Genomic DNA, 72,089 nt, shown 5'->3' on the forward strand with positions numbered 1-72,089 from the left:
CAGAAATGAGTTTGAGACGACTGAACAAGGTCATTTGCGCCTTTCGCTAGGTTGATGAGCGCCGAGTTGCAGCGTGGTTAGCCCTGGCCTTTCTATAACCGTGGGTTCTTGACGACTTCGGATGCGTTTTCCGAAGTCGTGCGAGTCGCGTGAGTGTCAAAGGTGAACTCTGAGTGTTTCGAAAGGCACGTGTTATGCCGAATTTACCGTTTTAGAGTTGGAAAATGTGTCAAGAGCCTCATAAAAACACTCAGTTTCAAATGTCTCTGATTTGTGGCGTCATGGTGCTGTTTTTAAGTCCATGAATCATCACGAGAATCAGAATCACAATCAGAAAGAGGTTTTTTGCCATTGTCAGAGAATAAGAAGAATAATAACAAGAGTCACAAACTAGGCACGTTCTTCGGTGAAAAGGTGCGACATGAAACAACAATATAATAGCAAAATATACTGAAAAAGACTAATAATAAGGCACGAAAAAAAAAATCATACTAAATACTTTGACTGAATATACACTCATAATCTACAATTTAGTCGTCATTGGACTTGTTCTGAGCATTTCTGTCTGTCCTGTTCATTATTTATGGGTTTTATTAACAACTATTTTTGATGTTCATCTTTGTGTGTCTGCTGGTGCGTCTTAAGCGCTGTAAGAATCTAAAAAGACTTAATTTCCCTCGGGATTTACGAAGTATGTCTGTCTTTTGTCAATATCTCTCCGTCTCCATCTATCTTTTGTTCATTTGCCCGCGGTAATTCCCTTTGTGGCCAGTGGGTGTCATGGTAACGCTAAATCCTGATGGTGGATCGGGATCACGGGAAGTCACGCGTGATTATCAATGCACTTTAGGCTTTATTTTAAGTTCTAAAACGCTGCCAAAGCAAAATGTACTCGAGAGCGTATTAAAAAAAAGTCTAATGACGAAACGAATAATGCGTAATACTTGTCCTTTAATGTGCGGCGGGTCTCGAACTGCTCCTCCCCTTTAGCCCGCCAGACACGCCCAGTTTTACAGCTCGTTTCTCATTTCATCTTCTCAAACCTATCTTCTTTTGCTATTTTATCCTCGTTCAGCCACAAACAGGAAACACCAGACAGTTGTGTCGAGAAGTGAAACCGTTATGAAGCCACTAGATCAAATCACAGCTCAAAAAAGATAATTAGGTCAAAATGTAAAGGCCAAATAACGATGTTTGACTGTGTTGAATGTAAAATCTGACCACATTTCTTTTCTTTGTCTCTTTTCACCGTCAGGCCAGTCTCGGGTTTTACAGTGTGTAACGTCAGGAGTCTTTGAGGATTTCCAGGTCTTTCTCACCAGAGAGCACCTTGTGAACTGAAGTAGGACAGGCACATTGGCCCCAGGCTGAGGGAGGGAGGGAGGAGCGAGGGAGGGAAGAGCCAGGGAGGGAAGAGCCAGAGGGAGGGAAGAGCCTGAGAGAGTAAAGAGCCAGGGAGAGGGAAGTGCAAGGGAGGGAAGAGCCAGAGAGAGGGAAGAGCCAGGGAGGGAGGAGCCAAAGAGAGGGAAGAGCCAGGGAGAGGGAAGTGCCAGGGAGGGAGGAGCCAAAGAGAGGGAAGAGCCAGGGAGAGGGAAGTGCAAGGGAGGGAGGAGTCAGAGAGAGGGAAGAGCCAGGGAAGGAAGAGCCAGAGAAAGGGAAGAGCCAGGGAGGGAGGAGCCAAAGAGAGGGAAGAGCCAGAGAGAGGGAAGAGCCAGGGAGGGAGGAGCCAAAGAGAGGGAAGAGCCAGGGAGAGGGAAGAGCCAGAGAGAGGGACGGGCAAGGGAGGGAGGAGCCAAAGAGAGGGAAGAGCCAGGGAGGGAAGAGCCAGGGAGGGAAGAGCCAGAGAGAGGGAAAGGAAGGAGGATAGAGAAAGAGAGAGAGAAGAGGGGGAGGGAAGGAGAGGGAGAGAAAGGAAGGAGGATAGTCTCTGTATCATCACCGTTACCAGGGAGACGGCTGACTCCAAAGCCGAGGGGGATCGTCTTGACATTTTAACTCCAATTTCTTTTGTTCCGACTCTGTCTTGCAACTTGTTTTGTGACCGGCGCGTCTACCTTATTCTCGTCTGTCTCTTCTCGTCTGTCTCTTCTCGTCTGTCTCTTCTCGTCCGTCTCTTCTCGTCTGTCTCTTCTCGTCCGTCTCTTCTCGTCCGTCTCTTCTCGTCTGTCTCTTCTCGTCCGTCTCTTCTCGTCCGTCTCTTCTCGTCTGTCTCTTCTCGTCTGTCTCTTCTCGTCCGTCTCTTCTCGTCCGTCTCTTCTCGTCCGTCTCTTCTCGTCTGTCTCTTCTCGTCTGTCTCTTCTCGTCCGTCTCTTCTCGTCTGTCTCTTCTCGTCTGTCTCTTCTCGTCCGTCTCGCCTCGTCTGTCTCGTTCCGTCTGTCTCGTTCCGTCCGTCTCTTCTCGTCTGTCTCTTCTCGTCCGTCTCTTCTCGTCCGTCTCTTCTCGTCCGTCTCTTCTCGTCTGTCTCTTCTTGTCTGTCTCTTCTCGTCTGTCTCTTCTCGTCCGTCTCGCCTCGTCTGTCTCGTTCCGTCTGTCTCGTTCCGTCTGTCTCGTTCCGTCCGTCTCTTCTCGTCCGTCTCTTCTCGTCTGTCTCTTCTCGTCTGTCTCTTCTCGTCTGTCTCTTCTCGTCTGTCTCTTCTCGTCTGTCTCTTCTCGTCCGTCTCTTCTCGTCTGTCTCTTCTCGTCTGTCTCTTCTCGTCCGTCTCGCCTCGTCTGTCTCGTTCCGTCTGTCTCGTTCCGTCCGTCTCTTCTCGTCTGTCTCTTCTCGTCCGTCTCTTCTCGTCTGTCTCTTCTCGTCCGTCTCTTCTCGTCTGTCTCTTCTTGTCTGTCTCTTCTCGTCTGTCTCTTCTCGTCCGTCTCGCCTCGTCTGTCTCGTTCCGTCTGTCTCGTTCCGTCTGTCTCGTTCCGTCCGTCTCTTCTTGTCTGTCTCTTCTTGTCTGTCTCTTCTCGTCTGTCTCGTTCCGTCTGTCTCGTTCCGTCCGTCTCTTCTCGTCTGTCTCGCCTCTCGTCTCCTGTAACTATTAATCCAACGTTCAGTTTGATGGACGCTGGTCTTAAGGGTCAGTTTTAGCCTCGTGGATCCGGTTCAATCCAATTCTTCCAATGAAAGTCGATGGGATCAGTCAGAACGAGGGCTAAAGTGTTAAAACGCTCTTTTCCAGCTCACGGCAGAAATGAGCGCCTCACGGAGCCTGGGTGGAGCCTGGGTGGAGCTTGGGTGGAGCGTGTGTGGAGCTTGGGTGGAGCGTGTGTGGAGCTTGGGTGGAGCGTGGGTGGAGCTTGTGTGGAGCTAGGGTGGAGCTTGGGTGGAACTTGTGTGGAGCTTGGGCGGAGCGTGTGTGGAGCTTGGGTGGAGCGTGGGTGGAGCTTGTGTGGAGCTAGGGTGGAGCTTGGGTGGAACTTGTGTGGAGCTTGGATGGAGCTTGGGTGGAGCTTGGGCGGAGCGTGTGTGGAGCTTGGGTGGAGCGTGGGTGGAGCTTGTGTGGAGCTAGGGTGGAGCTTGGGTGGAACTTGTGTGGAGCTTGGATGGAGCTTGGATGGAGCTTTCAGAGGACGAGGTCATGCCTGTGATGGAGACGCTTCAGCGTTCCTCAGAGAGCATTCTGGGAAACAGTGTGAGCTCCTCTAGAAGACGAGAACAGAAACTTTCTCTTGAAACATTCTTCGACTCCAGATTTAAATTGATCCGTTTCAGTGCGAGATAATCAGACCAATGAGGCTCAAGGCTCGAGTCAGAATGAGGCTCTTGGGGCTCTTGGGGCTCCAGAGCCAAAAATAGTCAAATGTGATGCTGGATGCAGAGATAATTATGTAGATGGAGCAAACGGCCCCTGGACTGATACTGGTAGTGGCTCAGTTCATAAACTAATACAAGAATCACGTTTGTCTAAAGTAAGTTTCAGGTTTTACTCAGAATATTAAGAATATTATGTTTCAATCTCAAGGTGAAACACTGCGGAACATTTTGAAACGTTTTCATTTATAACCAAGGCATTTTGTGAGTAAAACTGACTAAACCAGGACTAAAGCGGGTCTAAAGCAGGACTAAAGCAGGTCTAAAGCGGGTCTAAAGCAGGACTAAAGCAGGTCTAAAGCGGGTCTAAAGCAGGTCTAAAGCAGGACTAAAGCAGGTCTAAAGCAGGTCTAAAGCAGGTCTAAAGCAGGTCTAAAGCAGGTCTAAAGCAGGTCTAAAGCAGGACTAAAACAGGACTAAAGCAGGATTAAAGCAGGTCTAAAGCAGGTCTAAAGCAGGTCTAAAGCAGGTCTAAAACAGGACTAAAGCAGGTCTAAAGCAGGTCTAAAGCAGGACTAAAGCAGGACTAAAGCAGGTCTAAAGCAGGACTAAAGCAGGTCTAAAGCAGGTCTAAAGCAGGACTAAAGCAGGACTAAAGCAGGTCTAAAGCAGGTCTAAAGCAGGACTAAAGCAGGTCTAAAGCAGGTCTAAAGAAGGTCTAAAGCAGGTCTAAAGCAGGACTAAAGCAGGACTAAAGCAGGTCTAAAGCAGGACTAAAGCAGGACTAAAGCAGGTCTAAAGCAGGTCTAAAGCAGGACTAAAGCAGGTCTAAAGCAGGACTAAAGCGGGTCTAAAGCAGGTCTAAAGCAGGTCTAAAGCAGGTCTAAAGCAGGACTAAAGCAGGACTAAAGCAGGTCTAAAGAAGGTCTAAAGCAGGTCTAAAGCAGGACTAAAGCAGGACTAAAGCAGGTCTAAAGCAGGTCTAAAGCAGGTCTAAAGCAGGACTAAAGCAGAACTAAAGCAGGTCTAAAGCAGGACTAAAGCAGGTCTAAAGCAGGACTAAAGCAGGACTAAAGCAGGTCTAAAGCAGGTCTAAAGCAGGTCTAAAGCAGGACTAAAGCAGGACTAAAGCAGGTCTAAAGCAGGTCTAAAGCAGGACTAAAGCAGGTCTAAAGCAGGACTAAAGCAGGTCTAAAGCAGGTCTAAAGCAGGACTAAAGCAGGTCTAAAGCAGATCTAAAGCAGGACTAAAGCAGGTCTAAAGCAGGTCTAAAGCAGGATTAAAGCAGGTCTAAAGCAGGTCTAAAGCAGGACTAAAGCAGGTCTAAAGCAGGACTAAAGCAGGACTAAAGCAGGTCTAAAGCAGGTCTAAAGCAGGACTAAAGCAGGTCTAAAGCAGGACTAAAGCAGGTCTAAAGCAGGACTAAAGCAGGACTAAAGCAGGTCTAAAGCAGGACTAAAGCAGGTCTAAAGCAGGTCTAAAGCAGGACTAAAGCAGGACTAAAGCAGGTCTAAAGCAGGTCTAAAGCAGGTCTAAAGCAGGACTAAAGCAGGACTAAAGCAGGTCTAAAGCAGGACTAAAGCAGGTCTAAAGCAGCTCTAAAACAGGTCTAAAGCGGGACTAAAGCAGGTCTAAAGCAGGTCTAAAGCAGGACTAAAGCAGGTCTAAAGCAGGTCTAAAACAGGTCTAAAGCGGGACTAAAGCAGGTCTAAAGCAGGTCTAAAGCAGGATTAAAGCAGGACTAAAGCAGGTCTAAAGCAGGTCTAAAGCAGGATTAAAGCAGGACTAAAGCAGGTCTAAAGCAGGACTAAAGCAGGACTAAAGCAGGACTAAAGCAGGTCTAAAGCAGGTCTAAAGCAGGACTAAAGCGAAGAGTAATCTTTTCGCCTGTAGTAACACAAAGACTATAATACTGCGATGACGCGTTGTGACGTACAGGCCTATTTTCCTCTGCACCCCTTCACTCCTCTGCACCCCTTCACTCCTCTGCGCCCCGTCACTCCTCTGCACCCCTTCACTCCTCTGCACCCCTTCACTCCTCTGCACCCCTTCACTCCTCTGCACCCCTTCACTCCTTTACACCCCTTCACTCTACACCCCGTCACTCTTCTGCACCCCTTCACTCCTCTGCACCCCTTCACTCCTTTACACCCCTTCACTCTACACCCCGTCACTCTTCTGCACCCCTTCACTCCTCTGCACCCCTTCACTCCTTTACACCCCTTCACTCTACACCCCGTCACTCTTCTGCACCCCTTCACTCCTCTGCACCCCTTCACTCCTTTACACCCCTTCACTCTACACCCCGTCACTCTTCTGCACCCCTTCACTCCTCTGCACCCCTTCACTCCTTTACACCCCTTCGCTCTACACCCCTTCACTGCTCTGCACCGCCCCGTCACTCCACTACACCCCGTCACTCCTCTACACCCCGTCACTCTTCTGCACCCCTTCACTCCTCTGCACCCCTTCACTCCTTTACACCCCTTCGCTCTACACCCCTTCACTGCTCTGCACCGCCCCGTCACTCCACTACACCCCGTCACTCCTCTACACCCCGTCACTCCTCTACACCCCTTCACTCCTCTACACCGCCCCGTCACTCCTCTACACCCCTTCACTCCTCTGCACCGCTTGCCTCCCCATCATTGTCACTCCCTGTTTTTAATGACCCTCACGCTGGGCCTGTCTCTGTGAAAAGTTCAGTCGGGCCCGTCAGCCTCCCTCCCTCTGGCTCCCGCTCCCTCCCTCTGGCTCCCGCTCCCTCCCTCTGGCTCCCGCTCCCTCCCTCTGGCTCCCGCTCCCTCCCTCTGGCTCCCGCTCCCTCCCTCTGGCTCCCGCTCCCTCCCTCTGGCTCCCGCTCCCTCCCTCTGGCTCCCGCTCCCTCCCGCTCGCTCGCTGTGATAATTGAGGGCCCCGCTCGTCGTTTTCAGATGGACTAATTTGCTGCCTTTGTCGCACTTTGTTCTCTGCTCTTTTTCCCGGGCATTACTCGCTCCACCTGTCATACACTTCAAGATGTCTTTTCAGACGAGCCCGGCCTGCCCTTCACTCCGACAGCTCCGAGCCGACGGGTTCACTGTCCGACACTGCCCTCCGGTGGCCGCGGTGCAGATGACAGCGAAACACGGATGACACAGCAGCAAAGCAAAGCAAAATGGCAGATTATTTTGAATTTTTTTACTTCATTAATTTATTTATTTGATAGGGATTTCCGACATATTCGACGGCTCTTTTGAGATTGAGTTTGTCGTTGCCCTGGTGATGGAGGACGGCGAGATTGAGCACGCGTAGCTTCACATTGAAAGTATTTAGTGTCATATTATGCGTGTACAGTAGATTCCAAAATGTGGCAAAAGTATGAAAGAAACATGCAGCGAGCAATTATTTTAGTCATAGTTTAGTTATTTTACCATAGCTTTTATTTTACACAGAATTTATGTAACAGAATGTTTTTGCATTTGAATCTAGTGAACTGAATTTTCATTAAACAAGTGAAAAATATTGATTCAATATGAAAATTAGGTAAAAAAAAAAATATCTATGGAAAATAATCAAATGTCTAATATTCAGTTTGTACTTTGTTTTAAAATTGAGTGTATAAAAATGACAATGTCTTAAAATTCGGTGCATGAAAATACGGTTAAATGGTAATAAAAACCCAACATAACCTTCATAAAATGTGATTTAAAACACAATGGAAAAGTGTCTTAAGAGCAGATTTAAAGAGGTAAATTGTCCCACAGTTTTGTTTGTAGCCACAACAACATCTGCTTTTCTGACTGACAAATAGAAATGATAAAAGCTCAGTCAGGTTTACAGGGGCCAATCCAGAGCCAAGATCCTCAAAAACAAAGAAAAACGATCATAACCGGGTTTTTATCTCACGTAAACGCGCTCATTATCGAGCAAAAAAAGATCCTTCACTACAAATCCACCTTAAACGTCCTTCACTATCGCTGCCTCTCCACAGCTCCGGCTCGGATTACTGCTCCTCTTCTTGTAAGACATCTGGCCCGCTGCCACGGAGACCGGCGTCGTGGCTTTGTGCAGCTGCTTTTTGGACGGCACCGCGCGGGGGAAGAGGATGATGCAGTGCAGCTGGTCAAAAGGTTCGCTACAGTGAGTATTGAGAGCCTCCCCGGGTGAGTCTTTGTGCCCAGAGTCACTTGTGCCACTGCCGAAAGTTGGCAGGTGCACACAGAGCAGGGCCAGGGGAGCGCCAGGACAATGACTTTGCTTCACGGAGCTACACTGCAAAGGAAAAAACATGAATGCAGTACACAGTATGTGCAGTATATATATATATATATATATATATATATATATATATATATATATATATATATATATATCCAAACAATAAGTCGCACCAGCAAAAAAAATGCATAATAGAGAAGAAAAAAACATATATAAGTCGCATTTTTGGGTGAAATTTATTTGAAATCCAAGACCAAGAACAGACATTTCATCTTGAAATGCAGTTTAAAGTAATAACAGATTAAAGAACATGGTGAATAGGTGTAAATATGCTAACGCTAACACCTTCAGCTACATGACGTATGCTAACGCTAACACCTTCAGCTACATGAGGCACAGACAGAACTGTGGTAAGTGTCTGGTATGTTAACGTAACATATGAACAGTTATTCAGATAACTATAGCATAAAGAACATGCTAACAAGTTTAGCAAAGCATCAGTTTTACCCCAAATCACTAAATCCATTGAATTCTTCTTTCTCTGTGTCACTTCGAAACAACTCCACAAACTCCAGAGGAAGAGGAAGTGCAGATTCTTCTTCTGCATCGCTTAGAGCCTAGAGCGCCCTCTTGTGGTTGTCAGTGTGAAAATAACGTACAATATCACATATAAGTCGATCCGGAGTATAAGTCGCACCCCGGCCAAACTATGAAAACAGGTGTGACTTATTGTTGAAAATACAATATTTGATTCGGCGATGGATACACAATTACTCAGTTAGAATTTGTACATCTTGTAGTAGTTTTCAGATACCATACTTGTACTCTTATTTTGAGTAATACTGTACATTGCTTAAAATTACAATCTCCTGTTTGCCAGTTCCTCCACTTGCAGATGATTTTTTCTTACAAACAGAACTAAAAATCAGACTAACTATTCAGACTTAACATAAATCTGGTCAAATAATAGGGCAAATAGATAGTAAATATTAAATGAAGATAAGTTTGTTATCTTAAGTTCGGGAGCAGGACCACGCCCCTTCCTGCGGCTACACTATTTCATCATCCAGATCACATACCTGTGTTCATGACGTCGTGCCCCTCCCTCCGTCCCACCCTCTTTTAAATTGTTCTAATTATTCTAATGTATCTCGTAGATGGGGGTATCGAGGCCCGGGAGCCTTCAGCCCTCATCGCAAGAAGCCCCAAAACGACGTCAACTTCTGTACATTTGTGTTGTTCGTGTTGTTCCAATAAACACTTTGCATCGTGGCTGGGGGCGTGGTCCTCACCTGCCTGCTCACAAAAGCAGAAGTAGGTATTAAAATCTGTCAATCTCTTTGGCCCATTGTTAATATTCAAAAGATTTAATTTCTGAGCTTGTGCTTTAAAACTGGGGTGGACCGCCCAAGAACAGCCAATCGGATTCTCTTACTTCCGGGTTGACGAGACACAAAATACTTTATTATAAGCTGCAGACAGTGGTCTCATTTTGCTTTTACAAAAACGTCAGTGGAAAATACAAAATGCACTCAAAAAGTCGGTTTTACCCAAGCTTTGGAAAGATGAAAACTGCTTCATAAAAATAACATAGAGATGGATTAATTTTGATTCAATAAGATTATTTTTATTTTGATGAATTTATTCTAGGGCTGAGCAAAATAATATGTCTGTTTGCCGTAACCCGACCGACCCGGCGTGAAACTAGCCGACTACACAATTTCTATCAGCATTTTGTTGAAAAAACGTTGAATTCTTTTATTTTCAATTATTTCGCCGACTCATCGACTGGACTTCCCTTAACCACCGTGTCGAACATTTTTATCACGCTTGTTATCCTTATAGCAAAGATTTAGAGTCACTCCCCCACATGTGTCTGTGACGAAACAGACCACAAGTAAGTGCTACTCCGTCGGTGCCACTCAACTGTCCATAGTACATGCCAGGCTCTGTCAGGGTGTCTTACGCAATGCATTCTGGGATTGACACACGCCCAGTAGCGTCATCACAACAAACATGGCGGCGCCCGTGTCCCCCGCATGTTCCCCCCGTTCGCCTTCGCTACCAAAATAAAGGATAGCTGCGTACAAAAGGTCAATTGAAATGTCTTAAAATCGTGAGATTTAGTCTCCGATCGGGTTGATCGAGACGTTTTCCGTCATTGACTGTTGAAGCCTGACCCCTGGTGGTCACTCCGACTCAAAAATGGCAAAATTTTGATCTTTTTTTTGCCTTCAAAGTAAAAAAAATGAGAATTTGCCTACCGTCCGACCCAGATGAAAAATGTTGACTCGGGTTACAGCAAACAGACAATTTATTTGGGGTAGCCTCATGTAATAGCTTTTTCTTGCATTTGAATTATGTTAACACATTTTTTTCAGACATCCAATCAAGTAAACAATATTAAATATGAAAATTATGTAACAAAAAAAGTCAAAAAACGGCTTCATAAAAAATGCATAAAGATAGATTCATTTTGATTCAATAAGATTATTTTTATTTTATTAATTCAATTTAAAGTAACTGAATTATTTTGCATTTAATTATGTGAACTGAATTTTTTAAATATCCAATCAAGTAAACAATATTAATTAAATATGAAAATTATGCAACAAAAAAGAGTCAAAAAACTGTTTCATAAAAAATATATAAAGATTAATTTTGATTCAGTAAGATTATTTTTGTTTTATTAATTTAATTTAATATGTTGTCTTTCTTTGTGCATTTGAATTATGTTAACTGATTTGTTTTCATTTTAAACATCCAATCAAGTGAATTTTTTTTTTTTTTAAATTATGTAACAAAAAAAATATTGTCTAAAAAATGGCTCCATATAAAATTACATAAAGATAGATTAATTTTGATTCAGTAAGATTATTTATTTCTTATTAATTGAATTGAATGTGTTTATTTATGTTGATTAGTTGTTGTCTTCTTCAGAGCAGGAGCGGTCTCACACTGTCGCTGGGAAAAGGCTCATTTACTGTCCATTTTGCTCTAATAAGAACAGGAAGCCCAGATGAAGCGGTCTCCTTCAGGCTGAACCTCCAGAATAATGGCCCCTGACATCAGATGGATCACCCTGACTTCGTTTGGAAAGGACGCCTCGTTCATCCCGTCGCCCTCTGCTGCTCTCGCCACTCCAGGTCCGAGTTGAACTAGTTGTTAGACAGTTTCGTACCAGTTCTGAAAAGCCAACGTTATACTTTTGTTTTGCACTCACACGGTTTGAAGTGCGGTTTGTTACATTTAAATGTCAATGCACGATCATATTTACCGTATTTTCAGGACTATAAGCAACTTTTTTCATAGTTTTGGCCGGGGTGCGACTTATACTATTTATACTTATATACTTCCGGAGCGACTTATATGTGATATTATTTGTTATTTTCACACTTGCAACTGCATTTCATACTCCAGTGCGACTTATATATGTTTTTTTTCTTCTCTATTATGCATTTTTTGGCTGGTGCGACTTATTGTCTGGTGCGACTTATAGTCCGGAAAATACGGTAACACTACTTTATGACACTGACACAACGGAATCCGCAAAATCCCGTTGAACCCTTTTATAAATGTATAAAATCTTTTTAAAAAACACGAGTTGAATCAAACACTTATTTAGTTATTTGTTATTAGCATCTATAATTTGTCGTAGAAGTTGCATGTTTGACTCTCCATAACTAATGATAAAAAAGTAAACACACACAATATAGAGACCCCAAAAATATTGTTTCAGTTACTATTTATTATATTTACACAAAGGCAAATGTTGTATTGTCTATCAACTGTATTTCATTATCAGGGCCAGTAACACCTTTTATAATTACAACGTTCTTACGGGAACATATTGCAAGTTCAATTTTGGGGTGCCGCAAGGATCAGTACTCGGACCACTTTTGTTCCCAGCTTTTGTTGGGTTTAGATGTGTGGACAGTGTTTCTATGTTATTTTCAGTATCAAGAGTTTGCACGGAATCAAACTGGAATCATTTACAAAAGTTCTGGAAACTAAGGGATTCTTCGCTCTTGTCCAATCGTTTAGTTTTGGCTTTAGTCCTGGTTAGGAATAGGATCTGTGATTTGAAAGATTTTATTGATTTTTTTTTTATTTTATGAAAAAATTATCAGTAATCTCAATGGGACTTTCCTGGTTAAATAAAGGTTAAATGGCACAATATGCATAATTTGTATTGTTATCAGCCTTTAAATATACTCTTGAGAGCCTTTACTTTGGTGTCTCATGTTTTAGAACGTTGAAAAAAGTGTCTACTAAAAGCCCTCGTTACTTCACACGTCAGGATTTGAGTTAGCGCTCCATCTACTGGCTCCAGAGAGAATTACAAGGGGGAATCGAGCAAATCTAGCTCATCCATGCTAATGTGGGCACGCAGTTGTGATTAACGCTAAAATGCTCAGAAAGGGTGTTTTTTGTGGGGGTTTTTTTTATGTTTTTGTGAGGCTCTACGGGGAGAGGGTTTACTAACTAATGTTTCGTCAATGGTAAATTCAATTCCTGGTGTAACAATGTAATAACATGGTGAAAAGCTAAAAAAAAAAACTACATTTTGCCTCATACATGTCTTCAAAAAGAGGAAAAAACATCTATAAAATTTGAACTATATAGATTAAGTCGTTTTAATTTTACCTGGTTAAATAAAAGGTTAATAAATAAATAAATGAAATAACATAATCATCTTGTTAATAATGCTTGTACATTGCCCATTGCTCATAGATACCGGATGATAAATTAACATAATGTCCTCTTATAAAAGTTTAAAAGTAGGAAGTGAAAGACCAAGGACATGTAGCTCCTTTTGAAGTGTTATTTTGTACGTATAAAAGTATTTTCATCTTGACGCACCGAAGGGTCTCACTGAAGTGTCAGCGAGTGGAACGGGAGGAAATGAAGCTCGTCTCTGTGGAGGACACTCAACGTTTCCTGTGTCATTTTTCATAGAGCGAAGTGTCGTGTCGGAGCAGAGAGTTTTGTTACTTTAAAAGCGACTGCAGTGGGTTCGGTTTCATTCTTTTGGGTTTTTTTCACAAACACACAGGACTTTACATAACTGACATTATTACCAGCTTTGATGTATTTGTGGTGAAGTATTTATTATTCTTTATATTTACATTTCAACCTCTGACAATGTACTATATAGACTTACAAATCACTGTATTCATTAATGAAGTGTTGGATTTATACAGCACGGTTCTGTTGTTCTGTGTCCATGTATTAATGTGTTTTTTTTAACGTTTTTTACCGTTTGAAAAAAAAATAAACGAAAAAAAAACAAAATGGATAAATTTGAAAATAAGTTTACAAAAAGAAAAGGCATCCTAAAGAAAATAAAGGTTTAGGCACACAAGGTCCAAAATAACAGTCCCATTTAGTCCAGATTTTTCAACTTTCCAAGTGTCTGTGCGTGACTTTTTTAATTAAAAATTATTGCTGTTTCTACTCAATGTTTTTCCCATAAGTAATAAACTACAATACAAAGTGACTAGTTAAAGTTACTTTTGCACGATAATCGACACTGCAGACGACAAGCTGCATTTTTTTAATTGGATTCTTTTCAAACTATTTTTATTTTTTTACTTAAAGGCGGTATGGACGATTTTTCGGCGATTTGAGAACGCAGGCGGAAGTGCGCATGCCACTCCCCCGTGCGGACTGATACAACACACACGTGCCTTTGTTTATTAGCGCGACGGATCGCATCGCATCTCTCGTCTCCCGTAGATTTCTGTCCACTTCTGCGTCAGCTCGAACTGTTTTTCTCCGTCTTCATTTTGCCCCGTACACTGAGGGAACTATATTATGATAGATCCATGCGCTTAGGCACGCGGAAACGTGGGGACGAGCCTGACGCGGCTGCAGGTGAGCGGTAGGTGCGTTTTATGATTGATACGTGGCAGGACAAATGATTTATCCACGCCACGAGGGAATATGATAAAAAAATTTGCTGAAAAAAATCGTCCATTCCACCTTTAATTAAACTAGTTTGATCATTTGAGTGAAACATTTATCCGAACAGAGGCTCAGGTGGTTTAATCATTTGCATAATTTCTCATCAGTTCACGCACTTTTTCAGCACATGAACACACAGCGCTCATTTAGAAAGATACTTAGTTCGTTTTTCATTACTACGAGCTTGTTCGCACCTGGTAAACGACTTTGACCGTAAGAAACTCAAACATAACATTGTAGAAAAAGCTTCAGTTGTAGTCATCTAACTAAGTCCAGATGACTACAACTGAAGCTTTTTCTACAATGGAACACGCCTGGACGAATGAGGGATTACACTGTCAAATATAACAGCAAAAAAGTACTATTCGTGCACCCAAAATCAATCAACAAATACGCAAAGACTTTCTGAGCTGCAATTTTCAGCGTGAAACTGCATTTTGCAGCGTTAAATTGTATTCAGAAAAACTGTAACTCTGCTAAGGATTTTGTGTGAATTCTTTTTCAAATGCCAACCTGTCAAAGCGATCGAAAAACACTTTTGTTCTTATTTCAATCGAGAAAATAATCTGTTCCTAAATAATGAAACAAAAAAAAAAACACTTTTACTGTATACACCATATCTGTTCTTTTCTTCTGTATCTGCCTCTGTATCTTCCTGCGTTGCACCAATGAAATTTCCCCATGTGGGACAATAAAGGATTATCTTATTTTATCTTATACAACTAAAAAAAAACACCCTTTTTACGATATAAAAAAAACAACGTTTTACTATATATACCATATTAACAAAACAAAAAACACTTTTTACTATATACACCATAACTAAAAAAACAAAACATTTTTTACCATATATACCATATTAACTCTAAAAACCCACCTTTTTTACTAATAATACCATATTAACTAAAAAAAAACACACCTTTCACTATATACATCATATTAACTAAAAACAACACACCTTTCACTATATACATCATATTAACTAAAAAAAACACACCTTTCACTATATACATCATATTAACTAAAAAAAACACACTTTTTTCTGTATATACCATATGCAAAGTATTCAAAAAGACTATTCCACTGTGTTTTTAACAGATCTAAATATCTATAATCAGCTCTCTTTGAACAAAAACATGTATCCTTCCTCTCGCAAAGCCAAAGTTGCCGAAGTTACAAAAGTTCAGATAAAATATTTGCGGTAATTAGACGGTGAGAGGCTGAAGAAAAGCGGCGCCGTCGGGACGCACTCGAACGCACGCCGCATTTAGACCGGCTGCAGGTTAGTCCCCGCGGATTTGTTTGTTCTTCAAAATTACATATTTTCCAGCCTAATTAGTTTTACGAAACCTCAAAGTAGAAGTCATTACGTTTCCCTTTCACGCGATGCATCCACGTCTGGCTCGGCTCCGGGGGACGTTTCTCTCCGTTGTATCGGGGAAAGTTTTGTTTGCCGAGCGCCTTGAAAGCCGTCTGAATCGGCGTTTGCACATTTCTTGTTGCAGGGGGGGGAAAAAAAACGTTTCTATTCCGGGGTTCAAACGATGCAGCGGGAACAGCGGGAACGTGGCGGCGGTTTGTGCTTTGTCTTCAGGCTTTTGCGGGTTAAGTGGTTCCCCCGCGTCTTTTATTGATTCTCTTTGTATTTATTTAATTGGCGTGTGTATTTTAATACTCGTGAAGGGTCCGACAGCTTCTTGTCTATTGCTGTAACCGGAATCTTCCCCAGTGTCACGTTTATTCTTGAAGAGCACAGTTTGTACTCAAAATAATTCACAAATCAGGAAAAGATGCATCGAAGTCACGACACAAACATGAATAATCATTATAAAACCGACTTTAAAATGTAAATGTGTGTCTTTAAGTCAAATCAAATCAAATCAATTTATTTTTGTAAGGCCCAAAATCACAACAACAGTTGCCTCTGAGGGCCACAGGGAGAAATGAATCAACAATGTCTGTGGTGGCGAGTGAGTCAGACAATGTCTGTGGTGGCGATGAAGTCAGACAATGTCTGTGGTGGCGATGAAGTCAGACAATGTCTGTGGTGGCGAGGGACGATGTCCCAGGGTCCTCTGTCCTTAGACTCTCCTTCTCGGCCAGGAAAAACTACAAAAAAAACCTCTTTGGGAAAAAAGCGTAGAAACCTGGAGGAGTTCCAGTGAAGGAGCGATCCGACTCTCACAGACGGACAGACGGACACGAGGAGACTGGAGCTGGACCCACTCTTCAGGCAGAAGAGGGACCGTCTGAGTCGAGCTGGACCCACTCTTCAGGCAGATGAGGGACCGTCTGAGTCGAGCTGGACCCACTCTTCAGGCAGAAGAGGGACCGTCTGAGTCGAGCTGGACCCACTCTTCAGGCAGAAGAGGGACCGTCTGAGTCGAGCTGGACCCACTCTTCAGGCAGAAGAGGGACCGTCTGAGTCGAGCTGGACCCACTCTTCAGGCAGAAGAGGGACCGTCGGAGGCGAGCTGGACCCACTCTTCAGGCAGACGAGGGACCGTCGGAGGCGAGCTGGACCCACTCTTCAGGCAGATGAGGGACCGACTGAGGCGAACTGGAGCCACTCTTCAGGCAGATGAGGGACCGTCCACACAGGGCAGGGACCACTTCACCAGGGGAGGGGCATCTGGGTCCACAGGTCCTCAGGAGTGAGAGAAAGAAAAGAAGGCGGTGAACAGTTTGCAAGTGGAATCAAAAAATAAATATTGTTTGATAGCATAAGTAGTCAGAAGAAGAAGAGGATAGTGCTCAAGCTGTCATACTTCCCCCAGCATAGTTACTCCTAGGGCAGCGTAGCTGAAGCTGTGGGTTTATGTTTCTGTTCCTAACTACTCTGACCATAAGCGATTTCGAAGAGGAACGTTTTAAGCCTGGACTTAAATGAAGAGACTGTGTCAGCATATTTAACATGGGTCGGGAGCTGATTCCATAACACAGGAGCTTGGTAGCTAAACGCTCTACCTCCTACAGTACTTTTAGAGACTCTTGGCACCACCAGAAGGCCAGCATTCTGAGAGCGAAGAGCTCTGTTTGGATGATATGGTTCTACAGCATCTTTGAGGTAGGATGGGGCCATGTCATTTATGGCTTTGTAGGTCAAGAGTAGAATTTTGAATTTGATTCTGGACTCGACGGGGAGCCAGTGAAGAGACTTCAGCACTGGCGTAATGTGCTCTCTTCTTTTTGTTCCTGTTAGTAATCTTGCTGCTGCATTTTGAACCAGTTGAAAGCTTTTTATGGAGCTTTTAGGACACGCTGCAAGCAGGGAGTTACAGTGGTCTAATCTAGTCGTTACAAATGCATGGATACGTTTTTCGGCATCACTTTTAGGCAGGATTCTTCTGATTTTGGCGATGTTGAGCAAATGGAAATAGGCTGTTTTACAAGCTTGATTTATATGAGCTTTAAATGAGAGCTCCTGGTCAAATAAGAATCCAAGGTTTCTTACAGTAGAACTGGAGGCTACACTGACATTGTCCAGTGTGACTATCTGCTCAGATAGAGCGTCTCGTAGATGCTTAGGGCCAAGCACAATGACCTCGGTTTTTTCAGGGTTAAGAAGCAGGTAGTTTAGTGTCATCCAGGTTTTTATCTCCTTCACACAAGTACTAAGTCTGTCTACTTGATCGCTCTGATCAGGTTTCATTGATAAATACAGCTGAGTGTCGTCTGCATAGCAGTGGAAGTAAATGCCATGCTTTCTGATAATGTTGCCTAATGGTAGCATATAAAGAGTAAACAGAATTGGACCGAGTACCGAACCCTGTGGCACACCGTAAATTACTTTAGAGCTTGGTGAGGAGCTCTGGTTTACATTAACAAATTGGAACCTATCAGATAGATAGGATTTAAACCAGCTGAGGGCTGTTCCTCCAACACCTACATCACATTCTAACCTCTGCAGTAGAATGTTGTGGTCAATGGTGTCAAACGCTGCGCTGAGGTCCAACAGAACCAGGATTGAGACCAGTCCATCGTCAGCGGCTAATAACAAATCATTTGTGACTTTAACTAGTGCAGTTTCAGTGCTGTGGTGGGCTCTGAACCCTGACTGGAAAACTTCAAATAAGTTATTGTCCTGCAGGTGGCGACAAAGCTGTTTTACTACAACTTTTTCAAGGATTTTAGAGACGAAGGGAAGATTTGAAATAGGTCTGTAGTTTACCAATAGGTCGGGATCTAGATTAGGCTTTTTCAGAAGAGGTTTAATGACACAAAGTTGGATGCACAACACAGCGCTGAAGGTTTGTCCAAAACATTGACACTAAAGATCAATACTAAATCAATACTAAACTAGTATCGATATTAGATATTCATTTGAAGGCATTGGTATTGAAAAAAGTACGTAAATAAAACAAATAAATAGAGAAAAAAGGCTTTATCCATAGCAAAACTAGTATAAGACTACGTGGAAATATGAATTAAACTACTTTTATTCTGTGTTAAAAAATTACAATCAATTCCTGTGAGATGGGAAATATATCAAATGTTCGATAATATTGTGAATGTTGTTTTGAACGAATGCAAAATGTGAGTATCGAGGAAAAAATTGCAAAATGAGAAGATAAAAAAAGGATGTCGTAAACGTTCAAATAAGGGTATAAGATGATATTTTTGCACTTTTGTGAAGTTTTTCAGACATTTCACATTTTTCCGATAATTAAACCTAAACTAATGCGTTTAAAAACATGTTTTTACACATTTTTGCTGTATTGACACACTATTGTCTGACCACAGTGGATATTCATTAAAAAATACAAATAAAAAAAACTACGCTGTCTTTATTGCACCAAAACACCTAGAAAATTACACATCTACATCTAGAGCTAATGACAACAAAAGACGAAACTCACTTATTGCATAACGCACAAATGTAATAACACCGAGTTAATAAATCAACTTAACTGACCTTTTGGTTGATTTGAGAACTTTCCTGGTGTTTATTATTTGAATTGAGTCGTTACTAAACTGTAATGTATTGCTCATATTTGTCCAACTTAACCGTTAAAACATGGAAACTCTGCAAAAACTGGAGCGTTCTCACTCATAAAGCATGCGAACCTGCAGAAATATTGCGTATGTGCGTTTCCATGTTAAGAAACTTGACATGGAAATGAGCCAAAAATGGTCCAAAAACTCAGATCTGTACTTTGAGGGTTTCAGGAAGAAGAATCTGAGCTAAATGCAATTAGAAGTTTGAATAAGTTTGCGCGCACATTTTGAGTAAGAATACCATGTTCAGTTTTAGAAATGAGAACTTACACCAAAAAAAAGATTGCACCTTTGTTTTATTTTTTTATTTTTTTTAGAGCATTTTTCGCTCATTTGATTTATTTAATAGTGTAATGAAGCCTCGACACGCTAAAAAGACAAACATATTCTGTATTGTGTGTCATTTTTGCATTTTAACTTAGCAGAATACGACTTTATACGATCAGAACACTCACTTCGGAGTGAGCGCACATATTTTGGAAAGAGTTTGTGTCAAGCTTGACTGAAAGTGTTTTTATTGTCCTGTTAAGGGCGTGTTCGTGAGCAGCCTTATCTCTCATGTGCACTTTAAACTTCACACGCTGTAATTACTCGTATTGTGAGTTGTGGTAGAAAGGCCTTTTTCGGACACCAAGCCGTTTTCTGTGCACGGCTTGTCTTCTTAAAAGCGAGCATTGATCCAAAAGCCGATGTTTTCACTGTGAGTCTTGTTGAGCAAATGGACCGACGCTGTCTCGACACTCCGTCCCGCGCCTCCCATCGCTTTCATCGTGTTGTTGCGGCTATAGGACCGGCCGCCGTCCACACCGCGGGGACTTTAGAGCACGTATACGGTCCCTATTCCCCTCGGCTCTGAGAGGGAAGTGCAGATGCGTGTAACGAATGTCCACTTGCTTTTGACCCCGAGGACTCGCCGTAGCCGCCTGTCCATCACTGTCCAAGCGCCACAGGGGAGACGACAATTGAGGGTAAACATGGGCTGCTGGACGGAGCGAGCGCTATTTGTACGGACACATTTCAGAGAGGCTTTGATGGAGGCTGGAGTGAACTTTTGGTATCATTAAAAAACATTCAGGTTTTGATTCAAGATCATTTAATATATTGTAATATTGTTAGTTAACACTTTGTTGGTTGTCTAAGTCAGAGATTCCCAAACCTTTCAGGCAAAGGAACCTTAGTGAATTATCATTAAATTGTTATTATTAAAGGTTGTTCCGACCTGCCACTTACCTGTCAATGATCTCAGGAGACCTACAAGCCAGAGTGGCCTGATGTGCCTCCTTCTTCAGTCCGACGACATCTCTTACTTCTGGTGTCCACCACCGGGGTTGGGGGTTACCGCCACGACAGGCACCGGAGACCTTGCGACCACAGCTCCGAGCAGCCGCATCAACAATGGAGGCGGTGAACATGGTCCACTCGGACTCAATGTCCCCAACCTCCCCCGGGACATGGGAGAAGCTCTCCCGGAGGTGCGAGTTGAATACCCTACTGACAGAGGGCTCCACTAGACGTTCCCAACAGACCCTCACAATGCGTTTGGGTCTGCCAAGTCTGTCCGGCTTCCTCCTCCGCCAGCGGATCCAACTCACCACCAGGTGGTGATCAGTTGACAGCTCTGGCCCCCAGAGTTCAGTACTCAAGTAAATCCTACCTGCCTTCACCGTCGTCACGTGAACAAGCTCCCCCTCTCTCACCTCTGTGCCTTGCATCTCTCTTTTCCCTCTCTCTGTTTTTTTCATGTTGACAGAGTCTTCGGACTGTGGTGAATCATATGTATTTTGTCCGTGCTTAGTGATCCGCCTGATGGAAAACCAGTGTTAGGCGCAGTCAGAGAGAGTCTGACAGAGAGATGGATGCAGGTCAACAGGCCGTCACTGCCCTGATAAAGTCAATTCAACGTAGCCTGAACCAGTTTTTAGAGAAGGTCCATGAAAAGCAGAAACAGACCAGAAAACAGGCTCAGGACCTGGTCCAAAAGCTGGAGCAGGAGATCAGTGAGCTGGAGAAGAGAGGCACTGAACTGGAGAAGCTCTTATGTTCTGAAGACCATTTCTACTTACTACAACGCTCCACTTCACTGCCTCTCATTGAAGTGAAGGATTTGAATGGCGTCAGCTCAGCCAGCTTCTGTCTGAGCTGAAAGAGCTGATCACTGCACAAATAAATAAAAATGTCCTTGAGAGAGCCCAGCAATTTGCTGTGGATATCGTTCTAGATTCAAGTACAGCTAATGCTAACCTGACTCTGTCGAGCGATCTGAAACAGGTCAGATGGACCTGTTTCAGGTCGCTCGACGAGGAACACGTTCCCAGAGTCTACACAGAGGTTCTCCGATTGTCCTGGGGTACTTGGGAGGCAAGGTTTCTCTTCTGTCAGGTTTTACTTTGAGGTCCAAGTCAGAGAGAAGACTGAGTGGTATATAGGCGTGGCACTGGAGAGTGTGAGCAGAAAGGGTTCCATTAGTCTCGACCCCGATTGCGGATACTGGAGCATCGGAATGAGAAAAGCGAGTGAGTACTACGCATGCACTGGTGACCGTCTGTTCCTCAAGTCTGCTCCTCTTGAGGTTGGGGTGTTTGTGGACTGTCCCAGGGGCAAAGTGGACTTTTATGATGTGCATACAGCAGATCTCATCCACTCCTTCACCGACTGTAAGTTCCCCCAAAATCTGCTGCCTTTCTTCAGCCCTGGCTATAACCACGGAGGCACAAACTCCGCCCCTCTGGTGCTCAAGGCCGTGAAGAACCTGGGCAATCCATCAAAGAAAGGGAAACGGTAGAGCAGACCTGGACAGACCTGGACAGACCTGGACAGACCTGGACAGACCTGGACAGACCTGGGCAGTGACTCAAATGGTGATCATCCACCAACCCGGAGGTCAGCAGTGCACATACTGTTTTATCTTTGGGTCTTATGTTTATGAAGAGGTGTGTGAGTGTTTGGTGGACAGAGGTGGGAATACTTAATTATTTACTTACATTTGGTCTATTTATACAAAGAAAGTTTGCTCTGCTTTGTGTATACATACTCTTTTAAACAATGCTTTTTTTCGAGTTTGGTTATGTTGTTTAGTTGCAAGTTTTTCAGTTTATTATTTTCTTTTTACTTTAATGAAAAGTAAATAAAAGTTTATAATTTAAAATTTAATAAAAACTAAAGTGTAAGACGTCAAACTACAGTAGGTAGCGGAAATGTAACACTTGGAGACCAACCGCCATAAAACACCAAAGAAAAAGAAGATCCAGATTCAGCTGAAGTAATGCTTATGTGTGCTTATGTGATTGTTCTATTGAATGTGACTCTCCATAATCCTTTGCGTACTTGTCTGTTTATGGACCTGTGGTTATGGACCCAGGTGGTGTGTGCTGGTTTATGAATATGTAATAAAGTGTGGATACAAACCCCAGTCACATGGACTCTTTTGTATATTAATCAACAGTATAACAGGAAAAGACTAAGCCAATCTTCCTCTGAGGGATCTGTTTAACCTGATCCTGCATCTTCCTTTCATGGCCAGTGTAATATGGAATGGGGATGAGAGCGGGAAGGACATCACGCACATGTTTGGAGCGGGATCTGAACTCACAACACTGCGGCCTTCCCACTAAGAGCCTGGCATGCTTTTATTTATGTTTAATGCACAGTCTCTCCATTCTGCTTCCTCTCTCTGCGGCTCCTGGAGGTCCCCGGCCCCTGTGTAACGACTCAGTGTGATCCCCGGCCCCTGTGTAACGACTCAGTGTGGTCCCCGTCCCCGTGTAATGACTCAGTGTGGTCCCCGTCCCCGTGTAATGACTCAGTGTGGTCCCCGGCCCCTGTGTTATGACTCAGTGTGGTCCCCGTCCCCGTGTAATGACTCAGTGTGGTCCCCGGCCCTGTGTAATGACTCAGTGTGGTCCCCGTCCCCCGTGTAACGACTCGGTATGGTCCCCGACCCCCGTGTAATGACTCAGCGTGGTCCCCGGCCCCCGTGTAATGACTCAGCGTGGTCCCCGGCCCCCGTGTAACGACACAGTGTGGTCCCCGGCCCCCGTGTAATGACTCAGTGTGGTCCCCGGCCCCTGTGTTATGACTCAGTGTGGTCCCCGTCCCCGTGTAATGACTCAGTGTGGTCCCCGGCCCCGTGTAATGACTCAGTGTGGTCCCCGTCCCCCGTGTAATGACACAGTGTGGTCCCCGGCCCCCGTGTAATGACTCAGTGTGGTCCCCGGCCCCCGCGTAATGACTCAGTGTGGTCCCCGGCCCCCGTGTAATGACTCAGCGTGGTCCCCGGCCCCCGTGTAATGACTCAGCGTGGTCCCCGGCCCCCGTGTGATGACTCAGCGTGGTCCCCGGCCCCCGTGTGATGACTCAGCGTGGTCCCCGGCCCCCGTGTATTGACTCTGCCGGGATTAACTCTGAATAATTGCGCGGCTGCATGATTGTAATCTACCTTTCAATTAGAGCTCCGGTGAGGTTCTGCTCCGACTCGTGATCAGCTCATTTGGAACCAGAGCTTTTGTCTTTCTCTCGTCCTGCGAAATCATCTGAAAAGTTCTCGTTTCACAAAAGGATAACAATCTTTTGATTCGGTTTGACTGAGAAACTGAAACCTCCCCACACAGATCATTTATGTTTTTTTTCTACAGCCAAGCCAACTGTAATCTTTGTATGATTAAACATTTTAAAGCTGGGAAATGCATAAAGAGAACAGACAACTTTGATGTAACAGAGCTTTATGTAATGCACATGTGCAATGGAGTCAGAAACACAAGGCTTATGTTATTGAAATATCATTTATCACAATTATTTAGATTTGATTAGTGTGCTCTTTGTTGTGTATTTTCTGTATTGTTACGTTTAGTCATGTACATTTACTGCGCATTGTAGTAACTTTTCTATAAGATTAGAAGACACCATCATTTTAACCGTTGGCCTGAATAACTAAGCTTTATGTTGGCTATTAAATGATTTGGTCTATTCTTTAAAAATACCTCACAAGGTCTACGGTGCTTGTCGCGGCAGCAACCCCCGAACACTGTGGTGGACACCGGAAGTAAGGAATGCCGTCAGGCTGAAGAAGGCGTTGACAGGTATCGGTGGGCCAGGCGTGCCGCAGCTTGTACGGACGGTGCAAGGAATAAGTTGAGGACCTCCTTAATCCCACCGTCACGTCTCCTGAAGAGGAAGCAGAGACTGGGGACTCAGAGGCTGACTCGTCCATCACCCAAGCTGAAGTCACTGAGGTTGTTGTCAAACTCCTCGGTGGCAGGGCTGCAGGGGTGGCAGAGATCCACCCTGAGTACTTAAAGTCTCTGGATGTTGTAGGACTATCTTGGCTGACACGTCTCTGCAACATTGCGTTGAATGTCTCAGGGACAGTGCCTCTGGACTGGCAGACCGGGGTGGTGGTCCCTCTGTTCAAGAAGGGGGACCGGAGGATGTGTTCCAACTACAGAGGCATCACACTCCTCAGCCTCTCCGGTAAGGTCTATTCCAGGTCCTGGAGAGGAGAATCCGACCGATAGTCGAATCTCGAATTCAGAGTGGTTTAGGTCCTGGTTGTGGAACACTGGACCAGCTCTATACTCTCCATCGGGTGCTCGAAGGGTCCATGGGAGTTTGCCCAACCAGTCCACATGTGCTTGTGGATCTGGAGAAGGCTTTCAACCGTGTCCTTTGGGATGCTCTTTTGGGGGGTGCTCTGGGAGTACGGGGTCCGGGGCCCTTTGCTCAGGGCTGTCTGGTCCCAGCATGACTGGAGCAGGAACTGTGTTCATTGTCGGCAGTGTGTTTTGGACTCCACCAGGGCTGCCCTTTGTCAGAAGTTCTAGGCGCAGTCAGGGGACCCGGCCCCGGATAAGCGGACGAAGATGGATGGATAAAAAACACGAGACATATCATTCAAGTTTTGATTCAAGATCATTTAATATATTTTAAAACTATATTATTAATTAACACTGTGTTAGTTGTGTAAGTCCCAAACGTTTCAGGTGAAGGAACTTTAGTGAATTATCATTAAATTATTATAATTAAATGTTGTCCACTTGCCTGTTCATGTCACTGTGCCTCCTCTCCAGAGTTCAGTACTCAAGTAAATCCTACCTATCTTCACCGTCGTCACGTGAACAAGCTCCTCCTCTCTCACCTCTGTGCCTTGCTCACCCCCGCAGCTCTCTTTTCCCTCTCTCTGGTTCTTTTCATGTTCACAGCACAGTCTTCAGACGGTTGTGGTGTAGGAGGAGTCAGAAGGCACATGGATTAGGTTTCACCGTCTGCCTTCTGTAAAAGCCGCTGCAGTAGGTTTCGTTTTCAGGATGTGTACTTGCGTCATTCTAATGTCATGCAAAAGGCCACTCCCCAGATCTGCACCTCTTAGGAACGATATAACAGAAAAGTTATCAGGAAACAGAGTCCACACTCAGCAGAGATCAAGCTCGCAGTCTCTGGAACAGTTCCACAGAACAGGTTCTGTCCTGGTTTTGCTGCCGGGTGAGTTCACAGTTCCTTGTTTCTATGCCTGAGAAATTAGTTGTAATTTTGATTTATACAGTTCAGTCCTTATATACTTCAGGTACTTTTATTGCTGTTTTTTTGTGTATGACTGGATTGGCTGAATCCTGTGTCTTCCGTGTTGAAGCAATATTGTGCAAGAGCATTCTCTCCTCTTTCTCTGCCTTTTTCTAGTAAGTTCACTCCAAATGATACAGATATATTTAATATGAGATCTCTTCCAAACGTCCTTGATACTCTGGAGTGACTGATGCTGTTATGCAAACGTATGGCTGTATAGAACCTGATTAAAGGTTCTTGTGTGTGGATATAACGCCTTTTTCTAAATGATTCAAATAATTAACTCATAATTAAAAAGAAAGTAATAAACTCATTGTGTGGAGGTATTTGTTTCAGGAGACAGAATGGCTGAAGGTGTCGACACTGAGGACCAGTTCAACTGCTCTATCTGTTTGGATCTGTTTAAAAAACCAGTCACCACTCCATGTGGACACAACTTCTGTCAAACCTGCATCACCGTCAACTGGGACCTGAACCGTCCTCATGTGTGTCCACTCTGTAAGCAGAGATTCTCCTCCCGGCCCTCTCTGAAGATCAACACTCTGCTGGCAGAAATGGTGGCTAAGATAAAAAGCAAACACAAAGCCTGGGCGGGACCAGGTGAAGTGCCCTGTGATGCATGTCCTGAGCCTAAGCTGAAGGCCCTGAAGTCCTGCCTGAACTGTGTGGCTTCATATTGTGAGAGCCACTTGAAGCCGCACCAGGTGGCGCCCGGGTTAAAGACACATGAGCTGATAAAGCCTGTGCAGAACCTACAAGACCGAGTGTGCTCCAAACATAACCTGCCTCTGAAGCATTTTTGTCAAACTGACAAGCTTTACCTCTGTGTAATGTGTTCTCATCTAGATCACGGCAACCATAAAAGAGTTACTCTGAAGGAAGAGTATGAGAGGAAAAAGTCTTCTCTTCTGCTCACTCAGACAAAGAACCAGGACTTGGTAATGAAGAGGAGGCAGAAGATCCAGGAGATCCAGTGCAGTGTTAGGCGCAGTCAGAGAGAGTCTGACAGAGAGATGGATGCAGGTCAACAGACCGTCACTGCCCTGATAAAGTCAGTTCAACGTAGCTTGAACCAGTTTTTAGAGAAGGTCCATGAAAAGCAGAAACAGACCAGGAAACAGGCTCAGGACCTGGTCCAAAAACTGGAGCAGGAGATCAGTGAGCTGGAGAAGAGAGGCACTGAGCTGGAGAAGCTCATATGTTCTGAAGACCATTTCTACTTACTACAGCACTCCACTTCACTGCCTCTCTTTGAAGTGAAGGATTGGAATGGCGTGAGCGTTGAGATGGAGACGTGTAAGGCAGCCCAGCTTCTGTCTGAGCTGAAAGAGCTAATCAATGCACAAATAAATAAAAATGTCCTTGAGAGAGCCCAGCAATTTGCTGTGGATATCGTTCTAGATTCAAGTACAGCTAATGCTAACCTGACTCTGTCGAGGTTAGCTCTGAAACAGGTCCATCACACGGACACGAGGAACACGTTCCCAGAGTCTACACAGAGGTTCTCCGATTGTCCTGGGGTACTTGGGAGGCAAGGTTTCTCTTCTGTCAGGTTTTACTTTGAGGTCCAGGTCAGAGAGAAGACTGAGTGGTATATAGGCGTGGCACTGGAGAGTGTGAGCAGAAAGGGTTCCATTAGTCTGAACCCTGATTGCGGATACAGGAGCATCGGAATGAGAAAAGCGAGTGAGTACTACGCATGCACTGGTGACCGTCTGTTCCTCAAGTCTGCTCCTCTTGAGGTTGGGGTGTTTGTGGACTGTCCCAGGGGGAAAGTGGACTTTTATGATGTGCATACAGCAGATCTCATCCACTCCTTCACCGACTGTAAGTTCCCCCAAAAACTGCTGCCTTTCTTCAGCCCTGGCTATAACCACGGAGAAACAAACTCCGCCCCTCTGGTGCTCAAGGCCGTGAAGAACCTGGGCAATCCATCAAAGAAAGGGAAACGGTAGAGCAGACCTGAACAGACCTGGACAGACCTGAGCAGACCTGGACAGACCTGGGAAGACCTGGGCAGACCTGGACAGACCTGGGCAGTGACTCAAATGGTGATCATGCACCACCCGGAGGTCAGCAGTGCACATACTGTTTTATGGTTTGGTTTATTTTGTGGTTTTATGGCAGATTGGCAGATTAAACATTGTAAAGCTGGGAAATGCATAAAGAGAACAGACAACTTTGATGTAACAGAGCTTTATGTAATGCACATGTGCAATAGAGTCAGAAACACAAGGCTTATGTTATTGAAATATCATTAATCACAATTATTTAGATTTGATTAGTGTGCTCTTTGTTGTGTATTTTCTGTATTGTTACGTTTAGTCATGTACATTTACTGCGCATTGTAGTAACTTTTCTATAAGATTAGAAGACACCATCATTTTAACCGTTGGCCTGAATAACTAAGCTTTATGTTGGCTATTAAATGATTTGGTCTATTCTTTGAAAATACCTCTTTGTGTGTTATGTTTTGTCTGTCCAATTACATTATCCTACATGTATATATTTCCACACTCTTACAAATACTTTCCCCAAATATTTTACCTCTAATTAATAAGTAATTTCTGATACCACTAATTTGTACTGAAGTAATGTTATTTTGACAGTTCCTCAGTTACATTACATAAAAGTACCGTTTTATAACCAAAACTGAACTCTAGTAGCTGTCAAATGTAATACTGATACACATAGTGCTATACAGTCCTACACTATTATTATTATTTTTTATTAGTAACTAATTCAAACTATTTGGTTAGAATTTCTCTCCATTTCAAGAACAGGTTTTAAATCTAGTCATAAACAAAGTCACGTGGGTTCCATCCACACGTGAGCATTTCTTGTGCAGTGATTGTTCAGGGAAGTGTGAGGTCTGAAACAGCAGGGGGCGCTATAACCTCACACATGACTGTCTCCTGCACCAGCACGAGGCACATGAAGCAGGTTTATGATCATCTCTCACACAGAATACACTGCAGAGCTTTAAGAGCGTTTGTTTTACAGGCGCCATGACAACTACCCATAATGCTTTGCTTGTGAAGTCAGGGGAACGCTCTTTCTCTCTTTTTCTCTCTCTCTCTTGTTTTTTTTCGTGGTACAGCGTAAAACACATACTTTGAAGACGTACAATTACAGAAAAAGTACAATTACACTTAAAACAGATACTGTATTTTCCGGACTATAAGTTGCACCTTTTTTCATAGTTTTGGCCGGGGTGCGACTTATACTTACATTTATACTTATACTTATACTCTGGAGCGACTTATATGTGATATTATATGTTATTTTCATACTTGCAACCGCATTTCATACTCCAGTGCGACTTATACATGTTTTTTTTCCTTCTCTATTATGCATTTTTTGGCTGGTGCGACTTACTCTGGAAAATTCAGTACTTAGAAGAAGTACAACTACAGAAGAAGTACAACTACAGAAGACGTTCAACTACAGAAGACGTACAACTACACTTAAAACACGTACTTTGAAAACGTACAACTACAAAAGACGTTCAACTACAGAAAATATACAACTACACTTAAAACACGTACTTTGAAGACGTACTACTACAAAAGACGTTCAACTACAGAAGACGTGCAACTACACTTAAAACACATACTTTGAAGACGTACAACTACAGAAGACGTTCAACTACAGAAAATATACAACTACACTTAAAAAACATGTACTTTGAAGACGTACAACTACAAAAGACGCACAACTACAAAAGACGTTCAACTACAAGAGATATACAACTACACTTAAAACACGTACTTTGAAGACATACAACTACAGAAGACGTTCAACTAGAGAAGACGTGCAACTACACTTAAAACACATACTTTGAAGACATACAACTACAGAAGACGTGCAACTACACTTAAAACACGTACTTTGAAGACGTACAACTACAGAAGACGTTCAACTAGAGAAGACGTGCAACTACACTTAAAACACATACTTTGAAGACATACAACTACAGAAGACGTGCAACTACACTTAAAACACGTACTTTGAAGACGTACAAGTACAATAGGTGGCGGTAAGGTATTAATTTATGGATACCAACCACAATAAAACACCAAAGAAGAAGAAGAAGAAGAAGAAGAAGAAGAAGAAGAAGAAGAAGAAGAAGAAGAAGAAGAAGAAGTCAGGAGAACGCCCTCTGAGCTTGAAAAGGTCAAAAGTTGCCCTTGCTGGGTTAAGGTTAGGGTTTTGCTGAATTGGAACTCAAGGACAAGAAAACAGTAATTTTGCTTCCATTTTACTGTTGGGATTGTTTCAAAATAAAACAGTCAGCTATAGATATGCCCAATGTGATATGATCAGTGACAGACGACGGCTGTGGGGATCTTTAAGGAGAACACTGAAACAGAAACGGGTCTGGAGCACGTTATTTTCATTTCTTTGCGCGACACAGGAGGATTAATTATAAGAGTAGACTGTAACGCTGTCTTCACAGGCACGGCGCTACACCCTCCGATACAGTAGGTGGCGATGTGCACCTTTTTTCCTGGTTTGCTGTGCGCCAATTCAACCAGAAGAAGAAAAAGAAGGAAAACAGCCAACAGTTACAAGTGTTTTTATGAATATTCGTATTATTTGTGCCACAATAAACCCCTTTACACAACAGTAATAATATCAACAACAATCTGCACACCGCTGTGGCTTTATTTCCTGTTAAGTCGTAGCAAAGAGATCGTAAAAGTCGGATCTGCTCTCGAGCTGCATTGTTTTGATTGTGTAAAGACACGCTCTCGTCCGCAAAGGTAGGTTTATTAGCTTTATTTTAAGGATTACACACTTCTACCAGGCGCGCGATGATAACCCGGTCACATTCTATGTTTTATTTAGATGATATAGCCAAAATAGACAGTGCGTGTTCCGTTTTCTTGGGCTGTGGTGTCAAATAAAGCTAGAACAGTCGCAGCTAGCATCCACGTTAGCATCCACGTTAGCATTCAGTTTTCGCGTTTTACTTCTATTTACTTCTGTTTGTTCTAAATGCAGTGTGTGGAAATATTCCGGGTGGAGTTTTGCTTGTTATGCCAACTGATCTGCAACTGAAGCCTATATTTTTAACACTTTTAAAAAAAATGTATTGTTGATTTTGACATGCTAGTGGTGAGCTAGCATCATGTGGCTAGTAACAACAGGCTAACAGATTCGTCTCGCAGGGGGTAAACAAATCACGTTTATTTATCCTTATCTTCTCTTGGATTTATTATTAAAATATCATACTGTGTTTCTGATAATTACAAAAGCTGATTTTAACAAACTTTTTTATTAAGACACCACCAATGCGCTTTATTATCAATTATTCCATTGTCCAAAGTCGGTATTGTACGTAATGTATGATATCTTATGTAAATGTGTTCATGTAAATGCGTGTTGGATTAATTAATTAAAAGGTGTTGTCATCAAATCTTCAAATTAAATACAATAAAAAATAAGCCAAATGAAGTAGAGCATAATACATTAACTATTATGTTAACATTAACGTGTCTAATTGCTAATGGTTTGAGAGAAAAACACAGTAAACAACATTTTTGCATAAACCAGGCTCAAAATATTAGTTTACTTTTCATATTAAACATATTCCAGCCTCCAAATGATAATTGAGCTTGACTTAAGGTACAATTTGTGGTAAAATGTGTAATATATTGTGTTTGTCCAGTAAAATCAGATGTATTTATGTTTCCGATCATCAAAAATTGGTCATAATCTCCTTTTTTTTTTTTAAATGAACAAATAATGGAACATACAATGGTACATGTTTTTTATTGTTGATGAAGGCAAAATCTTGACCTTTACTGAACTATGGCTCACACAAACGTTGACCCTGCAACACTTTTTCGACTTGGGAATCAATTTTGTGCCAACCGTAATATTTTTCCAACCAGAGAAGCAAACCAAGGTTATTTTTAATACTCGGGCTGGGAAATTATTATTCCTGTCATATGAGTTTGTTATCTGTAGAGGGCGTGGTAGGACTAAGAAATAACCCTAACCCTCGCTTCCAGATTAAAACACATATAAATCTGATTCAAATTAGAATAACCATCTATGAACAGTGTGTTTTTGAGTACATTTATATTTGTAACGTATCAAACCCTCTTCCTGTCGTTGTTTCAAAAGGTCAAGGGTTGAACTTAAATATTATTGTTGCTATTTTCAGCCCAGACCGTCGTAAATGTTCTCTAAACGTGGAGCGGTCCTCGTTATTTTTGTACGTTATTTTTGTGTGTTATTTTGTGCGTTATTTTTGTGTGTTATTTTTGTACGTTATTTTTGTGCGTTATTTTTGTGTGTTATTCTTGTACATTTTTGTACGTTATTTTTGTGCGTTATTTTTGTGTGTTATTCTTGTACATTTTTGTACGTTATTTTTGTACGTTATTTTTGTACGTTATTTTTGTACGTTATTTTTGTACGTTATTTTCGTATGCCAGGCTGAATCTGAAGCTTCCTAAAACGCTTTAGCACTGCATTATTAGTCATTTATCTAGCACAAAAACTGTTCCCATCTGTTGAAACTGAGCATTGTTTTAATAAAGATAAAGATTGATGGCAACTCTGACATTTCTATTAGAGGAAACGTGACTCGCCGAACGGAGTGTTACGCCAAAACCGGGCGGGGCTTGGAAAACGTGGTCCCCATTGTTCTGAAGTAAAACAAAAGTATTTATGAGGGAAAAAGGTCAAATAACATCGACACGTCTGTTTACATTTCGAGCGACCTTTTGGAACGTGTTTATTGTCGCCGAAAATATCACGATTAACCTTGACGTTGAATAGACTTTGGGATAATTCCATTAAAAGTTCTATTTTTAATAAACTGTAACATTTAAAAGATGTGAGAAGCAATGAGTAAATGTCAGAATGAAACTCTTAATTAGTCGGTAACAGTAATGAGTCGCACGTGTTAATTATTTGGCGCTAGAAAGTTTAAATATTAGAAATTAACTATAAAAAAAATAAGAAAAGTTTCCCCTGTGAGTGCGTAGAAAAGATATACGTATTATAATAAAATGTTGCCTCTAAATATATAGTTCTAACTTTCGTTTATTGAAAATTCGATGCAGTGGAGAACGATATAGACAAAAATTAATATCTCTATTTTCTTAAATCTTTTTTTTATGGTTTGTAGAAAAAGATTCAGTTGTTTTCTTTTTTGATAACGATATTCAGACGTTTTTTTAAGAACTCGTCGGGATTGTGTTAAAATGTCCCTAAATGTCTTGGTTTAGGTTCAAGTCTTGCACTAAAAGTATTTGGATTTATAAAGTGAAATTAAGATGATTAAATGAACCCCAAACTGCAGAAATATTACTTTATACTCTCTGTTTTTAAAATTACTATGACTATAGACGATACGCTCATATTCTAAAGACGATACGCTCATATTCTAATTCTGTATTTCTCCAAAACTATTGAGATATTATGCATTTTTCACTGTATTTCCCACCTAAATTAATGTAATAATTGTGATGGGCCTAATTGTTAGTGACCCTTTGTAAACGATTGTACAAAACGCATCATCGTTTTAATTCTGACATTAGTTTAGTCTGACCTTTGCTTACAAAATCAATCAGTGCACACTTTTGTACACATTAGGTTACAAATATTTCTTCACAAAACTACAAATAAACGCTGTATTTATCTGTGAAAAGGCAGACTAAACCCACAAGTCACTCTCAAATCTGAAGCTAACTCACTCCAGGCCATCTCATTTCTGCTCTCGATTAATTAGATGAATAATAACGATTTTGGTCGACCGAGACGGCGTCGATTGTTCAACTGACTAAAGGTCGACGGCCCTAATTCGTCGACTGCATCGTTTTCGCGGCTGTAACTTTTGCACTTGACGCGCTAATAACATTTGTCCCTGTTTTTGTCGCCGCAGTTTTGAACGTTTGTCGCGATGGACGAGCAGGCGGCTTCGCCCGGGCCCAACGCCGACAACAACTCCCAGAGAAACGGGGACGAGGTGAGACGCCGGCGAAACGTCAATTTTAATTCTTACCACGTGTTTTGGGACTGTCCTGTTGCTCAAAAATATTGGACGGAAGAGTTACAGACTGTATTTGACTGACATTATAACAGACATTGGAAATATGGAGAGAATGACCTTCAGATTTGACCTGAAAACAGACAAATTTGAACAACTTTGGGGTGAGATGGAACGTTTATGTTGGACTTAGTACACCCTAACTTTATGTTTAACCATATGCTGCCTTTATTGTTATTTATCATTACTTGGATCATTGCTACTTTCTTTTGCTCTTATGTTGTGTCCCAGCTGTTTTCTGTGTCTGTAAAATGAAAAACTTAATACCGTATTTTCCAGGATTATAAATCGCACCAGCCAAAAAAGGCATAATAGAGAAGAAAAAAACATTAGTCGTACTAGAGTATAAGTCGCATTTTGGGAAATTAATTAAGAACAGACATTTCATCTTGAAATGCAGTTTAAAATAATAACACATGAGAGAACATGGTGAATAGGTGTACGTATGTTAACGCTAACACCTTCAGCTACATGACGTATGCTAACGCTAACACCTTCAGCTACATGAGGCACAGACAGAACTGTGGTAAGTGTCTGGTATGTTAGCGTAACATATGAACAGTTATTCAGATAACTATAGCATAAAGAACATGCTAACAAGTTTACCAAAGCATCAGTTTTACCCCAAATCACTAAATCCATTGAATTCTTCTTCCTCTGTGTCACTTCTAAACAACTCCACAAACTCCAGAGGAAGAGGAAGTGCAGATTCTATATAAGTCGCACCCTGGCCAAAACTATGATAAAGTTGTGTTTTATAGTCCAGAAAATACGGTAATAATACTTAAAGAAAGAGCACAGAGAGAGGCTCGACATGTCAAAAACCGCGTGCGTGTTTCAGAAGCTGAGGCGCGGCAGCTGGACCAAGGGGAGGAAGAGGAAGAAGCCGATGAAGGACAGCAACGCCCCCAAAGCGCCGCTGACCGGCTACGTGCGCTTCATGAACGACCGGCGCGAGCAGCTCCGGGCTGAGCGACCCGACGTGCCCTTCCCGGAGATCACGCGCATGCTGGGCAACGAGTGGAGCAAGCTGCAGCCCGACGAGAAGCAGGTCGGTCCGCAGGGTAACAAAGGAGATGAAAAGTGGATTTGCACGACACGGCGGTCATCGTTGAGATGCGAGCCCGGCTAAACGACGGCTCAGATTCACTTTAAAATCAAATCAATTGGAAATAGTCGCAATGAATTAGCTGTTTAGACTAAGGATCTAAAACGATATGGAAATCTCACAGTGCGACGTCAGGAAATTGTTCAAATCTGACTTTTTCCCTTTAAAACGAGCCTTGACAAGCGTTTGTGTTAATTTTTCAAAGAACTGAGATATAAAAGTGCTTAAAATATGTTATTTCGTCGTGTCGTCTGCACTGAAAAGTAGCAAAGGATCATGGTCCGTGTCTGGGCTCTTCAACATAATCTAGACAAATCAAGCCCTCCAAGCGATTTAATCTGGCCCACCTCCATCTTTCAAGTAATAATATATATAGATACATATTGTTTACAGGTTTAAGTCTGGGTTAGCATTAGTTTAGACCTGGTTTTGTCCTTGTTTAGTTCTGCTTTGGACCAGTTTTGATTCTTAGTCCTTTTGATTTGGTTAGTCCTGGCTCAGACCTGGTCGGGTTCTGCAAAGCAATGTTAGTAAATCATTTTTGTAGGTTATTTCTCACTAATTTGTAGGTAATTTCTCACTAATCCATCAGTTCTTTTAGCCGTTGCTGCGTTGAAACCATGAATGTAAATAAATACGCTTATTCTTTGTTGTATTGTGACGGCCCAGCGATATCGCCGTGAGACTTTCGACGATCCGACTCCACAATGTTTCGGTTCTTGTCGCATCCCAACGCTCTGTTGAACGTTGCCACATGTGAGTCTTCTAGCCGCAGTTTGGGTTATTCCTCAGTCAAACTCGGGCACAGCTTCGGTCGGTTTTAGAGCCGAACATTCGATCTCCAAATCGCTCTTTCTCGCGGCCCAAGGGAAGTCACGCATTGAGGGATTTCGCCTCTTCGATTTGCCATTTTTCCTGTGGATAAATTTACCGAGCAGTTCAGGAACAAACTTGTCATTAAATATAATATCAATTTGCCTTCAAAAGTCGAGCGGACGATGCTTCGCGCGCGTTTCAAACCTCATCGCGTGTCTCTTTGCGCAGAGGTACTTGGACGAAGCTTCACGTGTGTTCTGTTCTCAAACCTCTCTTTTTGCAGAGGTACTTGGACGAAGCGGAGAAGGACAAAGAGCGCTACATGCGAGAGCTGGAGAAGTATCAGAAAACTGAGGCCTACAAGCATTTCACCAGGAAAGTCCAAGAGAAGCAGAAGGGCAAACGACACAGAGGTGAGATGAACACCAGCCGCGCTGACGTTTCAGCAGGACATCCCAGGACGAGGACTTCACTTCCTCTATTACTTCTACTACTTCTACTTCTTCTACTACTTCTTCTACTTCTACTTCTTCTACTACTTCTTCTACTTCTACTTCTTCTACTACTTCTACTAATTCTCTTTCTCTTTCCAGATGTTGGACATCAGGCGGCCAACGAGGCTCTTCATGAGGTGATGACACAAGCACAACACATTTTTACCATTATATTTGAAACACAGGCTGATGCATCCAAAGCGCCCCCTACAGGCCGGACCACTCGCTGAACTAAAACAGTTAAATGCATCTACAGCGCCCCCTACAGGCCGGACCACTCGCTGAACTAAAACACAGTTAAATGCATCTAAAGCGCCCCCTACAGGCCGGACCACTCGCTGAACTAAAACACAGTTAAATGCATCTAAAGCGCCCCCTACAGGCCGGACCACTCGCTGAACTAAAACACAGTTAAATGCATCTAAAGCGCCCCCTACAGGCCGGACCACTCGCTGAACTAAAACACAGTTAAATGCATCTAAAGCGCCCCCTACAGGCCGGACCACTCGCTGAACTAAAACACAGTTAAATGCATCTAAAGCGCCCCCTACAGGTCGGACCACTCGCTGAACTAAAACACAGTTAAATGCATCCAAAGCGCCCCCTACAGGCCGGACCACTCGCTGAACTAAAACACAGTTAAATGCATCCAAAGCGCCCCCTACAGGCCGGACCACTCGCTGAACTAAAACACAGTTAAATGCATCTAAAGCGCCACCTACAGGCCGGACCACTCGCTGAACTAAAACACAGTTAAATGCATCTAAAGCGCCCCCTACAGGCCGGACCACTCGCTGAACTAAAACACAGTTAAATGCATCTAAAGCGCCCCCTACAGGCCGGACCACTCGCTGAACTAAAACACAGTTAAATGCATCTAAAGCGCCCCCTACAGGCCGGACCACTCGCTGAACTAAAACACAGTTAAATGCATCTAAAGCGCCCCCTACAGGCCGGACCACTCGCTGAACTAAAACACAGTTAAATGCATCTAAAGCGCCCCCTACAGGCCGGACCACTCGCTGAACTAAAACACAGTTAAATGCATCTAAAGCGCCCCCTACAGGCCGGACCACTCGCTGAACTAAAACACAGTTAAATGCATCTAAAGCGCCCCCTACAGGCCGGACCACTCGCTGAATTAAAACACAGTTAAATGCATCTAAAGCGCCCCCTACAGGCCGGACGACTCGCTGAACTAAAACACAGTTAAATGCATCTAAAGCGCCCCCTACAGGCCGGACCACTCGCTGAACTAAAACACAGTTAAATGCATCTAAAGCGCCCCCTACAGGCCGGACCACTCGCTGAACTAAAACACAGTTAAATGCATCTAAAGCGCCCCCTACAGGCCGGACCACTCGCTGAATTAAAACACAGTTAAATGCATCTAAAGCGCCCCCTACAGGCCGGACCACTCGCTGAACTAAAACACAGTTAAGATAAATATGTTTTGAATTTTGCTTAAAAATAAATTATCAAGGAATAGCAATTTTTTTAGGTTTATAATTTCACTTCCTGTTTGTAATTGATGACATTACACTAGGAAATTACCCAGCAAACACTGAAATTTTTTTATTTGACAAATAAAACCATATGAGAGCGACTTTATTTTGTTGAATTCATGTTTAGAAAGTTTAAACATTTTATACAATGAAATGCCACTTCTAACTCAAAATAACAGCAGCTTCTTTATTATTTTAATGCCGTCTTGTATTAGTTTTGATTTTATTCTAAAACGATTCAGAAATGATCAGGTTTTTGTTATGTTTATGTGATTTTCCTTTCCCGTTAGCTTCTAAGCTTCTAATAATGCTAGTTTTACAGTGGGTCAGTATTTTTGTATCAATAACGAACATTGAAACCACAAAAAACCACGCGTCTGTGCAGTTTTTATTTCGCTTTCCTGATTAGAAACAAATGCAAACGAACGTTGTGGTCCGCACCAAGCCGCGTGGAGCCGCGATCGCGCTTTGAGTGATTAGCTTTAGCTTTCTTTTGGGGACATAATTGCGTCTGCACGAGTTCACAGCCAGGAGTCCTCCTTCTCGATGGGGAATGAGAACAGATGATGTTTCTCTCGTACAAAGCTCTGTTCTAACCGCGTTCTACGTCGCGAGCCGCCTTCCATATCTCAGCGGATGAGATTACCCCCGCGTTTTTAAAAACTCGTGTCTGGATTCCCCCCGCGGGCAGGTGCAAAGTCAGTTACTCGCCCACGACAGGCGGCGAGATGGACGAGCGCGCCGGCAGCCAGCGTTTCCTCTGCGTTTATCACGTTCTGAAAGACTTTCCACAGTGTCCCGAGCCGTTTTTATAGATTTATGTGAGTGTCTGACCAAACATGATGACAGAATTTAGTTAGGAAATCATTAAGTTTTTTGACCCCTAATCTTGAAACCATGGCCTTTTTCTTTCTTTCTTTCTTTCTTTCTTTCTTCTTCTGTCTTTCTTTCTTTCTTTCTTCTTCTTTCTTTTTCTTCTTCCTTCTTCATCCTTCTTTCTTTCTGTCTTTCTTTCTTTCTTCTTATTCTTTCTTCTTCTTCATCCTTCTTTCTTTTTCTTCTTCTTTCGTCTTTCTTCTTGTTCTTTCTTGTTCTTCAATTTAAATGTATTTATTTTATTTATTTTATTTATTTTATTTATTTTATTTTATTTATTTATTTTATTTATTTTATTTATTTTATTTATTTTATTTATTTTATTTATTTTATTTATTTTAATTTATTTTAAGTTTTTTATGTTTTATTGTATTTTTTTATTTTTTGTTCCCAGACTTATTATTTAAAGAGAATAAAACACATGATACAAAGTTCTTAATTTATCATATTTATTAATTTTTAAAGATTTTTTGTTATTATTTGGCAAAAACCTTTGACCCCCAACACACAGACCAATGATTTACTGCGTTTATAGAGTACAACACTTTCTCCTAATGATCATAGTTGTGTTTGTCTTCATTTTGTTGAGACAGAAGGACCTGGAGGGGAAAGACAGGACTGTGTTTGACATCCCCATCTTCACAGAGGAATTCCTCAACCACAGCAAAGGTGAAACACCAACAAAGTCTCCTCTTTTTTAAGCATCAAATTAAACCAAATGCCAGCCAAAAAGCAAGTTTACCAAAGCATCAGTTTTACCCCAAATCACTAAATCCATTGAATTTAGTGATTCAAACGTGTTCTCTTTAAACGTGTTCTCTTTAGACGTGTTCTCTTTAAACGTGTTCTCTTCAGACGTGTTCTCTTTAAACGTGTTCTCTTTAGACGTGTTCTCTTTAAACGTGTTCTCTTCAAACGTGTTCTCTTTAAACGTGTTCTCTTTAAACGTGTTCTCTTTAAACGTGTTCTCTTTAGACGTGTTCTCTTTAGACGTGTTCTCTTTAAACGTGTTCTCTTCAGACGTGTTCTCTTTAAACGTGTTCTCTTTAAACGTGTTCTCTTTAGACGTGTTCTCTTTAGACGTGTTCTCTTTAAACGTGTTCTCTTCAAACGTGTTCTCTTCAAACGTGTTCTCATTAAACGTGTTCTCTTTAAACGTGTTCTCTTTAAACGTGTTCTCTTTAAACGTGTTCTCTTTAGACGTGTTCTCTTTAAACGTGTTCTCTTCAGACGTGTTCTCTTCAAACGTGTTCTCTTTAAACGTGTTCTCTTTAAACGTGTTCTCTTTAGACGTGTTCTCTTTAGACGTGTTCTCTTCAAACGTGTTCTCTTCAAACGTGTTCTCATTAAACGTGTTCTCATTAAACGTGTTCTCTTTAAACGTGTTCTCTTTAGACGTGTTCTCATTAAACGTGTTCTCTTTAAACGTGTTCTCATTAAACGTGTTCTCTTTAGACGTGTTCTCATTAAACGTGTTCTCTTTAAACGTGTTCTCATTAAACGTGTTCTCTTTAAACGTGTTCTCTTTAAACGTGTTCTCATTAAACGTGTTCTCTTTAAACGTGTTCTCTTTAAACGTGTTCTCATTAAACGTGTTCTCTTTAAACGTGTTCTCTTTAGACGTGTTCTCTTTAGACGTGTTCTCTTTAGACGTGTTCTCTTTAGACGTGTTCTCTTTAGACGTGTTCTCATTAAACGTGTTCTCTTTAAACGTGTTCTCTTTAGACGTGTTCTCTTTAAACGTGTTCTCTTTAAACGTGTTCTCTTCAAACGTGTTCTCTTTAAACGTGTTCTCTTTAGACGTGTTCTCTTTAAACGTGTTCTCTTTAGACGTGTTCTCTTTAGACGTGTTCTCTTTAGACGTGTTCTCTTTAAACGTGTTCTCTTTAAACGTGTTCTCTTTAGACGTGCTCTCTTTAAACGTGTTCTCTTTAGACGTGTTCTCATTAAACGTGTTCTCTTTAGACGTGTTCTCTTTAGACGTGTTCTCTTTAGACGTGTTCTCTTTAGACGTGTTCTCTTTAAACGTGTTCTCTTTAAACGTGTTCTCTTCAAACGTGTTCTCTTTAGACGTGTTCTCTTTAGACGTGTTCTCTTTAGACGTGTTCTCTTTAGACGTGTTCTCTTTAGACGTGTTCTCTTTAGACGTGTTCTCTTTAGACGTGTTCTCTTCAAACGTGTTCTCTTTAGACGTGTTCTCTTTAGACGTGTTCTCTTTAGACGTGTTCTCTTTAGACGTGTTCTCTTTAGACGTGTTCTCTTTAGACGTGTTCTCTTTAGACGTGTTCTCTTTAGACTTGTTCTCTTTAAACGTGTTCTCTTTAAACGTGTTCTCTTCAGACGTGTTCTCTTTAGACGTGTTCTCTTTAGACGTGTTCTCTTTAGACGTGTTCTCTTTAGACGTGTTCTCTTTAAACGTGTTCTCTTCAGACGTGTTCTCTTTAGACGTGTTCTCTTTAGACGTGTTCTCTTTAGACGTGTTCTCTTTAGACGTGTTCTCTTTAGACGTGTTCTCTTTAAACGTGTTCTCTTTAGACGTGTTCTCTTTAGACGTGTTCTCTTTAGACGTGTTCTCTTTAGACGTGTTCTCTTTAGACTTGTTCTCTTTAAACGTGTTCTCTTTAAACGTGTTCTCTTCAGACGTGTTCTCTTTAGACGTGTTCTCTTTAGACGTGTTCTCTTTAGACGTGTTCTCTTTAGACGTGTTCTCTTTAAACGTGTTCTCTTCAAACGTGTTCTCTTTAGACGTGTTCTCTTTAGACGTGTTCTCTTTAGACGTGTTCTCTTTAGACGTGTTCTCTTTAAACGTGTTCTCTTTAGACTTGTTCTCTTTAAACGTGTTCTCGTTGGCGCTCAGCTCGGGAGGCGGAGCTTCGGCAGCTGCGTAAGACCAACATGGAGTACGAGGAGCGTAACGCGGCGCTGCAGAAGCACGTGGAGAGCATGCGGGGCGCCGTGGAGCGACTGGAGGGGGACGTGATGCAGGAGAGAGGGCGGAACAGCCTCCTGCAGCAGCACCTGGAGACCCTGCGACAGGCGCTCACCTCCAGCTTCTCCGCGGTGCAACTGCCAGGTCAGATCTGCGGCCGCGGCGACCGTCGAAAGCAAAAACAGTTCTCAAAAATGTCTTTGAAAAAACGATTTACGCGCAGGGAATTACGTTTTCAGGCAGGTTAAAGTGCCCCCTACAGGTCGGACGACTCATTGAACTAAAATGCAGTTAAGATGAATATATTTAGAATTTTATTAAGAAGTTATTAAAATGTAATCACAAAATAGAACATTTTTAAGGTTTATAATTTAACTTCCTGTTTGTATTTGATGTCATCACACTAGGAAATGACCCAACAAACACTGGGAAAAACTCATCTAATGTCACAATGTTTTTTATTTGACAAATAAAAATATATGAGAGCGACTTTATTTAGTTGAATTAATGTTTAGAAGGTTTAAAAAGTTGTTTCTTTGTGTAAATTCGGCATAAACTTTGACTGGAATGAGTGTCTCTGGTGTGATGTCACTTCCTGTCAATTTTTTACAGATTTTTCAACGTTTTCTCCACAAACACCTGCTCGATTGGTGTAAAACTATCTATATATATGCACAACAGGTATAAATACACCAAATAAAGTCAAAATTAGAAAATCGTTTAATAAAAACGTCATACGTCACTTTAAACATAATTTTTAAGTTAATTAAAGTTGTCTTATATGTTAAATGCTCTACAGTTATAGATTTCACATCTGTTTGCCAAAGCTGTCAACTAAGAAGTCACATTTTCTGTTAATTCTCAAATATAATTATTCAATCAAAGTTTGAGGCGGACAAATAATTAAAATAGTTGGATTCAACCAATCACAGCGAAGTGTGAAGTCTCAGAAGAAGCAGATGAGCATATTTACCAGTTTGTCTTTAAAGGCATTAGAAAAAAAGCAGACGACATAAATCGGGATCAAATCAGAAAAAGAAAATCGTGATGTAATTTTTCATTTTTATTTTTGCCATATGCCCAGCTAGTATTTTTATTTTTATTTAAAAAAAATCAATTCAATTTAAATTTTAAATGTTTTTTAATTTAAATGTATTTCTTTTTATTTTGACGTTATTTTACTTTCCTCATATTTAAAAATCTGTTCTTTCTTGTTTTTTGGGAAGAAAATAAAAATAAGAAAAAAGAAAAGACCCTTTGTCAAAGTGAAGAAAATGTGAAATTTCCTTAGTTGTACAATGACCTTTTTAAGCTTTATCAGAGCAAAGACGACATGGAAACGTAATAAAAGTACTAATATTTTGTCTCTTATCTTGTTGTGGTACTGAGCCCAACAGTATTTCTCTCATTTTGACGCGTTGCTTGTCCTGAAGTTGATTAATTCCATCACACATAAAACGATTGTGATTGACGGTTTCGTTAGCGTCTGCCCGTAGCTCTTTCGACGTTGACCGCCCAAAAACGCCACGCAGGCCACACCCTGAAACGCTCACTGTGTGTCCTGTGACTTTCAGGAAGCGGAGAGACGCCGACCCTGGAGACCATCGATGTTTACATGAAGAAGCTGCACAGCGTCATCATGAGCAGCCCGCAGGACCACGACGGCCTCATCTGCACCGTGCGCGACGTGGTCAACCGCTTGGACAGGTGGGCGCGGCCAGAGGGGCTAAACTCGGGCGGAAAGAATTGTAATATTTGATTCCAATCCAATCTACTTTATTTAGATTGCGAACGAATAGTTTCCAAAGGGCTGCACAGAGACACAGTGTAGACTAAAGATAATGATGTTTGAAGACCTTGGTATAGGCTAGCATAATGATTTTATTCATTTTATTCATTTTATTCATTTTATTCATTTTATTCATTTTATTCATTTTATTCATTTTATCATGTATTTATTTTTTCATGTATTTATTTTTTCATGTATTTTTTCATGTATTTATTATTTTCATGTATTTAATTTATTTCAGTTTCTTTATTTGTATTTATTTATTTATTTGTATTTATTGTAATATTATTGTTTTATTATATGTTTTATTAATTTTATTTTATGTTTTTATTATTTAATTTCCAGACACATCCATAAAAACACAAGACAAAGTTATTTATTTAATTTACCATTTTAATAATTATATATTTTTTGTTATTAAATGGCCAAAACAATTGCGATGAATGATAATATCACAATAATGATTATGGACTTATTATGGGCAGTAATATTCATAATTTTCATATCACAAATACGTAACATGTTCAAACCACTTTTCTAAAATCTAGAAAAAGAGAACATCGTGTTTAGTCTTTTTTTTAAATGCACAAACGGAGGTAAAATGTCGATTATCTCACACAAAATGTACCACAAACGTCCCTTTTTATACCAATAAACGATGATATTGTATATTTACCCATTCCTACCGCACAATAGTATTATAAACATACCGTATTTTCCGGACTATAAGTCGCACCTGCCAAAAAATGCACAATAGAGAAGAAAAAAACATATATAAGTCGCACTGGAGTATAAGTCGCATTTTGGGGAAATTTATTTGACAAAAGCCAAGACCAAGAACAGACATTTCATGTTGAAATGCAGTTTAAAATAATAACAGATGAGAGAACATGGTGAATAGGTGTACGTATGCTAACGCTAACACCTTCAGCTACATGACGTATGCTAACGCTAACACCTTCAGCTACATGACGTATGCTAACGCTAACACCTTCAGCTACATGACGTATGCTAACGCTAACACCTTCAGCTACATGACGTATGCTAACGCTAACACCTTCAGCTACATGACGTATGCTAACGCTAACACCTTCAGCTGCATGACGTATGCTAACGCTAACACCTTCAGCTACATGAGGCACAGACAGAACTGTGGTAAGTGTCTGGTATGTTAACGTAACATATGAACAGTTATTCAGATAACTATAGCATAAAGAACATGCTAACAAGTTTAGCAAAGCATCAGTTTGACCCCAAATCACTAAATCCATTGAATTCTTCTTCCTCTGTGTCACTTCTAAACAACTCCACAAACTCCAGAGGAAGAGGAAGTGCAGATTCTTCTTCTGCGTCGCTTAGAGCCTAGAGCGCCCTCCTGTGGTTGTCAGTGTGAAAATAACAAATAATCTCACATATAAGTCGCTCTGGAGTATAAGTCGCACTCCGGCCAAAACTATGTAAAAAGGTGCAACTTATAGTCTGGAAAATACGGTAATTAAGTTGAACAAACCGTAAAAGATGGAGGTAGGTATTTAACTTGATTTGACTTGTTTTTACCTTGTTGACACATCTTTTTTAAAATAAAATCGAATACGAGTGTGTTTGTAAGGTCTCTTTTTGCACGTTAATTTAAAGTATTTCTCATAATCTCGTACAAAAGAACAGGTTTAACAATCACACTTTTCTGCTTTTGATCGCTCTTTTTCCTCCAGATAATTCCACGCCATCGGCAGAAGATCGACCACGTTCGCCATGAGTCGGTTTCTCTAAACTCCGCCCTTTTTCTTCATCTAACTGTGTCTTTTATCGTCTTGAGTAGATGAAGGTGACTTTGCATATCCTATTTATTATTATTTTTTTACCGTTTTAAGCCGTTTGCTGTTGTTACACTTTAATACAAAGACGAGCGGTTTCACGACGACATCCGAAGCGGCAACGTGTCAAAATGTGTCCTCAGTGTGCAAGAAATATTGTTGAAAATTTTGTGTTTCGCGTTGAAAAACTTGTGCCATTCAGTCTCTGTGGAATTCTGTGTTCAATAAAAACATTTGCACCCTTAAAATGAGCTTTTGCTGCATATTTTTCGACTTTCCGTGCTGTTTTTTCTTCCAGTTTTGTCTCAGATTTAATTGCTGTGTAAATTGAATCTCAAATTTCAAAGCTCGTTCTTAAATTTCATTTGGATGGTTAGTTGTTGAGGCGATTGTCCAAAGGTTTTTCTCCAAAAATTTTAAATAAAAATGCTCATGACAAGTTCATTTATTCCCACCAGATGATGCCAAAAGTAGGAAATATTTTATACTTTTTAAACTCTCCTTTTTGATTCAGATACACTTTTTGTTACACGTTATTGCTTATATTATTGGTCGGTTTAATGAGTTGAAAAATGCACGTTTAAAAAAAATTTGTCACATTCGATCACAAAATAGTCAAACTACTTATTTCTATTAAAAGTGGAAATATTTCAGTAGAGACGAATCTAGTTCATTTAAAAAATATATGTATTTTTATGTTTTTGAATGAATAATGACGACTAACAATCGCACAAAGACGGTAAGAAGGTAATACATTTATGGTAAATCACACTTTTTTTACGTTTTTGAATTAATAACTGTTCAACAAAGACAACTATCAATGAAACAATAATTATTTCAATAAACATGTAATTTGATAATACATTTCAGGCCCGTCACACAGTCAAAGGTCATTTAAACCAGAAGGGGGACATTATAAAAATGTTAAATGTGATATAGATAGGAATTAGTGTATAATTTCACTTCCTGTTTGTAATTGATGACATCACAGTAGGAAATTACCCAGCAAACACTGGGCCAGAACTCATCTAATGTCACAATTTGTTTGATTTGACAAATGAAAATATACGAGAGCGACTTTATTTTGTTGATTTAATGTTTAAAGCGTCAAAAAAGTTGTTTCTTTGTGTAAATTTTGCATAAACTTTGACTGGAATGAGTGTCCCTGGTGTGATGTCACTTCCTGTCATTTTCTACAGATTTTTCAACGTTTTCTCCACAAATACCAGCTCGATCGGTGTAAAACTATAATATATATGTACAACAGGTATAAATAAAATAAATACAAATTAGAAAATCTTATAAAATCCTGTCATACGTCACTTTAAACTCTGCTTGTTGTTTTTTTTCTTCTTTTTTTTCACTTTTTAGCTTTGGCTTTGTTGTTTTGCAGGCGTTTGATTCAGATTATTTCCCATTAAAGACATTTTTAAAAATCGTGGCACCGTTTCTGTACGTGGTTCGTTCTGCGCTGTTAAAAATCAAATGAACGTGACTTTTCCCTGTTCAGACTTTAGTCACTTTACACTCGCTTCTGATCTGAAATCTGACTCGCGCTGTCATGGAAACGATCTGATGGAGGTCACTGCAGGCTCGAGGCTCCATCACACTGTCTTGACCTTGATCTGGGGGTTTTCATGACGGTGCAAAGAGCTCGTGTCTCAGACTTTGAAATGCGACCCGGGTCATTTTCATATGGGTCAGGGTCACAGGTCACATCGGCCAATCGGAAGGAAGAACACTAACTTCAGACATCGTTTGGTTTGACATTGTGCTCTTTGCTGTCTTAAGGTCAAATCAAAGTGTTTAAATCTTCAGTTTGTCTGTGAAAGTTCAGTCACTTCAATTTCTCTCAACATAGAAAACCTCTCTTTTTTGAATCATGTGTTTCAGTCTAAAATGTCTGTTAAAGTAAAGGAAACCGACACGTGCAGAGGATGTCATACATTTAGACTTTCACAATAATGTCTCTGTTTTATAATCAATATCAACTTAATCCACCCTTAAAAATGTTTAGAAGAATATCAATAAAAAAAACTTTAAATAAATAAAAAAGTTTGATTTTATAAAATTGGTCTCAAAATAAAGGTTTGGATTACCAAGTGATCACATAGACCTAAGTGATCACATAGACCTAAGTGATCACATAGACCTAAGTGATCACATAGACCCATGTGATCACATAGACCCAAGTGATCACATAGACCTAAGTGATCACATAGACCCGAGTGATCACATAGACCCGAGTGATCACATAGACCCAAGTGATCACATAGACCTAAGTGATCACATAGACCTAAGTGATCACATAGACCCGAGTGATCACATAGACCCGAGTGATCACATAGACCTAAGTGATCACATAGACCTAAGTGATCACATAGACCCATGTGATCACATAGACCCAAGTGATCACATAGACCTAAGTGATCACATAGACCTGAGTGATCACATAGACCCAAGTGATCACATAGACCTAAGTGATCACATAGACCTAAGTGATCACATAGACCCATGTGATCACATAGACCCAAGTGATCACATAGACCCGAGTGATCACATAGACCCAAGTGATCACATAGACCTAAGTGATCACATAGACCTAAGTGATCACATAGACCCGAGTGATCACATAGACCCGAGTGATCACATAAACCCGAGTGATCACATAGACCTAAGTGATCACATAGATCCAAGTGATCACATAGACCCAAGTGATCACATAGACCCAAGTGATCACATAGACCCAAGTGATCACATAGACCCAAGTGATCACATAGACCTAAGTGATCACATAGATCCAAGTGATCACATAGACCCAAGTGATCACATAGACCTAAGTGATCACATAGACCCATGTGATCACATAGACCCAAGTGATCACATAGACCCGAGTGATCACATAGACCTAAGTGATCACATAGACCCATGTGATCACATAGACCCGAGTGATCACATAGACCCGAGTGATCACATAGACCCGAGTGATCACATAGACCTAAGTGATCACATAGACCCAAGTGATCACATAGATCCAAGTGATCACATAGACCTAAGTGATCACATAGACCCATGTGATCACATAGACCTAAGTGATCACATAGATCCAAGTGATCACATAGACCCGAGTGATCACATAGACCCAAGTGATCACATAGACCCAAGTGATCACAATAGATCTGAGTGATCACATAGACCTAAGTGATCACATAGACCTAAGTGATCACATAGACCCGAGTGATCACATAGACCTAAGTGATCACATAGACCTAAGTTATCACATAGACCTAAGTGATCACATAGACCCATGTGATCACATAGACCTAAGTGATCACATAGACCTAAGTGATCACATAGACCTAAGTGATCACATAGACCTAAGTGATCACATAGACCTAAGTGATCACATAGGCTCTCGGGTCGACGGGCCGGACGCTGCAGAAAGTGGGTCAAATTATCAACTGCTTTGTCGGTTACGCTACGATGCAACGATGATTGATTTTTAAATGCCTTTTCAGCGTTGGAATCGATTCAAAAGATCGGGCCACAGTTGGTCACCCCTGACCTCATTAGTAGAAATAGTTTGACATAATTGGCATGTTTCCAATAGGACGATGTACGGGACGTTAGGATCGCACGAGGTGTTCGAAATATGATACAAAGATACGAATGAATGCATTTTTGCTGCTGTATAAAGTCACCAAAGCATCACATCATCGAAGTATATCAAAGGTCTGTAACGATTTTGTCCATTGGTTTCGAGCGTCGTCATGGTAATTCAACATTTAAAATCTACGGTAATATTAAACGTTGTGAAGTTGTAAAAGTTCTCAAAAAGAACTTAAAATCTGGAACATATAGTGATATTTTTATGTACATTTAATACGTGAAATAAAAATACATAGTTGTTGTGTTGCTTTTATCGCCGAAAAAGGTGCCTTTACCACCCCCTACTGGAGTTGTACGTTTTACAAGTATGTGTTTTATGCTATACCATTAAAAAAGAAAAGAAAAATTAAATAAAAATAAAAGTATGTTAGCTGTAAAGTGTTCACAAGACCATTATCTCAAAGTAGGAAAATATATAGATTTAGATACAATTTAGATACAGTTAAAATGACTAAATTATTTTATCAAGAAGATAAGGTGAATATTTCTTACTGTTTATGTCTTATAAAAATATGTTATTAATGAATCCTATGATAACTCCTGTCCCATATCCATGTAGTGACCCTAGTTTTATTCTTTAAACACAAACATGATTATTTTCTTTCATATTTTACTATACAATATGTACTTTATTAAAGGAAAAGAGTTATTAAGGAACCTCAGAACTATATTTCAGTGATCTTTCAATATAAATATAAACCATCTGCTCAAATCTTATTCTTGTTTTGCCATTGATTTGCATCTAAAATAGGGATTTTCCAGATGAAAAACCGGGACATCCGGGTTGAGCTGGGGATGGGGGGTAATGATAAAATTGTAAAAAAGCGTGTGTAATTAAGAACATGTTTACGAGCTCGGTCCATTCACGGCTCTTTCACTGCTCAGTCGTGGGTCAGTTTATAATCTGAGCGTCTTCAATCACTGGAACTGAGCGAATCTTTTGTCTTTTGCTTATTCTAACGCCAGAATTTCTCTATTTTGGCTAAAGAAACGAAAATATATATCGCCTTCTTTAGCGTCGGCACGGCTCAAAATGGTCAAAATCCGGGACGATCAGGACACGTCTTGTATAAAACAGGGACGATCGGGACGCGTCTTGTATAAAACAGGGACGATCGGGACGCGTCTTGTATAAAACAGGGACGATCGGGACGCGTCTTGTATAAAACAGGGACGATCGGGACGCGTCTTGTATAAAACAGGGACGATCGGGACGCGTCTTGTATAAAACAGGGACGATCGGGACGCGTCTTGTATAAAACAGGGACGATCGGGACGCGTCTTGTATAAAACAGGGGCGATCGGGACGCGTCTTGTATAAAACAGGGACGATCGGGACGCGTCTTGTATAAAACAGGGACGATCGGGACGCGTCTTGTATAAAACAGGGACGATCGGGACGCGTCTTGTATAAAACAGGGACGATTGGGACACGTCTTGTATAAAACAGGGACGATCGGGACGCGTCTTGTATAAAACAGGGACGATCGGGACGCGTCTTGTATAAAACAGGGACGATCGGGACACGTCTTGTATAAAACAGGGACGATCGGGACACGTCTTGTATAAAACAGGGACGATCAGGACACGTCTTGTATAAAATAGGGACGATCTGGACACGTCTTGTATAAAACAGGGACGATCGGGACACGTCTTGTATAAAACAGGGACGATCGGGACGCGTCTTGTATAAAACAGGGACGATCGGGACGCGTCTTGTATAAAACAAGGACGATCAGGACACGTCTTGTATAAAATAGGGACGATCAGGACGCGTCTTGTATAAAACAGGGACGATCGGGACGCGTCTTGTATAAAACAGGGACGATCGGGACACGTCTTGTGTAAAACAGGGACGATCGGGACACGTCTTGTATAAAACAGGGATGATCAGGACACGTCTTGTGTAAAACAAGGACGATCGGGACGCGTCTTGTATAAAACAGGGACGATCGGGACGCGTCTTGTCTAAAACAGGGACGATCGGGACATGTCTTGTGTGAAACAGGGACGATCGAGACGCGTCTTGTATAAAACAGGGACGATCGGGACGCGTTTTGTGTAAAACAGGGACGATCGGGACACGTCTTGTATAAAACAGGGACGATCGGGACGCGTCTTGTATAAAACAGGGACGATAGGGACGCGTCTTGTATAAAACAGGGACGATCGGGACGCGTCTTGTATAAAACAGGGACGATCGGGACGCGTCTTGTATAAAACAGGGACGATCGGGACACGTCTTGTATAAAACAGGGACGATCAGGACACGTCTTGTATAAAATAGGGACGATCAGGACACGTCTTGTATAAAACAGGGACGATCGGGACACGTCTTGTATAAAACAGGGACGATCGGGACGCGTCTTGTATAAAACAGGGACGATCGGGACGCGTCTTGTATAAAACAAGGACGATCAGGACACGTCTTGTATAAAATAGGGACGATCAGGACGCGTCTTGTATAAAACAGGGACGATCGGGACGCGTCTTGTATAAAACAGGGACGATCGGGACACGTCTTGTGTAAAACAGGGACGATCGGGACACGTCTTGTATAAAACAGGGACGATCAGGACACGTCTTGTGTAAAACAGGGACGATCGGGACACGTCTTGTATAAAACAGGGACGATCGGGACGCGTCTTGTATAAAACAGGGACGATCGGGACGCGTCTTGTATAAAAACAGGGACGATCGGGACGCGTCTTGTATAAAACAGGGACGATCGGGACGCGTCTTGTCTAAAACAGGGACGATCGGGACACGTCTTGTATAAAACAGGGACGATCGGGACGCGTCTTGTATAAAACAGGGACGATCGGGACGCGTCTTGTATAAAACAGGGACGATCGGGACGCGTCTTGTATAAAACAGGGACGATCGGGACGCGTCTTGTATAAAACAGGGACGATCGGGACGCGTCTTGTATAAAACAGGGACGATCGGGACACGTCTTGTATAAAACAGGGACGATCGGGACACGTCTTGTATAAAATAGGGACGATCGGGACACGTCTTGTATAAAACAGGGACGATCGGGACACGTCTTGTATAAAACAGGGACGATCGGGACGCGTCTTGTCTAAAACAGGGACGATCGGGACATGTCTTGTGTGAAACAGGGACGATCGAGACGCGTCTTGTATAAAACAGGGACGATCGGGACGCGTCTTGTGTGAAACAGGGACGATCGGGACGCGTTTTGTGTAAAACAGGGACGATCGGGACACGTCTTGTATAAAACAGGGACGATCGGGACGCGTCTTGTATAAAACAGGGACGATAGGGACGCGTCTTGTATAAAACAGGGACGATCGGGACGCGTCTTGTATAAAACAGGGACGATCGGGACGCGTCTTGTATAAAACAGGGACGATCGGGACACGTCTTGTATAAAACAGGGACGATCAGGACACGTCTTGTATAAAATAGGGACGATCAGGACACGTCTTGTATAAAACAGGGACGATCGGGACACGTCTTGTATAAAACAGGGACGATCGGGACGCGTCTTGTATAAAACAGGGACGATCGGGACGCGTCTTGTATAAAACAAGGACGATCAGGACACGTCTTGTATAAAATAGGGACGATCAGGACGCGTCTTGTATAAAACAGGGACGATCGGGACGCGTCTTGTATAAAACAGGGACGATCGGGACACGTCTTGTGTAAAACAGGGACGATCGGGACACGTCTTGTATAAAACAGGGACGATCAGGACACGTCTTGTGTAAAACAGGGACGATCGGGACACGTCTTGTATAAAACAGGGACGATCGGGACGCGTCTTGTATAAAACAGGGACGATCGGGACGCGTCTTGTATAAAAACAGGGACGATCGGGACGCGTCTTGTATAAAACAGGGACGATCGGGACGCGTCTTGTCTAAAACAGGGACGATCGGGACACGTCTTGTATAAAACAGGGACGATCGGGACGCGTCTTGTATAAAACAGGGACGATCGGGACGCGTCTTGTATAAAACAGGGACGATCGGGACGCGTCTTGTATAAAACAGGGACGATCGGGACGCGTCTTGTATAAAACAGGGACGATCGGGACGCGTCTTGTATAAAACAGGGACGATCGGGACACGTCTTGTATAAAACAGGGACGATCGGGACACGTCTTGTATAAAATAGGGACGATCGGGACACGTCTTGTATAAAACAGGGACGATCGGGACGCGTCTTGTATAAAACAGGGACGATCGGGACGCGTCTTGTATAAAACAGGGACGATCGGGACGCGTCTTGTATAAAACAGGGACGATCGGGACACGTCTTGTATAAAACAGGGACGATCGGGACACGTCTTGTATAAAATAGGGACGATCGGGACACGTCTTGTATAAAACAGGGACGATCGGGACACGTCTTGTATAAAACAGGGACGATCGGGACGCGTCTTGTATAAAACAGGGACGATCGGGACGCGTCTTGTATAAAACAAGGACGATCAGGACGCGTCTTGTCTAAAACAGGGACGATCGGGACATGTCTTGTGTGAAACAGGGACGATCGAGACGCGTCTTGTATAAAACAGGGACGATCGGGACACGTCTTGTATAAAACAGGGACGATCGGGACGCGTCTTGTATAAAACAGGGACGATCGGGACGCGTCTTGTATAAAACAAGGACGATCAGGACACGTCTTGTATAAAATAGGGACGATCAGGACGCGTCTTGTATAAAACAGGGACGATCGGGACGCGTCTTGTATAAAACAGGGACGATCGGGACACGTCTTGTATAAAACAGGGACGATCAGGACACGTCTTGTATAAAACAGGGACGATCGGGACACGTCTTGTGTAAAACAGGGACGATCGGGACACGTCTTGTATAAAACAGGGACGATCGGGACACGTCTTGTATAAAACAGGGACGATCAGGACACGTCTTGTATAAAATAGGGACGATCTGGACACGTCTTGTATAAAACAGGGACGATCGGGACACGTCTTGTATAAAACAGGGACGATCGGGACGCGTCTTGTATAAAACAGGGACGATCGGGACGCGTCTTGTATAAAACAAGGACGATCAGGACACGTCTTGTATAAAATAGGGACGATCAGGACGCGTCTTGTATAAAACAGGGACGATCGGGACGCGTCTTGTATAAAACAGGGACGATCGGGACACGTCTTGTGTAAAACAGGGACGATCGGGACACGTCTTGTATAAAACAGGGATGATCAGGACACGTCTTGTGTAAAACAAGGACGATCGGGACGCGTCTTGTATAAAACAGGGACGATCGGGACGCGTCTTGTCTAAAACAGGGACGATCGGGACATGTCTTGTGTGAAACAGGGACGATCGAGACGCGTCTTGTATAAAACAGGGACGATCGGGACGCGTCTTGTGTGAAACAGGGACGATCGGGACGCGTTTTGTGTAAAACAGGGACGATCGGGACACGTCTTGTATAAAACAGGGACGATCGGGACGCGTCTTGTATAAAACAGGGACGATAGGGACGCGTCTTGTATAAAACAGGGACGATCGGGACGCGTCTTGTATAAAACAGGGACGATCGGGACGCGTCTTGTATAAAACAGGGACGATCGGGACACGTCTTGTATAAAACAGGGACGATCAGGACACGTCTTGTATAAAATAGGGACGATCAGGACACGTCTTGTATAAAACAGGGACGATCGGGACACGTCTTGTATAAAACAGGGACGATCGGGACGCGTCTTGTATAAAACAGGGACGATCGGGACGCGTCTTGTATAAAACAAGGACGATCAGGACACGTCTTGTATAAAATAGGGACGATCAGGACGCGTCTTGTATAAAACAGGGACGATCGGGACGCGTCTTGTATAAAACAGGGACGATCGGGACACGTCTTGTGTAAAACAGGGACGATCGGGACACGTCTTGTATAAAACAGGGACGATCAGGACACGTCTTGTGTAAAACAGGGACGATCGGGACACGTCTTGTATAAAACAGGGACGATCGGGACGCGTCTTGTATAAAACAGGGACGATCGGGACGCGTCTTGTATAAAAACAGGGACGATCGGGACGCGTCTTGTATAAAACAGGGACGATCGGGACGCGTCTTGTCTAAAACAGGGACGATCGGGACACGTCTTGTATAAAACAGGGACGATCGGGACGCGTCTTGTATAAAACAGGGACGATCGGGACGCGTCTTGTATAAAACAGGGACGATCGGGACGCGTCTTGTATAAAACAGGGACGATCGGGACGCGTCTTGTATAAAACAGGGACGATCGGGACACGTCTTGTATAAAACAGGGACGATCGGGACACGTCTTGTATAAAATAGGGACGATCGGGACACGTCTTGTATAAAACAGGGACGATCGGGACACGTCTTGTATAAAACAGGGACGATCGGGACGCGTCTTGTATAAAACAGGGACGATCGGGACGCGTCTTGTATAAAACAAGGACGATCAGGACACGTCTTGTATAAAATAGGGACGATCAGGACGCGTCTTGTATAAAACAGGGACGATCGGGACGCGTCTTGTATAAAACAGGGACGATCGGGACACGTCTTGTGTAAAACAGGGACGATCGGGACACGTCTTGTATAAAACAGGGACGATCAGGACACGTCTTGTGTAAAACAGGGACGATCGGGACACGTCTTGTATAAAACAGGGATGATCAGGACACGTCTTGTGTAAAACAAGGACGATCGGGACGCGTCTTGTATAAAACAGGGACGATCGGGACGCGTCTTGTCTAAAACAGGGACGATCGGGACATGTCTTGTGTGAAACAGGGACGATCGAGACGCGTCTTGTATAAAACAGGGACGATCGGGACACGTCTTGTATAAAACAGGGACGATCGGGACGCGTCTTGTATAAAACAGGGACGATCGGGACGCGTCTTGTATAAAACAAGGACGATCAGGACACGTCTTGTATAAAATAGGGACGATCAGGACGCGTCTTGTATAAAACAGGGACGATCGGGACGCGTCTTGTATAAAACAGGGACGATCGGGACACGTCTTGTATAAAACAGGGACGATCAGGACGCGTCTTGTATAAAACAGGGACGATCGGGACGCGTCTTGTATAAAACAAGGACGATCAGGACGCGTCTTGTCTAAAACAGGGACGATCGGGACATGTCTTGTGTGAAACAGGGACGATCGAGACGCGTCTTGTATAAAACAGGGACGATCGGGACACGTCTTGTATAAAACAGGGACGATCGGGACGCGTCTTGTATAAAACAGGGACGATCGGGACGCGTCTTGTATAAAACAAGGACGATCAGGACACGTCTTGTATAAAATAGGGACGATCAGGACGCGTCTTGTATAAAACAGGGACGATCGGGACGCGTCTTGTATAAAACAGGGACGATCGGGACACGTCTTGTATAAAACAGGGACGATCAGGACACGTCTTGTATAAAACAGGGACGATCGGGACACGTCTTGTGTAAAACAGGGACGATCGGGACACGTCTTGTATAAAACAGGGACGATCGGGACACGTCTTGTATAAAACAGGGACGATCAGGACACGTCTTGTATAAAATAGGGACGATCTGGACACGTCTTGTATAAAACAGGGACGATCGGGACACGTCTTGTATAAAACAGGGACGATCGGGACGCGTCTTGTATAAAACAGGGACGATCGGGACGCGTCTTGTATAAAACAAGGACGATCAGGACACGTCTTGTATAAAATAGGGACGATCAGGACGCGTCTTGTATAAAACAGGGACGATCGGGACGCGTCTTGTATAAAACAGGGACGATCGGGACACGTCTTGTGTAAAACAGGGACGATCGGGACACGTCTTGTATAAAACAGGGATGATCAGGACACGTCTTGTGTAAAACAAGGACGATCGGGACGCGTCTTGTATAAAACAGGGACGATCGGGACGCGTCTTGTCTAAAACAGGGACGATCGGGACATGTCTTGTGTGAAACAGGGACGATCGAGACGCGTCTTGTATAAAACAGGGACGATCGGGACGCGTCTTGTGTGAAACAGGGACGATCGGGACGCGTTTTGTGTAAAACAGGGACGATCGGGACACGTCTTGTATAAAACAGGGACGATCGGGACGCGTCTTGTATAAAACAGGGACGATAGGGACGCGTCTTGTATAAAACAGGGACGATCGGGACGCGTCTTGTATAAAACAGGGACGATCGGGACGCGTCTTGTATAAAACAGGGACGATCGGGACACGTCTTGTATAAAACAGGGACGATCAGGACACGTCTTGTATAAAATAGGGACGATCAGGACACGTCTTGTATAAAACAGGGACGATCGGGACACGTCTTGTATAAAACAGGGACGATCGGGACGCGTCTTGTATAAAACAGGGACGATCGGGACGCGTCTTGTATAAAACAAGGACGATCAGGACACGTCTTGTATAAAATAGGGACGATCAGGACGCGTCTTGTATAAAACAGGGACGATCGGGACGCGTCTTGTATAAAACAGGGACGATCGGGACACGTCTTGTGTAAAACAGGGACGATCGGGACACGTCTTGTATAAAACAGGGACGATCAGGACACGTCTTGTGTAAAACAGGGACGATCGGGACACGTCTTGTATAAAACAGGGACGATCGGGACGCGTCTTGTATAAAACAGGGACGATCGGGACGCGTCTTGTATAAAAACAGGGACGATCGGGACGCGTCTTGTATAAAACAGGGACGATCGGGACGCGTCTTGTCTAAAACAGGGACGATCGGGACACGTCTTGTATAAAACAGGGACGATCGGGACGCGTCTTGTATAAAACAGGGACGATCGGGACGCGTCTTGTATAAAACAGGGACGATCGGGACGCGTCTTGTATAAAACAGGGACGATCGGGACGCGTCTTGTATAAAACAGGGACGATCGGGACACGTCTTGTATAAAACAGGGACGATCGGGACACGTCTTGTATAAAATAGGGACGATCGGGACACGTCTTGTATAAAACAGGGACGATCGGGACACGTCTTGTATAAAACAGGGACGATCGGGACGCGTCTTGTATAAAACAGGGACGATCGGGACGCGTCTTGTATAAAACAAGGACGATCAGGACACGTCTTGTATAAAATAGGGACGATCAGGACGCGTCTTGTATAAAACAGGGACGATCGGGACGCGTCTTGTATAAAACAGGGACGATCGGGACACGTCTTGTGTAAAACAGGGACGATCGGGACACGTCTTGTATAAAACAGGGACGATCAGGACACGTCTTGTGTAAAACAGGGACGATCGGGACACGTCTTGTATAAAACAGGGATGATCAGGACACGTCTTGTGTAAAACAAGGACGATCGGGACGCGTCTTGTATAAAACAGGGACGATCGGGACGCGTCTTGTCTAAAACAGGGACGATCGGGACATGTCTTGTGTGAAACAGGGACGATCGAGACGCGTCTTGTATAAAACAGGGACGATCGGGACACGTCTTGTATAAAACAGGGACGATCGGGACGCGTCTTGTATAAAACAGGGACGATCGGGACGCGTCTTGTATAAAACAAGGACGATCAGGACACGTCTTGTATAAAATAGGGACGATCAGGACGCGTCTTGTATAAAACAGGGACGATCGGGACGCGTCTTGTATAAAACAGGGACGATCGGGACACGTCTTGTATAAAACAGGGACGATCAGGACACGTCTTGTATAAAACAGGGACGATCGGGACACGTCTTGTGTAAAACAGGGACGATCGGGACACGTCTTGTATAAAACAGGGACGATCAGGACACGTCTTGTGTAAAACAGGGACGATCGGGACACGTCTTGTATAAAACAGGGATGATCAGGACACGTCTTGTGTAAAACAAGGACGATCGGGACGCGTCTTGTATAAAACAGGGACGATCGGGACGCGTCTTGTCTAAAACAGGGACGATCGGGACATGTCTTGTGTGAAACAGGGACGATCGAGACGCGTCTTGTATAAAACAGGGACGATCGGGACGCGTCTTGTCTAAAACAGGGACGATCGGGACATGTCTTGTGTGAAACAGGGACGATCGGGACGCGTTTTGTGTAAAACAGGGACGATCGGGACACGTCTTGTATAAAACAGGGACGATCGGGACGCGTCTTGTATAAAACAGGGACGATTGGGACGCGTCTTGTATAAAACAGGGACGATCGGGACGCGTCTTGTATAAAACAGGGACGATCGGGACGCGTCTTGTATAAAACAGGGACGATCGGGACACGTCTTGTATAAAACAGGGACGATCAGGACACGTCTTGTATAAAACAGGGACGATCGGGACGCGTCTTGTATAAAACAAGGACGATCAGGACACGTCTTGTATAAAATAGGGACGATCAGGACGCGTCTTGTATAAAACAGGGACGATCGGGACGCGTCTTGTATAAAACAGGGACGATCGGGACACGTCTTGTGTAAAACAGGGACGATCGGGACACGTCTTGTATAAAACAGGGACGATCAGGACACGTCTTGTGTAAAACAGGGACGATCGGGACACGTCTTGTATAAAACAGGGACGATCGGGACGCGTCTTGTATAAAACAGGGACGATCGGGACGCGTCTTGTATAAAAACAGGGACGATCGGGACGCGTCTTGTATAAAACAGGGACGATCGGGACGCGTCTTGTCTAAAACAGGGACGATCGGGACACGTCTTGTATAAAACAGGGACGATCGGGACGCGTCTTGTATAAAACAGGGACGATCGGGACGCGTCTTGTATAAAACAGGGACGATCGGGACGCGTCTTGTATAAAACAGGGACGATCGGGACGCGTCTTGTATAAAACAGGGACGATCAGGACACGTCTTGTATAAAATAGGGACGATCAGGACACGTCTTGTATAAAACAGGGACGATCGGGACACGTCTTGTATAAAACAGGGACGATCGGGACGCGTCTTGTATAAAACAGGGACGATCGGGACGCGTCTTGTATAAAACAAGGACGATCAGGACACGTCTTGTATAAAATAGGGACGATCAGGACGCGTCTTGTATAAAACAGGGACGATCGGGACGCGTCTTGTATAAAACAGGGACGATCGGGACACGTCTTGTGTAAAACAGGGACGATCGGGACACGTCTTGTATAAAACAGGGACGATCAGGACACGTCTTGTGTAAAACAGGGACGATCGGGACACGTCTTGTATAAAACAGGGATGATCAGGACACGTCTTGTGTAAAACAAGGACGATCGGGACGCGTCTTGTATAAAACAGGGACGATCGGGACGCGTCTTGTCTAAAACAGGGACGATCGGGACATGTCTTGTGTGAAACAGGGACGATCGAGACGCGTCTTGTATAAAACAGGGACGATCGGGACGCGTCTTGTGTGAAACAGGGACGATCGGGACGCGTTTTGTGTAAAACAGGGACGATCGGGACACGTCTTGTATAAAACAGGGACGATCGGGACGCGTCTTGTATAAAACAGGGACGATCGGGACGCGTCTTGTATAAAACAGGGACGATCGGGACGCGTCTTGTATAAAACAGGGACGATCGGGACGCGTCTTGTATAAAACAGGGACGATCGGGACGCGTCTTGTATAAAACAGGGACGATCGGGACGCGTCTTGTATAAAACAGGGACGATCGGGACGCGTCTTGTATAAAACAGGGACGATCGGGACACGTCTTGTATAAAACAGGGACGATCGGGACACGTCTTGTATAAAACAGGGACGATCGGGACGCGTCTTGTATAAAACAGGGACGATCGGGACGCGTCTTGTATAAAACAGGGACGATCGGGACACGTCTTGTATAAAACAGGGACGATCGGGACACGTCTTGTATAAAACAGGGACGATCGGGACACGTCTTGTATAAAACAGGGACGATCGGGACGCGTCTTGTATAAAACAGGGACGATCGGGACGCGTCTTGTATAAAACAGGGACGATCGGGACACGTCTTGTATAAAACAGGGACGATCGGGACACGTCTTGTATAAAACAGGGACGATCGGGACACGTCTTGTATAAAACAGGGACGATCGGGACGCGTCTTGTATAAAACAGGGACGATCGGGACGCGTCTTGTATAAAACAGGGACGATCGGGACACGTCTTGTATAAAACAGGGACGATCAGGACACGTCTTGTGTAAAACAAGGACGATCGGGACGCGTCTTGTATAAAACAGGGACGATCGGGACGCGTCTTGTCTAAAACAGGGACGATCGGGACGCGTCTTGTATAAAACAGGGACGATCGGGACGCGTCTTGTATAAAACAGGGACGATCGGGACGCGTCTTGTATAAAACAGGGACGATCGGGACGCGTCTTGTATAAAACAGGGACGATCGGGACGCGTCTTGTATAAAACAGGGACGATCGGGACGCGTCTTGTATAAAACAGGGACGATCGGGACACGTCTTGTATAAAATAGGGACGATCAGGACACGTCTTGTATAAAACAGGGACGATCGGGACACGTCTTGTATAAAATAGGGACGATCAGGACGCGTCTTGTATAAAACAGGGACGATCGGGACGCGTCTTGTATAAAACAGGGACGATCGGGACACGTCTTGTGTAAAACAGGGACGATCGGGACACGTCTTGTATAAAACAGGGACGATCAGGACACGTCTTGTGTAAAACAGGGACGATCGGGACACGTCTTGTATAAAACAGGGATGATCAGGACACGTCTTGTGTAAAACAAGGACGATCGGGACGCGTCTTGTATAAAACAGGGACGATCGGGACGCGTCTTGTCTAAAACAGGGACGATCGGGACATGTCTTGTGTGAAACAGGGACGATCGAGACGCGTCTTGTATAAAACAGGGACGATCGGGACGCGTCTTGTGTGAAACAGGGACGATCGGGACGCGTTTTGTGTAAAACAGGGACGATCGGGACACGTCTTGTATAAAACAGGGACGATCGGGACGCGTCTTGTATAAAACAGGGACGATCGGGACGCGTCTTGTATAAAACAGGGACGATCGGGACGCGTCTTGTATAAAACAGGGACGATCGGGACGCGTCTTGTATAAAACAGGGACGATCGGGACGCGTCTTGTATAAAACAGGGACGATCGGGACGCGTCTTGTATAAAACAGGGACGATCGGGACGCGTCTTGTATAAAACAGGGACGATCGGGACACGTCTTGTATAAAACAGGGACGATCGGGACACGTCTTGTATAAAACAGGGACGATCGGGACACGTCTTGTATAAAACAGGGACGATCGGGACACGTCTTGTATAAAACAGGGACGATCGGGACGCGTCTTGTATAAAACAGGGACGATCAGGACACGTCTTGTATAAAACAGGGACGATCGGGACACGTCTTGTATAAAACAGGGACGATCGGGACGCGTCTTGTCTAAAACAGGGACGATCGGGACATGTCTTGTGTGAAACAGGGACGATCGGGACGCGTCTTGTGTGAAACAGGGACGATCGGGACGCGTTTTGTGTAAAACAGGGACGATCGGGACACGTCTTGTATAAAACAGGGACGATCGGGACGCGTCTTGTATAAAACAGGGACGATCGGGACGCGTCTTGTATAAAACAGGGACGATCAGGACACGTCTTGTATAAAACAGGGACGATCGGGACACGTCTTGTATAAAACAGGGACGATCGGGACGCGTCTTGTCTAAAACAGGGACGATCGGGACATGTCTTGTGTGAAACAGGGACGATCGGGACGCGTCTTGTGTGAAACAGGGACGATCGGGACGCGTTTTGTGTAAAACAGGGACGATCGGGACACGTCTTGTATAAAACAGGGACGATCGGGACGCGTCTTGTATAAAACAGGGACGATCGGGACGCGTCTTGTATAAAACAGGGACGATCGGGACGCGTCTTGTATAAAACAGGGACGATCGGGACGCGTCTTGTATAAAACAGGGACGATCGGGACACGTCTTGTATAAAACAGGGACGATCGGGACGCGTCTTGTATAAAACAGGTACGATCAGGACACGTCTTGTATAAAATAGGGACGATCAGGACACGTCTTGTATAAAACAGGGACGATCGGGACACGTCTTGTATAAAACAGGGACGATCGGGACGCGTCTTGTATAAAACAGGGACGATCGGGACGCGTCTTGTATAAAACAGGGACGATCAGGACGCGTCTTGTATAAAATAGGGACGATCAGGACACGTCTTGTATAAAACAGGGACGATCGGGACACGTCTTGTATAAAACAGGGACGATCGGGACGCGTCTTGTATAAAACAGGGACGATCGGGACGCGTCTTGTATAAAACAGGGACGATCGGGACGCGTCTTGTATAAAACAGGGACGATCGGGACGCGTCTTGTATAAAACAGGGACGATCGGGACACGTCTTGTATAAAACAGGGACGATCGGGACGCGTCTTGTATAAAACAGGGACGATCGGGACGCGTCTTGTATAAAACAAGGACGATCAGGACACGTCTTGTATAAAATAGGGACGATCAGGACGCGTCTTGTATAAAACAGGGACGATCGGGACGCGTCTTGTATAAAACAGGGACGATCGGGACACGTCTTGTGTAAAACAGGGACGATCGGGACACGTCTTGTATAAAACAGGGACGATCAGGACACGTCTTGTGTAAAACAGGGACGATCGGGACACGTCTTGTATAAAACAGGGATGATCAGGACACGTCTTGTGTAAAACAAGGACGATCGGGACGCGTCTTGTATAAAACAGGGACGATCGGGACGCGTCTTGTCTAAAACAGGGACGATCGGGACATGTCTTGTGTGAAACAGGGACGATCGAGACGCGTCTTGTATAAAACAGGGACGATCGGGACGCGTCTTGTGTGAAACAGGGACGATCGGGACGCGTTTTGTGTAAAACAGGGACGATCGGGACACGTCTTGTATAAAACAGGGACGATCGGGACGCGTCTTGTATAAAACAGGGACGATCGGGACGCGTCTTGTATAAAACAGGGACGATCGGGACGCGTCTTGTATAAAACAGGGACGATCGGGACGCGTCTTGTATAAAACAGGGACGATCGGGACGCGTCTTGTATAAAACAGGGACGATCGGGACGCGTCTTGTATAAAACAGGGACGATCAGGACACGTCTTGTATAAAATAGGGACGATCGGGACACGTCTTGTATAAAACAGGGACGATCGGGACACGTCTTGTATAAAACAGGGACGATCAGGACACGTCTTGTATAAAACAGGGACGATCAGGACACGTCTTGTATAAAACAGGGACGATCGGGACACGTCTTGTATAAAACAGGGACGATCGGGACGCGTCTTGTATAAAACAGGGACGATCGGGACGCGTCTTGTATAAAACAGGGACGATCGGGACGCGTCTTGTATAAAACAGGGACGATCGGGACGCGTCTTGTATAAAACAGGGACGATCGGGACACGTCTTGTGTAAAACAAGGACGATCGGGACGCGTCTTGTATAAAACAGGGACGATCGGGACGCGTCTTGTCTAAAACAGGGACGATCGGGACATGTCTTGTGTGAAACAGGGACGATCGAGACGCGTCTTGTATAAAACAGGGACGATCGGGACGCGTCTTGTGTGAAACAGGGACGATCGGGACGCGTTTTGTGTAAAACAGGGACGATCGGGACACGTCTTGTATAAAACAGGGACGATCGGGACACGTCTTGTATAAAACAGGGACGATCGGGACGCGTCTTGTATAAAACAGGGACGATCGGGACGCGTCTTGTATAAAACAGGGACGATCGGGACGCGTCTTGTCTAAAACAGGGACGATCGGGACATGTCTTGTGTGAAACAGGGACGATCGAGACGCGTCTTGTATAAAACAGGGACGATCGGGACGCGTCTTGTGTGAAACAGGGACGATCGGGACGCGTCTTGTATAAAACAGGGACGATCAGGACGCGTCTTGTATAAAACAGGGACGATCGGGACGCGTCTTGTATAAAACAGGGACGATCGGGACACGTCTTGTATAAAACAGGGACGATCGGGACACGTCTTGTGTGAAACGGGGACGAGCGTCTTGTATAAAACAGGGACGATCGGGACGCGTCTCGTATAAAACAGGGATGATTGGGACGCGTCTTGTATAAAACAGGGACGATCGGGACGCGTCTTGTATAAAACAGGGACGATCGGGACACGTCTTGTGTGAAACTGGGACAAATCGATGGTTTTTGAATCCATCTGCCGGGACACGGGACCACAAGGCTCAAAACTGGGACCGTCCCGGCTAAACGGGGACATCTGAGACACTCCTCACAACAGAAGTCTGATCCGTCTCCAAAAGGATTCATGACTCAGGGAAACTTCTGGGAGACTGAGTCATTTCGTCCCCAAAGAGTAAAAACACTTCACGACTCGATGTATTCAAAATGACAAAAGGCCTCGGTCATTTGGACACTTTCCAGCCCAGAATGTCCCTAAAGTGTCCTAAAGCGTCCTAAAGCGTCCTAAAGTGTCCCAAAGTGTCCTAAAGTGTCCTAAAGCGCCATACAGCGTCCTGAAGTGTAAAAAAGCACCTCCGCGGACGCCGCTCTGGAGGCGACGGCGGCGAACACGACTCGACTGTGACTCTTTCGTCAGATGGAAAGAAGGACGTCCCGTTTAGCCGTCGTAATCTTTGATAAACGACATTTTAAAACGACACGATCTTTCGCCCGAATGGAAACACGAGTCATAGTATCAACAGTGTCATGTGACCGTGCTTGGACTCATGTATGTTATGTATTTATTAATGACCGAATGACCGGATATTGAAGGAACGGTGAGTTTCCTGCCCGTCTCCATGGCGATTAATGCCCAAACAAACTCTCGAAAACACTATTGAACTATTGAAAGGGTCAAAAGCAGTAGTTTGAATATATAAAATCTATACATTTTATAACAGTTAATCCAGGCTACAGGCTACTCAGGTCTAGAAGGTTCAGCTGTAAGGTTCAGCTGTAAGGTTCAGCTGTAAGGTTCAGCTGTAAGGTTCAGCTGTAAGGTTCAGCTCAAAGGTTCAGCTGTAAGGTTCAGCTGTAAGGTTCAGCTCTAAGGTTCAGCTGTAAGGTTCAGCTGTAAGGTCAGCTGTAAGGTTCAGCTCAAAGGTTCAGCTGTAAGGTTCAGCTCAAAGGTTCAGCTCTAAGGTTCAGCTCCGAGGTTCAGCTGTAAGGTTCAGCTGTAAGGTTCAGCTCTAAGGTTCAGCTGTAAGGTTCAGCTCTAAGGTTCAGCTCTTAGATTCAGCTGTAAGGTTCAGCTCTGAGGTTCAACTCTGAGGTTCAGATCTAAGGTTCAGCTGTAAGGTTCAACTGTAAGGTGCAGCTGTAAGGTTCAGCTGTAAGGTTCAGCTCTAAGATACTTTATTGAATGTATTATTTGTGTTTTTCCCTTTATAATAATTTACACAGAAGAAACATATTTTTTGACTCTATATAAACATGAATTCAACAAAATAAAGTCGCTCTCACATATTTGTATTTGTCAAATGAAAAAAAAAAAGTGACATTAGATGAATTTCCTAGTGTGAATTATGAAAATGTGCAATTCTGTAATAACCTTTTAAATCAGTTTTAGCAAAAATCTGAATCTATTAATCTCAAGTGCATTTCAGTTCAACGAGTCGTCCTGTAGGGGGCGCTTTAAAACGACTCCTCACTTATTCAGCTGTAAAAGGTTAAGCGCATCATGGGAAAACGTCGTCCTCTCGTCATCTGACCTCTGACCCCGGCGATGACGTCACGGGACGAGAATGCGGCGAACGGGACGAGACGTGCGAGTCATTCAAGAAGAAAAGAAATGTAGAAATGTAGAAGTTTAATAAAGTGCAGTGGTTTTGTAACAGCTTTGCCTTTAGATAAATGTGTTTTACATCGTTTAAAGGAGATTTATCATCTAAAATCGACTTTATAACAGTGTCTCCTAATTATGATCTTACACAAAGTTGATTCATGTTTGTCTGATGCTATAATGTCCAGACTTTACAGTTTGCAGCTCCATCTCTGAGCGTACTTGTATTTTATCTATCATTTTTTACCAGACTGTGGTTAAAAGTAGCCATTTTCCAACAATAAAAACACAGCGAGTGCCATTGTGAAGAGGCAGAACTTATATTTATATGCGTTATAATTTAGTGTGAAAACTCGACATCGGAACAATCAAAAATAAATCCGATCGCTCTCAAAAAACTCTAAAAAGAATAGGTACAAAACTGAATAATAAGAATTATATTCAAAAACGAACAACCAAAAATAAGTCTGATCATTCTCCAAAAAAAAAAAAAATAGGTTGAAAAATAAATAAGTAAAAAAAAATATGTATATTTGAAAAAAAGATAAAAATAAATCTGATCACTTAAAAAATAAAAAAGGTTGAAAAATAAGTAAGTAAATAAAAATAAAATAAGAACAATATTAATTTAAAAAAATAAAAAAATCTGATCACTTTCAAAAACTTTAAAAAAATTAAAAAGTAAAAAAATAAATAAGTCGATAAAATAATAATGATAATAAGAATATTTAAAAAACACATCTGATAACCCTCCCAAAATTCTCAAAAATATTAAATAGGTTGAAAAGGAAATAAGTTAATACAAAAATATTGATGATAATAATAATATTTTAAAAAGAAGTAGAAGTAGTAAATAAAAATAAAATAATAAGAATAAAAATAATAACAATGTAAAAAAAAGAACAACCGAAAACAAATCCGATAACTCAAAAAACTAAATTTTAAAAATAAAAACAAGTAAATAAATATTCTAATCTAATAATAATGATAATAATAATATTTTAAACAGAACAACCGAAAATAAATGTGGTCACTCTCAAAAAATTGTATCGGTCGAAAAATAAATAAATAAATAAAAAATAAGTAAATAAAGAAGTAAATAATAATAATGATAATAAAAAAATAATTAAAAAAAGAACAACCTACAATAAACCCGATCACCCTCATCAGCACCGTTTCCCTGTCATAACCCGATCACCACACCAGAAATCTGACCGTGATCAGATTTTGGGCTGCGCGCGCTCCCGCCGCCCTCGTCCAGCCCCGAATCCCACCGCGCGCGCTCCCGCGGCAGGCTGCCTCCGCCGTGACCGGGAGAAACACGCAACGACGAGAGAAAAGCCACTGTCACGCAGAAGACTCCCGCATTTCCCACGGGATTCCGTCCCCGTCCACGCGAAACTGACGCGATCTCAACGCGGAACGACGCGCCGCGGATCGAGCGACGCGCGCGAGAAGGTAAAAAGAGAAAAGACGCCACGCCAAAAGTGTCCCGGTCCGTCCTCACTTTTCTTCTGCTCGCAACTTACGTCTTCAGCGCGCGTTTTAACGACATCGTAAGACAAGAAAAAGGGGGAAAAGCGGCGCGTTTTAGTGTGAGAAATGCAGAGTTTCAGACGGAGCGTAATGTCCGCGGTGCTCCGGGTTTTTAAAGTTGTTCCGAGGACGTAAAAGTGTCCGCTGCGCACTGTTTACATTGTGTTTTTCACGTAGCGAGTTTAGCATGAGAAAGACCACCAGCAGAGGGCGTCTTCTTTGTCTTCTTCTTCAGTTTGTTGGGTTTCAGAAGCGCGATTGCCGCACAGAACATCGTACGAGACGTGCCGAAATCGCGTCTTAGTCTCGCGAGATTACTTCTAAGTGTCATTTTTTCGGTTTGTTTGATTGTCGTCCGGTTTTCGAGAAGCGCGAAAACTGTTACGGACTTTACGAAAAAAACGCGCCGCTCGGTGATTGCGAGGCCAGATTACGGGAAGTTTAATCGTCACGTTTGAAAGATTTGTGGTATTGGTGGTAATAATAATAATAACTTGAAAAAATGTCTAATTTGAATGAACAGAGTCACACGTGGATTTACCGGATTCATTTGTGGTTTTGGAGAGTCCGGAGCAAACTTCTGCGCCAAAAAAACAGACAAAACAATCGCAATCATCGGCTTTAAAGAGCCATATGTGTCATGGATGTTATTTTATACTTATATTCCATCACTTTTTACAAGAAGGTTTGATTTGGGAATGTTTTAGAAGGCGTCGTGTTGTTGAAGTGTACTGCAACTCAAAAAAAACGTTATAATATAGCGTATTATATTCTACTTGTTTTTCCAGATGATGATCGAGTCAGGAATTCTTTTTAATTGTCTTTTTACACAAATTGGTATCAGTCATGTCTAGGGCTGCTCAATTATGACAAAATAATCACGCTCATGATTGACATTCCGATTATTTCAAACAGTTACTTCTAATAGTTACTTCTGTACTAATCAAAATGATTATTAATGGCGTCAGGAACTCTCCGTAAATCAACTTAACTTTCATTTATTCCATGCTTTCCGTTAGTTTTAAAGTGCCTATGATGCTAAAAGGGAGTTAAGATAATGATATTTTACATTTTACGATTAAATGTTTTTTGAAAATCCAAGAGTAGCACATTTTTTAGGTTCATAATTGTACTTCCTGTTTGTAATCGATGACATCACGCAAGGAAATTACCCAGCAAACCCATCTAATGTCACAGTTTTATTGTTTGACAAGTAAAAGTCTATGAGAACGCCTTTATTTTGTTGAATTTATGTTTTGAGGGTAAAAAAAGTTGTGTTTCTTTTGTGTAAATTCTGCATAAATTTTGACTGGAATGAGTGAGCCCATAGTGTGATGTCACTTCCTGTCATTTTCGACTTTTCTCCACAAATAGCGACTCGATTGGTGTAAAACTATACCTAACTACTACATATATACCTAACTACTACTAATAACTACTACACCAAATAAAGGCAAAATTAGAAAATCATAAAAACCTGTCATACGTCACTTTAATGAATAATAAACCTATTTTGTAATAAACTGTCTCCCGAAAGATCCAAAAATACTTGAACCCAAGGCATTTTAAGAACACTATAAATGGCTTTTTAATTTTCAGATGTAAAAAAACTCAAATATGCAAGTTTGGAGACGTATAATAGAATATAATATCCTGAACTGAAGGTATTAATTGTGTTTTTGTCACTGAAAAGAGCAACAATTGATCATAAATTTGAATAATCGCACTGTGTTAACCTCACAGATGGATTGACAGGTGGATCAGCCAATCGGGGATGAGTGCGGTCCGTCCAAAGTTTGATCTCGCTCTAAATGACGGATGAACGCCTCCGTTTCACTCAAATTTATGTTTAATATTACCGTATTTTCCGGACTATAAGTGCACCTTTTTTCATAGTTTTGGCCGGGGTGCGACTTATACTTATATTTATACTTATACTTATATACTTATACTCCGGAGCGACTTATACATGATAATATTTGTTATTTTCACACTTGCAACTGCATTTCAACTTATGTTTTTTTCTTCTCTATTATGCATTTTTTGGCTGGTGCGACTTATACTCCAGTGCGACTTATATATGTTTTTTTTCTTCTCTATTTTGCATTTTTTGGCTGGTGCGACTTAAAGTCCGGAAATTACGGTACATATTTATGCTCATGTGGTCTTCTTCCAGTTCTGATTACGATATATGAATTAAGACTATTCAAGAATGATCAAATTTAGTCCTGTTTGTGTTTTTTAGCCGAAATACGCCGCCGTTTTATAAAGTATGTGTCGATTATGTGTCATGTTTCTACAGAATAATAAACGTTCACGATTGCTCCTCCCTGTACGTTATTTAGAGTCATAGTCCACACAGGAATAACTTTGTGCAAATGTATTTTTATGAAAAGCAGATCAAATATTGAACATAAAAGTCTCGCTCTCCGATTCTGTGACGCTTGATGTTTAAAGACCAAAAACATGAACGTTTCGTAAAATGATTATAACGGTTTCTCGATGCAGTGCAGATGTTTAGAGATGTAGATTTGTGATCCGAATAAATCAGTTTAAGTTTCCTCCTGGGCTTGAAAAAATGTCATTTCTTTCCAAATGTGTGATTTATGAACTTTGTGAAGGAGAAAAGTTCGGAATCGATTGTTTTGTGTTGATTTTGTGATAATTCTTAACACATAATAATTTAAACAAATACTTAGCTATAGTAATAATGTGAATAATAGATGGATAATGGCTCATAGCTAATTATGGTCCTAATGTTATCGGGGCTTTAAATAAAATTAACTAAAGAACCTGGCATTTATTTGTTTTGGTCTGATTCAGATTATTACAATGACCGAAAGTATTTTGTAAATTTGTAATATTTCCCCCCCCCGGAAGTTTTGACAAAGTTTTCTGAGGTTTAGTGAAGGTTAGCGGAGGTTAGCGGAGGTTTAGCCAGGTTTAGCCAGGTTTAGTGAGGTTTAGCGAAGGTTAGCGGAGGTTTAGCGAAGGTTAGCGGAGGTTTAGCGAAGGTTAGCTGAGGTTTAGCGAAGGTTAGCTGAGGTTTAGCCAGGTTTAGTGAGGTTTAGTGAAGGTTAGCGGAGGTTTAGCGAAGGTTAGCTGAGGTTTAGCGAAGGTTAGCTGAGGTTTAGCCAGGTTTAGTGAGGTTTAGTGAAGGTTAGCTGAGGTTTAGCTAAGGTTAGCTGAGGTTTAGCTAAGGTTAGCTGAGGTTTAGCCAGGTTTAGTGAGGTTTAGCGAAGGTTAGCGGAGGTTTAGCGAAGGTTAGCTGAGGTTTAGCGAAGGTTAGCTGAGGTTTAGCGAAGGTTAGCTGAGGTTTAGCGAAGGTTAGCTGAGGTTTAGCCAGGTTTAGTGAGGTTTCGCCAGGTTTAGTGAGGTTTCGCCAGGTTTAGTGAAGGTTAGCTGAGATTTTTTGAGGTTTAGCAAAGTTAGCAAAGATCAGCAGAGGTTTAGCGGAGGTTTAACAAGGTTTAACGAGGTTTAGCGGAGGTTTAGGGATAGTTAGCGGGGGGTTCGCGACGGTTGACAAGGTTTAGTCAGGTTTAGCGAAGGTTAGCTGAGGTTTAGCGAAGGTTAGCTGAGGTTTAGCGAAGGTTAGCTGAGGTTTAGCGAAGGTTAGCTGAGGTTTAGCCAGGTTTAGTGAGGTTTCGCCAGGTTTAGTGAGGTTTCGCCAGGTTTAGTGAAGGTTAGCTGAGATTTTTTGAGGTTTAGCAAAGTTAGCAAAGATCAGCAGAGGTTTAGCGGAGGTTTAACAAGGTTTAACGAGGTTTAGCGGAGGTTTAGGGATAGTTAGCGGGGGGTTCGCGACGGTTGACAAGGTTTAGTCAGGTTTAGCGAGAATACCGGGGCAATCCAACATAAACGTGCTAAAACCTACTTTTCTTTAAACACATTAGTTGAGATTTAAGTACAAGACGAATTCTAGAAAATGCAGAAACACGACTTTAGTTTATGTCCTCGTTTGAAACATCAAACAACCGTCTTTTCCATCTGTTTCGATGATACACATTACAGCCTTTTATTACATTCATTGCAACACATTAAATCTTCCAACAATAGAAACGTCTTGAGATGAGCTTTAGACTTTTTTCTTTTCGGGTTCGTTTCGGTAACCGCCGCGAGCCGACGGCGTCAACAAACCCGGCGACTCCGACTTTGTTACTTTCCCGTGTTTACAGTGAAGACGAGGCTCAGGGAAACGAGATTTAGAGATGTTTCGAGGGGAAAAGCTCGGTTTACACTCGTGTGACT

The 72,089-nt window shown here is 42.7% G+C and overlaps 2 protein-coding genes across 2 annotated transcripts; both read left to right on the forward strand.

Moving 5' to 3' along the window:
• Positions 1–25,303: 25,303 nt before the first annotated feature.
• Positions 25,304–27,806, forward strand: LOC140348964 (E3 ubiquitin-protein ligase TRIM39-like). The gene is made up of 2 exons (XM_072435142.1): positions 25,304–25,369; positions 25,787–27,806. The coding sequence occupies exon 2, from the start codon at positions 25,795–25,797 to the stop codon at positions 27,403–27,405; it is 1,611 nt and encodes a 536-aa protein (XP_072291243.1). The 5' UTR covers positions 25,304–25,369; positions 25,787–25,794; the 3' UTR covers positions 27,406–27,806.
• A 2,172-nt stretch (positions 27,807–29,978) lies between these two features.
• On the forward strand, positions 29,979–44,766 carry hmg20a (high mobility group 20A). Its single transcript, XM_072435516.1, has 9 exons — positions 29,979–30,216; positions 33,354–33,437; positions 34,360–34,569; positions 35,726–35,855; positions 36,036–36,073; positions 38,911–38,986; positions 41,175–41,390; positions 42,821–42,953; positions 44,748–44,766. Exons 2-9 carry the CDS (start codon positions 33,372–33,374, stop codon positions 44,749–44,751), a joined length of 873 nt encoding a protein of 290 aa, XP_072291617.1. The 5' UTR covers positions 29,979–30,216; positions 33,354–33,371; the 3' UTR covers positions 44,752–44,766.
• Positions 44,767–72,089: the final 27,323 nt, after the last annotated feature.

This window comes from Eucyclogobius newberryi, unplaced genomic scaffold (genome assembly GCF_026437365.1).
Source record: "Eucyclogobius newberryi isolate DKJ021-1_F unplaced genomic scaffold, fEucNew1.0.hap1 SCAF_7, whole genome shotgun sequence".
Lineage (NCBI taxonomy): Eukaryota > Metazoa > Chordata > Actinopteri > Gobiiformes > Gobiidae > Eucyclogobius > Eucyclogobius newberryi.

Bases quoted from the DNA above. Each gene is read 5' to 3' on its own strand.
- hmg20a (XM_072435516.1), top strand. From the start codon at position 33,372: ATGGACGAGCAGGCGGCTTCGCCCGGGCCCAACGCCGACAACAACTCC. The intron at 35,856-36,035 runs GTGAGATGAACA...TTCTCTTTCCAG, and splicing joins GAAGGGCAAACGACACAGAG to ATGTTGGACATCAGGCGGCC. The intron at 38,987-41,174 runs GTGAAACACCAA...GTTGGCGCTCAG, and splicing joins ATTCCTCAACCACAGCAAAG to CTCGGGAGGCGGAGCTTCGG.
- LOC140348964 (XM_072435142.1), top strand. From the start codon at position 25,795: ATGGCTGAAGGTGTCGACACTGAGGACCAGTTCAACTGCTCTATCTGT.